Source organism: Dromiciops gliroides, chromosome 2 (genome assembly GCF_019393635.1).
Source record: "Dromiciops gliroides isolate mDroGli1 chromosome 2, mDroGli1.pri, whole genome shotgun sequence".
NCBI lineage: Eukaryota > Metazoa > Chordata > Mammalia > Microbiotheria > Microbiotheriidae > Dromiciops > Dromiciops gliroides.
In genome coordinates this window covers 419,400,665-419,472,060 of record NC_057862.1, presented here as the reverse complement: position 1 = coordinate 419,472,060, position 71,396 = coordinate 419,400,665, and the positions used below count along the sequence as shown (strand labels likewise).

General features: G+C 36.7%; 3 protein-coding genes and 2 pseudogenes across 3 annotated transcripts; 2 read left to right on the top strand and 3 right to left on the bottom strand.

Moving 5' to 3' along the window:
* Positions 1 to 16,529: 16,529 nt before the first annotated feature.
* LOC122739008 (olfactory receptor 2D2-like) lies at positions 16,530 to 33,994 on the bottom strand. The gene is made up of 4 exons (XM_043980874.1): positions 33,986 to 33,994; positions 31,382 to 31,411; positions 17,882 to 17,957; positions 16,530 to 17,119 (listed from the first exon to the last, which is right to left on the bottom strand). The coding sequence occupies exons 1-4, from the start codon at positions 33,992 to 33,994 to the stop codon at positions 16,530 to 16,532; spliced, it is 705 nt and encodes a 234-aa protein (XP_043836809.1).
* A 4,138-nt stretch (positions 33,995 to 38,132) lies between these two features.
* LOC122744276 (signal recognition particle 9 kDa protein-like) lies at positions 38,133 to 38,415 on the bottom strand. Its single transcript, XM_043989718.1, has one exon. It carries the CDS (start codon positions 38,413 to 38,415, stop codon positions 38,164 to 38,166), a length of 252 nt encoding a protein of 83 aa, XP_043845653.1. The 3' UTR covers positions 38,133 to 38,163.
* Positions 38,416 to 40,706: 2,291 nt separating this feature from the next.
* Positions 40,707 to 41,633, top strand: LOC122743655 (olfactory receptor 2D2-like). The gene has a single exon (XM_043988758.1). It carries the CDS (start codon positions 40,707 to 40,709, stop codon positions 41,631 to 41,633), a length of 927 nt encoding a protein of 308 aa, XP_043844693.1.
* A 7,516-nt stretch (positions 41,634 to 49,149) lies between these two features.
* Positions 49,150 to 49,632, bottom strand: LOC122743678 (annotated as a pseudogene).
* Positions 49,633 to 57,010: 7,378 nt separating this feature from the next.
* On the top strand, positions 57,011 to 58,049 carry LOC122739007 (annotated as a pseudogene).
* The last annotated feature ends 13,347 nt before the right edge of the window (positions 58,050 to 71,396 follow it).

Sequence of the window (71,396 nt, the reverse complement as noted above, 5' to 3'; positions counted from 1 at the left end):
TGATCCGTCTATCACTCTAGTCAATTAGGTGGATGTACACTAATATGAAATACTTAGGGATTGGTCTTATTAATGTAAAGTTATCATATCTCCTGGACATTCTGCACTAGATTTTAGGGGGACAGAGCAATATATCTTGTGAAGATTCTCTGAAATCTCTGAAAGATGGAGACATTTGAAAAGCTAATGGGCCCTCAAAAAAAGAAAGAAATTACAATCTAACCTGATCTTAGACAATCATTAATGTATAGTGGTCTGTGTATTCAGATACAGTAGCGTTATATCTTTTCTAGGTAGGATCATATCAAAAGAATCATGTTCAGTAATATGTACAGGCACTTACTAGGTCCTCAATCAGTGGTTGTTGACTTATTGAATTAATATTATGTCCAAAGGAAGGTTGCAAAAGTGAAAAAGAGGAAAATGTGTATGGTAATAGGTCTAAAACTGTATTTTTAAAAGAAAATTTCAACTTGCAGCTATATATTCTTGAGTAGTAGTCAAGCCAATAACTTGACTCAATATCTTAAGACAGTATATTCCAATTTCAGATAGTTGTAATTGTGAGGAAGTTTTTTTCACCCATATATCTACCTAGCTGCCCTTCTGCATGTTTCACTCATCTTTTTCAGCTCTGCCTACCAGGAACAAGCATAATAAGCCTAATTCCTATTCCATATGACAGTCTTAAAAACATTGGAAGACAGCCATCATGTCACTTCCAGCCAGAATTTTTATGTTACTACAGACTAAACATTACTGGTTCTTTAAGTTTCCATTTTACACAATTGAATCACATTTATTTTGCACATCTTTTCAAACAAGCTGTTTATAACCATCTACCCTTGTTTTTCACTTTTCTGTAGGTACTTTAATATAAATTCAAGACATTACATTTCTCCAAATTAAATTTCATCCTTTTTTTTTTTTTTGGCATGGCAATGAGGGTTAAGTGACTTGCCCAGGGTCACACAGCTAGTAAGTGTCAAGTGTCTGAGTCCGGATTTGAACTCAGGTCCTCCTGAATCCAGGGCTGATGCTTTGTCCACTGCACCACCTAGCTGCCTGCTAAATTACATCTTAAAAGAGTTAGCCTATTTTTCTAGGTTGTGGCTATTCTCTTGAATCCTGACTTTAGAATTCAGCTTATTATTTGTCCCTCCAAGTTTCCTGTCATCAAAAAAGTTTATAAACATACCTCCATCAGAGTCATTGATTTTTTGTATATATATATATATAAATATATATATATACATATATAAACAGATAATATGACACTACACTAAAATTTATCTGCATATTGGTATTAATTTATTATTTATCATTTTTCATTCTAATCAATCAACTAGATCCAGATATACCTAACTTCAGAAATTTAACTCCTATCACTCTACATTATCTGTATGAATATCATGAAGGATTTTGTCAAATGTTTTCATGAAATTTGGGTATACTGTATCTACAGCTGCCTCCTGATATACCAATTTAACAACCTTGATCAAAAAATGAAATTAAATTATATTGACTTGGCATTCATTTTCTCATTTATCTATAGCTTTTCTTTTTTTTTATTTCTTTTTTATTTTTTTAGTGAGGCAATTGGGGTTAAGTGACTTGCCCAGGGTCACACAGCTAGTAAGTGTTAAGTGTCTGAGGCTGGATTTGAACTCAGGTACTCCCGACTGCAAGGCCAGTGCTCTATCCACTGCACCACCTAGCTGCCCCTTATAGCTTTTCTTTTAATCTCATATTCATTGTTTATCTCTCCCATTCCCCTACCTAGAGAGGCATATCAAGTTATCAAAGAATAGAAAAATTAACTGAAAAAAAAAACCCAGTTCAGTAAAAGCACCCAATTTATCAAGTATATTTGACAGTACATTCAATATTCTTTACCCATATTCGCGGACATTTGCTAATAAGAGACAGTAGTATAATCTCTCAGCTTTTCTCCATGCTTATGCTTGGTCATTAAATGTTAAATTTTATTTTTTGGTTAATTACACTTTTTTGTCATTGCATATATTGTTTTGTTGGTTCTTTTTACTTCAACACACATTCATTCATATATTGTGTGCTTCTGTACATTATTTGTATTTATAATTTGACAGCACAATATTAAATTGCTTTAGTATAAGAAAATTTATTTAGCCCTTCCCCCAATCAATGGGCATCTACTTTGTTTTCAGTTATTTCCTTCTACAAAAAGCATGCCTATAAATATATGGGTGTGTATGAGAGCTTTATATCTGCCTTTAACATCTTGTCTGTATGTGCCTAGCTGTTGGATCCCTAAGTCAAAGAATAGGTATATTAAGAATTTTGTTTAGCATAATTCTAAATTGTTTCCAGAATTTTTGTACCACTTCAAAACTCCACCAAGAGTATATTCATATGCCATGAGTTCCACAATGGAGGAAAGAGGAAGTCACTGGAGTTTATTGAGAAGAAGGATAATATGATCTGACCTGAATTTTAGGAAAACCACTTTAATGAATGGATTAGAGTGAGGAGATACTTGAAGCAGGCAGACCCACCAGCAGGCTGTTGCAATAGTCTAGATAAGAGATGGTGAGGGCCTGCACTAGAATAGTGGTTTATCAAGGGAGAAAAGGGGACATTTTTTAAAAATGTCACAAAGAGAAAATTGACAGGCCTTGGAATTAAATTGGATATGGGGAGAAGGGAAGAGATAGTAAGGAATCCAGGATAATTTCTAGGTTTTGAACTAGGGGTTGAGAGGATGGTGGTGCCCTCTATAGTCATAGGAAAGGGATGCAGGAGGAGGGTTTCGGGGCAAAGATAATGACTTCAGTTTTGGACATGTTTAATTTAAGATTTCTACTGGGACATCCATTTTGAGATATATGAAAGACAATGGGAGACTCAAGATTAGAAATCAGTAGAGTTATTGGGGCATGAAAGATAGATTTGAGAATCATCAGCTTAGAGATGGTGATTTAACCCATGGGAGCTGATGAGATCACCAAGTAAATTAGTATAGAGGGAGAGGAAAAGAGAACTCAGGACATAACTCTGAGAGACACCTATATTTAGAGGGCATGATCTCATATAGTACTGCAAAGGAAACAAAGAAGGAATAGTTAAATAGGTAGGAGGAAAACCAGAGGAAAGTGATGTCCCAAAAACCCAGAGAGAAGAGAGTATCAAGGATAAGAGAATGATGAACTGTGTCAAATGATGGGAAAAAAGCCAAGGAGAGTGAGAATATGGAATAGGCAACTTGATTTTATAATTAAGAGATCATTAGTGACTTTGGAAAGAGTAATTTTGGTGGAATGATAAGGCCCAAAGCCAGATTGTAAGGAGTTAAGAAGAGAGTAAGGAGATAAAGTGCAGACATCTATTATAGACATTATTTTCAAGGAATTTAGCTACTAAAAGGAGAAAAGATCTAGGACAATAGTTAGCAGGGATGGAATGATTAAATAAGGGCATTTTGAAGATGGGAAAAATATGGGCATATTTGTAGGCAGTAAGAAATGAGCCAATAGAGAGGGAAAAATTAAAAATAACTGAAAGAGTGGGGATGACAGAGAGGATAATCTATTAGAGGAGATAGGATAGAATAGGCTCACTTCACAAGTGGAGAAGCTAGCCTTGGTAAGCAGTAAGGCTCCTTCATTAAGAAAAACAGAGGTAAAGGAGGACTATGTGGCAAAAAGCACCCGGGTGAAAAAAGATAAGGAAGAAGGGAGAAGAGAGAGCTCTCAGTAAATGTTCATTTTTTTTCATAAAAATGAAGCTATAAAAAAAAATGAAGCTATATTATCAGCAAAGATAGGGGAGATAGAAGGAGCCATGAGAGATTTGAGGAGAGATGAAAACATCTGGAAGAGCTGTTATGGAGAGCAGGATAGTGAGTTGATGAGGAAGGTATAGCAGAATTCCCTAGTGTCAGTAAAGGCCTTTTTTAAGTTATGTAGCTTAAATTTGTAGTGAACCCAATCATGACTGTCACATGATTTTCTCCACTTTTATTCAACTGAACATGTACGTAGGCACAAAGGGGATGAAAGATAGAAGGCTGAGGTTTAGCTGGGCATAATTGGTGATGTGATAAAGGAGCTAGAGATTTAAGAGGGGAGAACAATGCAGAATTTAATTGCTTTACCAAGGAGTCTAGATAGGGAGAAGAAGAGAGAATAGTTAGTGCAGGGGTGATGACCTGGGAGAAAACTGAGGGGTCAAGGAAATGGAGGTCATGGTACAGATGAAAAGTAAGGTTATGTAAGAGAAAGAAGAAGGGGAGGTGAAAAGTCAATAGATTGTGATCAGATAAAAAGATTTCAAAATTCCTTAACATGGAGGTTCCTTTAAAATTTGGGGGCAATGGCAGGATCAAGAGCATGGCTTTCTCTGTGTGTGGAAGAGTACTTCATGGGAGGTGAATGGGTTGAAGAAGTGAATGATTAGGGTATTTCAGGGAGAATCAGTAGGCATGTTGAAGTCCATTAACATAAGGACAGGAGCAGTGCAGGAGAGAAAAATTGGAAGCCAAGTATCAAACTTCAGTATTATTTTGACTTTTACTTCCTTAGTTATTTGGAACAGTTTCCTTATTATAGTGTCTAGCAAATAGTTAGGACTGTCTTTGATATTAACAGTTTACTGTTATTTTTTTTAAATCATTTTTTAAAAAAAACTGCTCATTCATATCTTTTGACCATTTGCCCATTGAAGAAAAGTTCTTGGCCTTATAAATTCATGCTAATTCCTTATACATCTTTACTATCAGGTCCTTATCTGAGAAAATATTTTTCCCCAATGAACTACTTTCCCTCTTATTCTTGATTCAGAATTTGGGGATGGAAGTATAGATTTAAAGTATCTGCACTGAAATTTCCTCCTTGCTCCCACCTGAGTATCACTCTGGAAAGACAAATATGGTTCAGCTCTATCATAATTAGGAGAAATACTCCAGAGCGAGACTCTCTCTTATTGTAACTCATTACATTTGGACAGTACTCAAAATATCAGCCCTTATTTCAAAGATAAGTATTCTGAAACATCAAGGAGGGGTGGTTGGGAAGGGTGAGTTAAAACAATGTTCCACTTTGCCCCTTTTCCCTCAACTCGTCTTCCTATTCTCTTCTTTACTGTTCTACAATTTGAAACAAGTTCTTTGCCTTCTTAACAAGGTACCTGATCTTTCTAGAGCACTTTCAAACTCAGGTGGCTATTTCTCACAATCTGTTGCATATTCGTCATCATTTGGATTCTTCTTACAGGCTAGGTGATCGCATACTGGTCTTTTCTGGCTTCTAGGTAAGACAATGAGCTTTAGGACAGAGCTGGAGTAATGAGGAAGGGGTTACTGAAAGTGGGAGAGATTGCTACAGGTTGTAGCAAATAGGCAGCATCATTAGCATTTCGTGGTTTTGTTTCAAAATATCTAGTCCATCAAGTTAAATATCTGAAGGTTCTCCACTTCACAGTGGAATTATCCACATTATTTCAATATGACATATATGACACCTGTGTCTCCCATCACCAGCACATACTCTTTTGGAACTGACATGGCATCAACCTGGAATAATGCTTTCTAGGAAATAAAAAGATCTTTTGTTGTGGTGGCTATTTGGCTGCTGTTTGCATATTTCTGTACTTGGGATAGGTGGAGAAATGGATAGATTGCTTAACTCGGAGCCAGAAAGATTAAAGATTTACTCCTTCCCTATATATTTAGTTGCTGTGTAAACAGGACTAGTCACTTAAACTCTATCAACTCAGTTTCCTCATTTGTTAAAAAAAAGAGAGCGGTGATAGATTTTAAGTAATTTGTAAATCTTAAAATGCATATGACTATCAGGTGGAGATGATAATAATGATGAGATGATTTTGTAATCAAAACTGATCTAGAGTGGAATGACAGTGACTTTGGCCATTTCTAATCCAAGGCCACTCCAAATGGTGAGTGAATTGTTTCCTCTAGCCTAACTCAAGAAACTGCACACCTACGTCAAACAGCTGTGGGTTGTTCTAGAGGAGGTTCAGTGATCAGGGAACAATCCCCAAGATAAAATTTCAGACAAAAGAGATGAAATCTTGAATCTTTTTGTCACCAACTACTGGAGGACTATACTATATACTTCAGTGTATACTCTTGGGTTTGGATAGTGGCTTGCATTCTGATATGATTCTATTTAGAGCCCTGAAATTTACTTCCCTAAGATCACATATGGCCTGAATAGTATTTAGGACTTGCATTTCCTTTGGAAAAAATAAAACATTTTGATTAAGTCCCCAATATATACCAGGATATTTTCTATCCCTAGTATAAATAAGCATCTTATTCCCAGTACTAGGTTTGGGAAGACAATGACAAAAATGAAAATTATTTAGCCTTAAAGGAAAATATGCTCTTTTCATATAGTCTAAGGAGAATTTGATAGGTGACTTCATCCAGAAAATATGATAATTTGCTTTTTGAAAATGGTACCAAGATTGGTAGCTCAGGCAAAGTAGAGCTTGGGGAAAGTATAATGACTTCAGTTTGGACATATAGAGTATTAAATGCCCTTGGGACATTTAGTTTCAGATTTCTAAAAGACAATTGGTGGGGCGGCTAGGTGGCGCAGTGGATAGAGCACTGGCCCTGGAGTCAGGAGTACCTGAGTTCCAGCCTCAGACACTTAACACATACTAGCTGTGTGACCCTGGGCAAGTCACTTAACCCCAATTGCCTCACTAAAACAAAACAAAACAAAAAAGAAAACAAAAAAAAACCCCATCCTAGTGTTTCTTGCTGTTGTAAAATGATTTTGAGGGAATCCATAATAGTTCATCTTTCATTATTGGTTGATATTCCTTTGGGTTAGAATATTTCTTCAAAGTAATTTGATTTTTTTTAAGGTAGAGTAAAATGGTAAATAAGGAATTTTGCTTGGAGTCAAGAGTTGTGTTCAAGTCACAACACTGATACGTTTTGACTATGTGATGCTGGGGAGTTCACTTAACCCCTCAGTGTTCAAGTAATTGTTCCCAAAGATCTTATAATTTAGAATAGTTTTCAATCTTGATCAGTAGAATGAATTTCTTTAATGATAATTCCTTACAACTGTAAATGGAAAGTGCAAATAAATGTGCATGCATAATGCCCATGTATGTACACACATGTATATACACACGCATACACACAACACACACACATATATGGAGGATACACTTTTAAGCACTTCTCAATTGGCTTCCTAAAATCCTTAGTTCTTTCCTTCTTCCCATGAGCCTTTATACTACATCTGACTCAGAGTCCAGTACAGAATTTGAAGGGACTGTGATAATGTTATAGTCTCAAGTTTCTTCCCTGAGTCTTCCATAAGAGGCAAATGCTATCCAAAGCTACTGAGTGGTCAATATATCATCTCTTATCACTCCATATAATTGCAACATTGCAATCATGTATAATACACACACATATACACACATGTTTATTTAAAGAGCAATCATCAGAGATGACATCAAGAGGATCTAAAATTGTCTGGAGGATTCCTCTTGACTAAGATAGACTTGGGTTCCATGATTATTTTCAGTGTGGTTCTCAGGAATCCAAGCAACAGGATAGGTGTGTGAAACCTATGTCTCTAAGACCCAAATCTGAATTTCCTCTGTGGTAGGATGTGAGACCCCAAGGAACTTGGAGACCTTAAACTTTAGCAGAAGTGAAAAACAATCTTCAAACTTTAGACCCTGAAACCAAAGATTTCAGAAATAAAAAACAATCCCTGTTTTCCACCTTAGGAATGTGATGTTGCCAGGACCAGGGTTCATATAGACCCCAGAATATTTAGAGACATTTCTATCTATGATGTAAACCCCAATAAGCATATCAAAGTCTTCAAGGAACATAGATGATATGCGAGTTCCATACTTGCATGTCAGCAAGATGTGTACATCACTTGACCCCAAACACCCCCTCCCAATATTCCCTCCTTTGTAGTTTTTGCAATCTCATTACTCTTGGCATGTAGCCTTATTTGTCTGGAACTGTATAAGAGGTCAACTCTCCTTCCATTCAGAGAGACAGTCTCCATCATGATTCTATCCTGGCCATGTATTCCTCTCTCCCAATAAATCTCTCTATTTTATAAGATTTGCTGTGAGTGCCAATTCTTTGGATGAGCCAGCCCCCCCAAACCAGCTCCCATGTTATCCTCTGTTTCCAGTATTTATATTCCCTGTGTCCATGTGGGTAGGTGCATAGATGAGTGATCAAATGACTATGACTGAAAAATAACTACTTTTGGGGGCTTGCTATAAAATTTAATCAATAAACATTTATTAATTTCCTTCTATGTGCCAGGTACTGTGTTAAACAGTTGGGATACAAAAAGAGACTAAAAAGACAGTATCTGCTTTCAAAGAGTTTATAATCTAATGGAGGAGACAACTTGCAAACAAATAACTACAAAGGAAGCTATATACAGGATAAATAATAAAAATTAATAGGAAATAATTGAGGGAAGGTAGTATAATTAAGAGCAGTTGGGGAAAGCTTCCACTAGAAGATGTCATTTTAGTTGGGATTTAAAGGAAGCCACGGAGGTCAGTAGTTGTAACAGAGAAGAGAGAGTATTCCAAGTATAGGGGACAGTCAGAGGAAATGATCAGATGTAGATTTTAGTATTATCAGCTTAGAGATGGTAATTAAATCCATGACAACTGAAGAGATCACCAAGTGACTAAGTATAGAGAGAAATGAAAAGAGAACCCAGGACAGTCCCTTAGGGAACACTTCACATTAAAGAGTCTGATCAATATGAAAAATGATTATTAATAACCAATATCATGGGGGTGATTCAGAAACTCTCCTTCTAAATTCCTCATTTTAAATACTTTCCTTTTCTTCAGAAGGACATTACTGATAATGAGATTGCATCTACTCTCCTTGATCTTGGTCAGACCCAACCCAACCTTGCAAGAAGTTTAATTTAGGGTGGGAAGTCCAATACTTCTACTCAAGCTTAGGTGGAGATAGATCCTTTTGTCTAGATAGCCTAGAGCTATGGGTGGTCTGGTATAGAGATGCTTTTCCTCAGCCCTTCATTTTAATATAGTCTACCTCCAATTATGTTAACCAATTAGATTTGATTGCTATATGATGGAACACCTGTTTTGAAGGGTATATAAACTGTGAGTCTGCCTCCATGATTGTCTTTGGTCTAAGAAAGATGACCAAATGACTATCCTTTTATGAATAACCTGCTGGCTTTATTAATAAAAACATTAAATTACCCAGAAATTATGTTTCTTGAACTTTTTAATCATCACATCTGGAAAAGAATCCACACAAGGAGAGAGAGAGAAGCAGTCATATTGGTAAGAGGAGAATCAGTAGCGTGGTATCCCAAAAACCAAAGAGAGTATCAAGAATGAGGCTTCAACAGTGTCAGAGGGTAAGAGAGATCACAGAAAATGAGAAGTGAGAACATGCCATTGGATTTGGCAACTAAGAGATCATTAGTAACTTTGAAAAGAGAAGTTTTAATGAAGTTACAAGGTCAGAAACCAGATTTTAAGTGATTAAGAAGAGAGGGAGAGGGAGAGAAAGTAGAGACTCCTATTATGTAGATAGTCTTTTAGAGGGTCTTAACTGCAAAGGGCAGAAGCTATGTAAAATGATAGTAGAGATGGAAGGATCAAGTGAGGATGGGGGAGATTGGATGTGTTTGTAGGCAGTAGACAAGGAGAGACTGATAATTAGTGTAAAGGTGGGATGAGAGAGGAGGCAATCTGTTGGCTTGAACAGAATGGTATGGGATCACTTGAGTAGAAGGCTTGGCATTGGTAAGAAATAAGGCCACATCATCATGTGAGACAAAGATGAAGGAGGAAATAGTGGCAGAAGATATCTGAGTGATAGGAAAGATGACTGAAGGATGAGAAAGAGGTAAGAAGGAGCTCATCATGAATGTACTAATTGTTTTTTCTGTACAATATGAAGTATGTTTCTTAGTAAGAGAATGGGGAGTGTGGGAGCCATGGTAAGTTTGAGAAAGGATGAAAAGGTTTGGAAGAACTGCTGCAGAGAGTGAGAAAGTGAATTGATAAGGGAGGTATAAAGATTTCTTAGCAACTGTGAACATCCACTTGAGGTTATATAACATTCATTTTTTTAAATAATAAAAAATTTTTATTTACAGTTTTGAGTTCCAAATTCTATCCCTCCTTCCCTCCCTCTCCTCCCCCTCCCTGAGGCAGTAAGCATTTGCAATATAGGTTATACATGTGCAATTATGTAACATCCATTTGTAGAGAACCCAGTCAGAATAGTTGCGTGATTTCCTTTATCTTCATTGAGCAGCATGAACAAAAAACCACTGTGAGGCTTTCTGTCAAATTATACTCCTTTATATATCTATTATCTATCCCTGGTAATGATTGGGTTCTGTGGGGACAAATGTATAATATCCCCATATTAGGATGTAAACATCTTACGCTTCTTCAGACTTTTAGAACTGTTTGCTTATTTTTTCCCTTTAAAAAAAAAAAAGCATTTCCTCTTTATTCTTTTTTTTTTTTTAATTTTTACTGAGGCAATTGGGGTTAAGTGACTCGCCCAGGGTCACACAGCTAGTAAGTGTTAAGTGTCTGAGGCCGGATTTGAACTCAGGTACTCCTGACTCCAGGGCCAGTGCTCTATCCACTGCACCACCTAGCCTGCCCCCCTCTTTATTCTTGTATTTGCAGTTCCAAGTTCCCAGTACTTGGAAGTACTATTTCTTTTGTTTTTGGTGCTGTTGTTGTTTTTCTATTTTGAAGTTTTTCCTCATTGCTCTGATTTTTCTCTTATAACATGACTAATGCAGAAATATGTTTAATGTTATTATATATATATGACCTATATCAGATTACCTGCTGTCTAGGGGAGGGGGGGAGGGAGGGGAGGGAGGGAGAAAAATCTGAAATTGGAAAGCTTGTATGAACAAAAGTTGAGGACTATCTTTACATGTAACAGGAAAAAAAATAAATAAAATACTTTATTTAAAAAAAAAACAAACAAGTACTCCACCATAAAAAAACAAAACGAAAAAAGAAATGCTTGGAAGTTCTTTGTTTCATTATTGATCCATTTTTCCCTTGTAGGATTGCATTCGGTTTTGCTAGATAAATAATCCTTGACTGTAAATATGCCTTTGATAATAACTTATTCCAATATTGCACCTTATTCCAATGCTCATTAATGTCTGTGGCTTCTACAACTTCTGTGATCCTGACTGTGACTCTTTTATATTTGAATTCTTTCTTTCTTTTTGGCTACTTTGAAAATTGAATTGAATTCAGTATTCAATATTGAATATTCAGTATTCACCTTGACCTAGAATCTTTGGATTCAGGATTTAATATTTTGGGGAGTTTCAATTTTGGTATGTCTTTTAAGAAGTGATGTGTGCATTCTTTCCATTTCCATTATGTCCTCTGGTTCTAGGCTAATTTTTTATCACATTTTTTTTTCAATTAATTTAATAGTTCTTAAATTCTCTCTACACGATCTGTTTTCTAGGTCAGTTGCTTTTGGTAAGAGATACCTTATATTTTTTCTATTTTTTCAGTCATTAGCATTTGTTTTTGATACTGCTTATTTTCTTACGAAGTTATTTGTTTTGATCTGATCCATTCTAATTTTCAGGGAAATTGATGCTTGGGTAAAGTTTTGTAACTCTTGAACCAAGCTATTAGTTCTTTATAATTCTTTATTTACTAACTCATTGGTTTTCCAAATTTTCCCTTGATCTTTATTATTTCATTTATTTTAAAATGTAGCAGCTTTAAAAAAATTCCTTTTTTTAATCTCTTCTAGGAATTCTACTTAAATGTATGCCCAAGCATTTTTCTTTATGACTTTTCTTGTAATCATTTTGGACTCATTTTTCTTTTTCTTGTTTTATGTCTTAAGCTTCACTGTTTCATAACAGGTTTTTTTGGTAATTTTTTTTGTTCGTTTGTTCACTCTTTCATTGTACTTTCTGACTCCAGACTCTATGTTAGGGCCAGGCTCTTTGCACTTCCAGTGGCCATGTTTCACTGATCTTTTGTCCTCATGACTCTTTCTGCTGTTTTCTTAGGGTATCAAGTGTTATCTTATTTCAATATCTATGGGACAGTCCAAGCATTAGACCTGTAAGTTTTCAGTGCTCTCAAAGTATTCTGCTCCAGAATTAAGTCTGGTTGCTTCTCCCTCTTCCCCCATATGAGCTTTACAAATTCCTGACATGAGTTTGGCTTTGTGTAACATGTTCCAGGTTCCAGGTTGCTCCAGGTTAGAATTCTAGTAGATTACTACTAGGCAAAGCCACTATCAACTGAAAAGGTATGCTTGTTCAGAGTTGCAGAACTGTAAGTAACCCTTTGGTCCTGGCTATTTGCTCTGTTTATTCTACCAGATCCTTTAGTCTGGACTGGAGACTGGAACTGAGACTTTGTTCTTTTCCTAAGCTCAGAGCCACAAGAATACAGAATATACTTCTGAATTCAATTTTTGCTCAGCACACAACCTAAATCTTTCAATCACTCCTTACTCTGGAACACAACCATCCATGATCTGTGACTTGGAATCACACAGTAAGAGTCAGAGCTTCCAGTTAATCCCTTCCTGAAACCTGAAGAATGTCAGAATCCTCTGCATGAGTCTACAACCTCTTCTTACATTGGTGCATAGCCACTCCCTATGCTAGAGAACTCCATGATGCTGTTCCTCTCTAGACCACATCTCCACTGTCCAAAAACCTCTCTGTCTACCTTTGATGATTTTGAATGGAAATATGACTCCTTGTAATTTTTTCCTTGGATTTCCTCATAAGGACTTGGTCTGGTCTATTTTCTAGATCTTTGTGGAGTCTTTATGGAAGAGAGGTCTACTGTACTTCTTTCTGCTATTTCACCATCTTGGCTTTTTCTTTCTGTTTTATTTTATTCTATTTGTATTTTTAATGCTCAACATGTAGTTAGTAATTAATAGATAATTTCTTAATCATCCATTCATATTATTTTTCATTTCAGCCCCATAAAAGATTTTGTGACTGATATTATAGGATATATTAATTCCATTTAAGAGATGAGGAATCTGTAGTTTAGATAGATTATTAATCATGTAGCTAAGTGTCAGCAGTGTGATTTAAACCAAGTTCTTCTGACTTCAACATCCTATACTCTATTTACCATAAAACACAGAAGTATCACAATGCATATTAAAGGAAGATAAGTATTGGCCAACAGGTGCTTTTTTTGTGTAGCAATTCATGGAAATATATACCAAAGTAAGGGAAGTGGATCTGGATTAATGGAAGAAACACCCAAACTGCTGAAACCAGAGGTTTTTTTGGGGGGGTGGGGCAGGGCAATGAGGGTTAAGTGACTTGCCTAGGGTTACACAGCTAGTAAATGTCAAGTGTCTGAGATCAGATTTGAACTCAGGTCCTCCTGACTCCAGGGCTGATGCTTTATCCACTGTGCCACCTAGCTGCCCCTAACCAGAGATATTTTTTAAGTATTAAAGACTATTTTAAAAGTGTCTTTCATTACACCACAAGTATCTTCCTAGTCTTCCCATTTCTAATCTTGTTTTTGCTGCTAAGAATGTTAGCATTAGGGCTTTCTCTCTGGGCAATCAGAATGTTGAAGGATCTGGAACTCATTTTGTATGAAGATAGCATAAGAAACTGTGCCTATTATTTAAGTGAGATACTGGAATTTTGGAGGACAAAATTTGGTCTTAACATAACAAAGAATTTTTGGGATCAATCTTTGGTTCCTGGGCTATAAAAATGACTCATTGATTTTTTTTCTTGGATTTCCTAATCAGGATTTATTCCAGTGCATTTCCTAATCTTTTTGAAAGATGTGTGTGTGTGTGTGTGTGTGTGTGTGTGTGCGTGTGTGTGTGTGTGTGTGTGTGTGAGAGAGAGAGAGAGAGAGAGAGAGAGAGACAGAGACAGAGAGAGAGACAGAGAGAGGGAGAGGGAGAAGGAGAAGGAGATGGAGAGGGAGGGAAGGAGGGAGGGAGGGAGATATACTGGCTATCCTTCCTCTTGACATTTTTTTATCTTGGTTTTGCCATTCCATAGATTTGAAAATAATTATCAGCTGTATAACCGTCAAATATACAAATAATCACAAAAATGCAATTATAAAGAAGCCTGAGATTTTTATCTCATAGCCATTCAATCAGAAAAAGTTGATAAAAGATGGAAGCAGTCAATGATGGAAGGATTAGAGAAAGATAGGCACACTAATATGCTGCTGGTGGAGTTGTGAATTGGTGCAATCATTCTGGGAAATAATTTGGAATTATCCTAAAAGAATGGTTTAGAAATCCATGCTTTTTCATCAAGGCATTCACTTGTTAGGCATAAACCCAAGGGTAGTTAAAGGCAGATATTAAAGGTCTCAATCATTCCTAACTATTCATAGACACATTTTTGGTGGAAACAACTAGAAATGATATAGATGTCCATTGATTGGAAAAATTATTAAACAAATTAAAGTACTTGAAAATAATAGAATATGGCTGTGTTCTGTCAAAAATGAACATACATGTGCATAGATGTAGAGTGAAGTAACAAAGACAAGAAAACAATATACACAAACAGAACCAGGAAAATAATATATGCAAGTTTGAAAAAAAGTAAGTAGAAAGGACCAAAATTATAATTTAACTTTACAAAATTTAATGACCAAACTTGGGCCTGGAGAAAACCTGAGAAATTATACCACTGTCTCTTATTTGCAGAAGTCAATGAAAATGGATTTGGAATATTACTGATATTGGAAAATGTGGTTGATAAGTTTTATGGTCTTGCTGGACTACTTTTATTCACTTTCTTTTTAGGCTTTTTGGTACTTCTTATGCCTTTCAGCATAGTGGAAAGGAAAAGACATTAAATAATAAATATCATACACAAAGAAAAACTATAAAAAGTTATAATAATGAATAAGTCTTGTCAATACAACTATTTTTCATTTTAGGTCGGGTTATTAAACAGGCATGTCAGGATACGACTATAGATACAATATATTCAGATTTTAGGAAACATTTGAAAAAGTATTTCATGCTAATCTTCTGGAAAAGGTGGAAGGATGGGAGTTAGATCTTAGACTAGTTAAATGTATCTGTATTTAGAAGGTGTCTAGAATAAAAGAAAAATAAATAGTGAATTGATGCCAACCTAGAGATCAACCTTTACTAAGTATTATAATTATCTTTCCTTGGCTTTATATTTTTCAAATATTTTGATCAGTGTTGTGGATGATGATATACTTATAAACTTTTTAGATGACAAAACTGGGAGGGACAAATAAAATATTTATTGACCAAATAAGAATAGGATCAAACTAGAACTATGGGTTAAGTCTTTTAAGATAAAATTTAATGTAGACAAATATAATGTCCTGAATCTGCATTCAAAATATCAACCAAAAAGTACAAAATGAAGGAAGAATAGCTTAGAAAATAGTGTGTCCAAAAAGATCTGCAAAATTGTTATGAATTAATGTGTGAAATGGCAGCTCAAGGAACTGAGGAAATTTTGGCAGCAGGAACATAAAACTTGTCGGTGAGGAGGAGATATGATGGTTATCTTTAAATATTTGCATAACTTTCTCATGGAATAGAGATTAGACTTATTCTGCTTGGCCATTGCAAAAAGAACTAGGGGAGAGAGGCAGATATATAGAGAAGCTGACTTGGCTGCATATGTGAAGAAACTTCATTATACTTAGAACTGCCTAAAATTAGGATAGGCAATCTTAAGAAGTACTGGCTTAACTGAGATTTAAGGATAGACAGTGATAGGATGAAATAAACAACCCCCAAGACTTCTTGTAACAAGGAGAGTAGAAAAACAAAACAAAACAGCATTTGGACCTATCTTCTCACACTTTGAGCACATGTTCACTTTTGTTCCCTTCCTCCAGATCTATTCCAGCTTTGCCAAGTCAAATCAATAAATCAAGAGGAATTTATTAAGCATCTACTAAATTCCAGCTAGTGTATTCAAAACAGAAAACAACTCTTTTGATATGATCCTACTTCACATATTTTGGATACCATATTTATATTAACAGTTGTCCAAGATCAGATAAGGCTTTTTTTTTATTGATCACTGCTATATTTTCTAATGTTTCCCTCTCCCTCCTCTGCTTTCCAAGAATCTTTTCATCACACATTTCTCCATACTCCCAAAATCTAGTGCAGAATGTCCAGGAGTTATGATAACTCTTTATTAATAAGGCCCATTCCCAGGTTCTCCATAATAACATAGGTCCATCCAATTGTCCTAAGTGATAGATGGCATCATGACTTTCTATACCTGGGATGTACTGCAAGTGTATAATACACAAATGTTTTATGTAAAATTATAAAACAATACTAACATGTATTCCCCACTGTCAACCATCAACATAAAGGGGAATGCAGTTCCTCCTTGTAGAAGTAACGGGAGAAGGAGAGTTGTTAGACCAAATTTCGGAACTATGATATACTAATGAATGAAATTGTAAGAAGAGAATCATTATCTCCAGGATAGTGCTTGGGCCCTCTTAACATCTTTGTTCCTCAGGCTGTAGATGAGAGGGTTAAGCATGGGGTTTACCACAGCATACAACACAGACACCAATTTCCCTTGCTCTTTGGATGACATGGGTGTCACATAAATCATGATTCCTGATCCATAAAAAAGGATAACCACAAGAAGGTGGGAGCCACAGGTAGAAAATACCTTGAGCCTCCCTGAAGTTGTCTTCATCCTGATGACAGTCACAATGATAAAGCCATAGGAGATGAGGATTAGGGATACAGGTACAAGAAGAATCACCACACCCACAAGGAAAATGACCATCTGTGATCTGTAGTTATCTCCAGATGCCAAGGCTAAGATTGCTGGAGCCTCACAAAAGAAATGGGCAATCCTATTGTCTCCTTGGTAGGGGAGACATAGTGTGAATGTAGTATCCACTAAGGATATTAGAAGAACACTGACCCAGCACCCTAAGGCCAAGTGGCCACATGCTTTCCAAGTCATGATGAGAGGGTAGTGCATGGGGTCACAGATTGCCAAGTATCGGTCATAGGACATCACAGCTAAAAGTGCACATTGTGTAGCTGCCCCAGGATGGTTTTTAAAAAGAAAAAATTCTTATAATTAAGAATGAAGTATGAATTTATTTTATTTTTTTTATTTTTTGACACTTCTAATTGTTAAGAAATTTGTATTTGGATCAAGCCTAATTCTACTTCCTTGTTACTTTTATCTCTTGTTCTGACCTCTGCCATTTGGCACCAAACAAAACAAGGCTAATCTCTCTTTCTCAAGATAGCTAGCCAAACAGTTGTTAAAAAAAATAATTTTATTCCTAAATCTTTTTCATTCTTTTCCCCTACTTCCTTCAACTGATACTTAAGGCCATTCAATGTTCTCACCATCTTCCAATGAATCAACAGGTTCTGACATCAATTTCCTTTCTAAAATATGGTGTTTGGAATGGAATATACTGCTTCATGTCAGGTTTAGATAAAAATTTAGAATGGAATTTAGAGCTGCCAATTTAGAATTTAAAAGATCTTCAAAAGGAAGAATATGAAAATTTTGTCAATAGCACTGAGTGTAAAATAGTACCAAGTTGATTTCTAGAAATAGTGTTAGACGAATCAATCTAGTGAGGGGATTTTTAGTAGAGCTAGTTAGGATAATAGAAAAATTCGTTTTGAAAAGCAAAGAATATGAAATGTTAAGGGAAATAATTATTCAAGGAGGAATGAAGTAGGGATAACAATTGGAGGCTTGAGTTTATTTTATAAAATTAAATCTTCAATGCTACATGGCATGATTTTTTAAAACATAAAGAATTTGATCAGTGGAACAACCTGCATCGAGAAGAAAGAGAAAAAGCTGAAATGAAATGATGGAGATAAAAAGTAAGAATTCTTTATTTGATAAGAACTTCAAGAAAATGTGAATTGATTTTAGCAGAAATTCAGTTTAGACTGCCAGGGATACATGACTTTTTTGTGTGTGTCATGAATATCATTAGTACACTGATAGAATCTATTGTAATCTCAGAATAATTTTTTTTAAGTTATCAAAGCAGTTTTTAAAAATCAAGTTCGCAAACTCCAGGTTAAGATTCCCTGGTTTGGACCAACAATTTACCCATCTACAACAGTAAGATTACAGTGGATATGCATCTTGGCTATTAAAGATGACAATGTTTTAAAAGATGAAAAGAGAACCTGAACAGACATTTTTCAATAGCTTCGGTTGGAGTGAACTTGGTTAAACAAACATGGGAAACAAATATTCACCAAATATAAAATAGATCATTTCAGCAAAAAGAAATCAATTCCTCTGAGAGAAGCCAAAATTTTGGGGAAGGAGATTTTACATAGAAGCAATGCCCTTCTCTCATGGACATTAACTCATCTAGGTGCAATCATGACTTCAACTTTGTGACCTAAAATTTCTGACCTGAAAGATATAGAGAAAGTGTGTGTGTTGTGTATACATGTATGTGTGTATTTTTACATATCTATGTATATAAAATATACATATGTGTATGTATATATCTGTGTGCATGTATATATGTGTGTGTGTATATACATAAGTCATTTCCCAAAGAGTAATGGTTTAGGCGAATTAAATATCTGTTTTCAAAAGAATATTGGCAAACCATTAACAATCATGGAAAAGGCTCCTCTGCATCACTATTAATGAGAGAAATACAAATGAAAGCAACTCTAAGATTTCACCTCACATAGCAAATTAGCAAAGATGACAAAGGATGGAAATAGCCGATGTGGAAGGAACTATAGATAAACAGGCCTATGGATACAAATTGGGTGGAGCTATGGATTGGTCCAAATATTTAGGTAAGGAATTTGAAATTATTAAAAAATGAATTAATGAATGAAAAAGCTTGAACTTTCTACCTATGTATAAGATACTGTACTATGTACAAATACAAAAATGAGACAGTCACTGTTTTCTAGAAGCTTACATTCTAATAGGGAGAGACAAGATATAGGAGAGTAGTCGTCAGAGCAGAAACGTTTTTTTTTTCTGGAAAATCACAGGATTGGTGAATGAAACCACATAATAATCCCAAATTATGTCCTTTTCTAGAAATAATGGCAGGATTGATTTGATTATTAAATACTGATTACTATCCAAAGAGCCATGGTCAATGACAAGGATATTCAGAGTAGAGGGATATGAGGCATGAGGTTCTAGGTAAGTGACTAAAAGCCCCACAAAAATTACTGAAGACCGAGATATCTCAATATATAATCTAAGCAGGTAAAAAAATATTACCACTTACACCAAAATATTCATAGCAATAATTTTTCTGGTAGCAAAGTGGTAATTTTCTCTAACATTCGCTAGTTCTAGGTCCATTCTTATCACTACTTTTTTTCATCTTTTCATCTCCTCACCATCTGCACTGCTTCCATGACAATACCTTTTGTTCAACAGGAAATAACTATGGGACACTGCATAAAGTTGAAGTTATGATTGTACCCAGATGAGTTAATGTCTATGATGAGAGAAGGGCATTGCATCTAAACATTGCCCTGTGACAAAACAATATTTCATGAGAAATTGGTAAGGAAAAATTACTGGTGGAAGATCTGTGAGTAACCTGAGGAAACAGGATTAACCAGTGGAGGGACTGGTATGCACATGAGAATGCAGAAGGCCAGTCTATGGGTGGTACTACTCAATCCCTCACCTGGAAAGACAGTCTTTGATGTCCAAATGAAGTTGTGGAGCAATATTGGTCTTGTCTTGTCTTGCCCTGGCAGAATGATATAAGCAAAGTCCTATCTGGCATACCTTAATTCTTCCCTGTTCAGAATTCTTTCATCTATCTTTCTGTGAATTTTTCTGCCTGACTTCCTCATAAAGGATTAATTGGGCTATCATGATACTGGTTCTTAGTTATTGAAAACCATTAGAATCTTCTTAATGGAGTTATGCTGCTAGCTTAGGTAACTTTTACTGTAAGGATCCCTTTGTGTTGGCCTCAAGTTAAGCATCTTAAATACCAGGAGCTTCTACTTGCCTATATAAGCATGACCATTCAGATCACTGATTTCCTACTTAGTAGGATTCTGTTCAGCTCTCTTCGCCCTTTGGACCTTGTCAAGACCATGACAAATTGTATCCCAACACTGGATGACTCTGTAATTTAGTTCCTGAACCAATGGTGGGACTGGAAGTGTGGAGAGTCTTACTCTTTTAGCCCAACTTGGAGGTTTCATTTAGAGAAATGAAGTGCCCAAGGTGAGGAACTTGAGAGATTTTGTAAGTAGAGCACTTTCTAAGGTATCATTATTTCAAAGGGACATTGACAATTTAAATGTTGAATGGAGGGGTAGGAGAATGATGAGGAGCCTCCTAATGTATTAAAAATATAAGAATAATTATTGGAATGGCTCTAAACAAAACTTACTCCTTTAGGAGAAAAACAGGAAGGAAGATGCAAAGGAAGGTGCAACAGAGAGGGCAAGATGGAGACATAATAAAATATGACATTTAGGCTCTCAATAATGCAGAGAAGTCAATCCAAGGAAAGTCAGAGACTCAACCATCCTATGGCCTGGTCAGCAAAGATGTATTTTTCTAGATCAGGAGTAAATTGTCATGTCATATGAAGACTAATTGAGTCATCTGAAAATATTTATCCTGGAAAGTTAGTGGGCATGATAGCTGTCTTCAGATATTTGAATGGTTATCATATTAAAAAAAAAGATTAGATTTGCAGTACTTTGTGACAGAGTATAGAGCAACAACTAGAAATGTTTGTTCCTAGGGAAAATATAGCTGGAACAGGGAGGCTGAAATAGCATAGAGGACAGTGTGGCTAATGATGGACTTGGTTCAGGAATGTGATAACCCATATTCCAGAGAATGTAGCTCAAATTCCTACGGGGGGGGGGGGGGCGAAGCAAAAAGCCACAGAAGCATGGGACCACAATAATGGGAATGGCAATCTGGGGTTACTGTGCTGTTAAGAGGGATAGGGAAAGATAATAAGTACAGGTGTTGATGAAGCATGTGGTCTCCTTATAGAGGTGCCCTAATATTGACACATTAAATCCATGGTAGTTGCAACTCTGGCAAAAGACCAGACTAGGAAAATGGGTTGTTTTTCTTTTGTTCTCTAAGAGGATCACGAAATCAGGAGGTGATGTCATGACTTGCAGTGAATTGGATTAAAGTGAGAAAGGGCTATGCAAAGTCACCAACCTCACTTTCTCCTCTGAAGCTATCTGGGTCTAGTGGCAAAATATAGATCACGACAACTGGAGATGGCCATGGTTGGAGCAGGAGACCTTAGCCTTTTGAAGATAAGGTCTTTCCCAGGTCTCAGTTTGCCTGACGCAAAGCACATTCAGTGATTAAAGCTAGGTAAAAAATGAGGGGGGGGGCGGAGCCAAGATGGCGGAGAGGAAGCAGCAAGCTGCCTGAGCTCTCCTTCTGTTCCCTCAAAACGAACATTAAATCAAGCCTCTGGACGGATTCTGAAACTACAGAACCTGCAAAGAGACAGAGAGACACAGTCCTCCAACCAGAGATAATTTAGAAGACTTCAGGAAAAGGTCGGTCTGACTCGGGCAAAAGGGAGGCCCAGCGCAGGGCAGCAACCCAGCGCCGAGGGGGTCGGGGCAAATCAGCAGGAGTTGCGGGCCACAGCCGAACAACTGAGGCTCCCGGAACCTGGTTCAAAAATCTGGTGGCCAAGAAGGACAGTGGAAAAACTTACCTGCACCGGCCGAGAGGGCCACGAACGGCGGGATCAGACGCCGGGGTCTGGCGCCTGGCTGGCCGAGCACAATCAGACAGGAAGTGCAGGACAGGGGATCTCCACACACCATAAAGGCCTCAGAGTAAAAGCCCGGTCACACAGCACCTATACACCTGCACAAGAAGCCCAAAACAGGGACCCTGGTGCCCCCAGAGCAGACCTCAACTTAAAGAATAAATAAATAAGCTGCAATAATGAGTAAGAAGCAAAAAAGAGCCCTCTCCATTGAGAGCTTCTGTATCAACAGGGAAGAAGCCAACACAAACTCAGATGAGGACAATAGCCTCAAATTGTCTACATCTGAAGCCTCACAAGGGAAGGTGAATTGGTCGCAAGAACAAAAAGCCTTCCTGGAAGAGCTCAAAAAGGATTTTAAAAATCAATTGCAAGAGGTAGAAGAAAAAATGGGGAGAGAAATGAAAGCAACACAAAAAAACTATGAAAAAAGAATCAGCAGCTTAGAAAAGGAAGCTGAAGAAAACAAAGCCTTAAAAAATTCACTTGGCCAAATGGAAAAAAAGCTGCATAATCTCACTGAAGAAAACAATACCTTAAAAAATTCACTTAGCCAAACGGAAAAAAAGGTACATAATCTCACTGAAGAAAACAATACCTTAAAAAATTCACTTAGCCAAATGGAAAAAAAGGTGCATAATCTCACTGAAGAAAACAATGCCTTAAAAATTAAAGTGGGACAGTTGGAAGAAAAGGAATCCATGAGACACCAAGAATCAGTCAAGCAGAATAAAAAAAATGAAAAAATAGAAGAAAATGTGAAATACCTCATTGGAAAGACAACTGATCTGGAAAACAGATCGAGGAGAGACAATTTGAGAATCATTGGACTGCCTGAAAGCCATGACCAGAAAAAGAATCTAGATACCATATTCCAGGAAATTATTAAGGAGAACTGCCCTGATATCATAGAATCAGAGGATAAAATCATCATTGAAAGAATCCATCGATCACCTCCTGAAAGAGACCCCAAAAGGAAAACTCCAAGGAATATTGTAGCCAAATTCCAGAATTATCAGGTGAAGGAGAAAATACTCCAAGCAGCCAGAAAGAAGCAATTTAAATATCATGGAGCCACAGTCAGGATTGCTCAGGACCTGGCAGCTTCAACATTAAAGGACCGCAAGGCTTGGAATATGATATTCCGGAAGGCAAAGGAGATTGGATTGCAGCCGAGAATCTATTACCCAGCAAAAATGTGCATTTTCTTTCAGGGGAAAAGATGGACATTTAATGACATTGGGGACTTTCAATCTTTCCTGGTGAAAAGACCAGAACTGAATAGAAAATTTGATCTCAACATACAAGACTCAAGAGAAGTTTAAAAAGGTAAACAGAGGGGGGAAAAAAAGTTACCCTATTAGGTTAAACTGTTTATATCCCTACACAGGAAGATAATACTCATAACTCTTAAGAACTGTAAATGTATTTGGGCAGAGAGAAGGACTTTATATAGAGGGTATAAATATAAATTGTCTTTGATGTGATGATACAAAAGAATTAAGGAGATAAAAAGGGAGTCTATGGGGAGGAGAGGAAAGGGGAGGTGGAATGGGATGAATTATATCATATGAAGAGGTGGAAAAAAACCTATTATAATAGAGGGAAAGAAAGGAGGGGGGAACATGGTTTCAACCCTATTCTCATTAGATTTGACTCAAAGAGGGAATAACATATACGTTCATTGGGATAAAGAAACTTAACTCACTCTTTAGGGAAACAAAAGGGGAAGGGAAAGGGGGGGACTGAGAAGGGAGGACAAAAGCAAGGGAGAAAAGGGTAAAGAAAAGAGAGGGGGGTGATAAAAAGGGAGGGCAGATTGGGGGAGGCAGGGGTAAGAAGTAAAACGTCGGTGAGGAGGAATAGGGTGAAAGAAGGGGGGAAAAGTACAAAGGGGGTAAATAGAATGGAGGGGAATAGACAGTCAATAATAATAACTGTGAATGTGAATGGGATGAACTCTGCTATAAAACGGAAGCGAATTGCAGAGTGGATTAAAAACCAGAACCCTACAATATGCTGTTTACAAGAAACACATTTGAAGCAGAGAGATACACACAGAGTAAAGGTAAAAGGCTGGAGCAGAATATATTATGCCTCAGCTAAAGTAAAAAAGGCAGGGGTAGCAATCCTTATCTCAGACAAAGTGCAGGCAAAAATAGATCTCATTAAAAGAGATAAGGAAGGAAATTACATCTTACTTAAAGGTACTATAGATAATGAAGTAATATCAATATTGAATATGTATGCGCCAAGTGGTATAGCATCCAAGTTCTTAGAGGAGAAGTTAAATGAGTTACAAGAGGAATTAGATAGTAATACTATACTAGTGGGGGATCTGAATCTCCCCCTCTCAGAATTAGATAAATCTAGCCAAAAAATAAATAAGAAAGAAGTGAAAGAGGTGAATAGATTACTAGAAAAGTTAGACATGATAGATGTCTGGAGAAAATTGAATGGGGATAGAAAGGAATATACCTTTTTCTCAGCAGTACATGGCACATTTTCAAAAATTGACCATGTATTAGGGCACAAAAACATCATAGTCAAATGTAGAAAGGCAGAAATAGTAAATGCATCCTTCTCAGATCATGATGCAATAAAAATTACATGTAAGAAAGAGCCAGGGAAAAGTAGAATGAAAATCAATTGGAAACTAAATAATTTCATTCTAAAGAATGAATGGGCCAAACAAGAAATCATAGAAACAATCAATAACTTTATCCAAGAGAATGACAATAATGAGACAACATACCAAAATCTATGGGATGCAGCCAAAGCAGTGCTTAGGGGAAAATTTATAGCTCTAAATGCTTACATGAATAAAAAAGAGAAAGAGGAGATTAATGAATTGGGCATGCAACTTAAAAAGCTAGAAAAAGAACAAATTAGAAATCCCCAATTAGACACTAAATTAGAGATCCTGAAAATTAAAGGAGAAATCAATAAGATTGAAAGCAAAAAAACTATAGAACTAATCAATAAAACTAAGAGCTGGTTTTATGAAAAAACCAATAAAATAGATAAAATACTGGTTAATTTGATTAAAAAAAAGAAAGAAGAAAACCAAATTACCAGTATCAAAAATGAAAAGGGTGATGTTACCACCAATGAAGTGGAAATTAAAGCAATAATTAGGAAATATTTTGCCCAACTGTATGCCAATAAATTTGACAATCTAAATGAAATGGATGAATATTTACAAAAATACAAACTGCCCAGGTTAACTGAAGAGGAAATAAAATCCTTAAATAAACCCATATTAGAAAAAGAAATTGAACAAGCTATTAATGAACTCCCTAAGAAAAAATCCCCAGGGCCAGATGGGTTTATGGGTGAATTTTACCAAACATTTAAAGAACAATTAATTCCAATATTTATACAAATTATTTGGAAAAATAGGTGAAGAAGGAGTTCTACCAAATTCGTTTTATGACACAAATATGGTGGTGATACCAAAACCAGGCAAAGCAAAAACAGAGAAAGAAAATTATAGACCAATCTCCCTAATGAATATTGATGCTAAAATCTTAAATAAGATATTAGCAAGGAGATTACAGCAAGTGATCACCAGGATAATACACTATGACCAGGTGGGATTTATACCAGGAATGCAGGGCTGGTTCAACATTAGGAAAACTATTAACATAATCAACCACATCAATAAGAAAACCAACCAAAATCATATGATTATCTCAATAGATGCAGAGAAAGCTTTTGACAAAGTACAGCACCCATTCCTAATAAAAACACTAGAGAGTTTAGGAATAGGGGGAGCTTTCCTTAGAATAATAAACAGTATCTACCTAAAGCCATCAGCAAGTATTATATGCAATGGAGATAAATTAGAGGCCTTCCCAATAAGATCAGGGGTGAAACAGGGATGTCCATTATCACCCCTATTATTTAATATTGTCCTAGAAATGTTAGCTTTAGCAATCAGAGAAGAGAAAGGAATTAAAGGAATTAGAATAGGCAAGGAGGAAACAAAACTATCACTCTTTGCAGATGATATGATGGTATACTTAAGGAATCCTCGAGAATCAAGTCAAAAATTACTTGAAACAATTAACAACTTTAGCAAAGTAGCAGGATATAAAATAAATCCACATAAATCATCAGCATTTCTATACATGACCAACAAAGTCCAGCAGCAAGAGATAGAAAGAGAAATTCCATTTAAAGTAACGGTAGGTAATATAAAATACTTGGGAGTCTACTTGCCAAGACAAACCCAGGAACTCTATGAACACAACTACCAAACACTCTTCACACAAATCAAATCAGATCTAAATAATTGGAAAGATATCAATTGCTCATGGATAGGCAGAGCTAATATAGTAAAAATGACAATACTGCCTAAATTAATTTACTTATTCAGTGCCATACCAATCAGGCTACCTAAAAATTATTTTATACAGCTAGAAAAAATAATAACAAAATTCATCTGGAAAAACAAAAAATCAAGAATCTCCAGGGAAATAATGAAAAAAAATTCACAGGAAGGTGGGTTAGCGGTACCAAACCTGGAGCTTTACTATAAAGTTTACTATAAAACTATCTGGTACTGGCTAAAAAATAGAGTGGTAGATCAATGGAATAGGCTAGGCTCAGGAAATGCAGTAGTAAATGACACTAGTAATGTAGTGTTTGATAAACCCAAAGACTCCAGCTTCTGGGATAGGAACTCAGTATTTGACAAAAACTGCTGGGAAAACTGGAAGATAGTATGGCAGAAATTAGGCTTAGACCAACATCTTACACCTTATACTAAAATAAGGTCAAAATGGATACATGATTTAGACATAAGAGGTGATACCATAGGTAAATTAGGAGAGAAAGGAATAGTGTACCTATCAGATCTTTGGAAAGGAGAACAGTTTTTGACCAAACATGAGATAGAGTATATTATAAAATGCAAAGTGGATGATTTTGATTATATTAAATTAAAAAATTTTTGTACAAACAGAAGCAATGCATCCAAAATTAGAAGGGAGGCAGAAAGCTGGGAAACAATTTTTGAGGCCAGTGCTTCTGATAAAGGCCTCATCTCTAAAATATATAGGGAATTAAATCAAATTTATAAGAATCCAAGTCATTCCCCAATTGAGAAATGGTCAAAGGATATGAACAGGCAGTTTTCTGATGAAGAAACCAAAGCTATCTATTCCCATATGAAAAAATGCTCTAAATCTCTAATGATTAGAGAGATGCAAATTAAAACAACTCTGAGGTACCACCTGACACCTATCAGATTGGCTAAAATGACAAAAAAGGAAGATAATAAATGTTGGAGAGGCTGTGGGAAAATTGGAACACTAATGCATTGTTGGTGGAGCTGTGAGCTGATCCAACCATTCTGGAGAGCAATTTGGAATTATGCCCAAAGGGCGATAAAGCTGTGCATACCCTTTGACCCAGCAATCCCACTTTTAGGTCTTTTGCCCAAAGAAATCATGGAAGGGGGAAAGGGACCCACATGTACAAAAATATTTATAGCTGCTCTTTACGTGGTAGCAAGGAATTGGAAGTTGAGGGGGTGCCCATCAATTGGGGAATGGCTGGACAAGTTGTGGTATATGAATACAATGGAATACTATTGTGCTGTAAGAAATGATGAGCAGGAAGAGTTCAGAGAAACCTGGAGGGTCTTACGTGAGCTGATGATGAGTGAGATGAGCAGAACCAGAAGAACATTGTACACAGTATCATCAACATTGAGTGTTGACCTACTGTGATGGACTATATTCTTCTCACCAATGCAATGGTACAGAAGAGTTCCAGGGAACTCATGATAGAAGAGGATCTCCAAATCCAAGAAAAAAAAAGAAAGAAAGAACTGTGGAGTATAGATGCTGATTGAACCATATTATTTCTTTTGTTTTGGGTGCTGTTGTTTTTTTTTTCTATTTTGAGGTTTTGCATCACTGCTCTGATTCTTTCTCTTGTAACAGGATTAATGCAGAAATAGGATTAATGTTATTATGTGTATATATATGTGTGTGTATATATATATATCTATATGTATATGTATAGATATATATAGATATAACCTATATCAGATTACCTGCTGTCTAGGGGAGGGGGGGAGGGAGGGGAGGGAGGGAGGGAGAAAAATCTGAAATTGTAAAGCATGTATAAACAAAAGTTGAGAACTATCTTTACATGTAACGGAAAAAATAAAATATCTCAAAAAAAAAAAATGAGGGGGCAGCTAGGTGATGAAGTGGATAGAGCACTGGCCCTGAAGTTGGGACAACCTGAGTTCAAATATCACCTCAGACACTTACTAGCTGTGTGACCCTGGACAATTCCCTTAACTCTAATTGCTTAAACATCTAGGGCCATCTTCAGTCATCCAGATATCAATCTTGCCACTAGACCTAGATGGCTCTGGAGGAAAGAATGAGGTTGGTGACCTAGCACAGGCTGTCCTCTTAGAGAATGAAAGACAACAACAAGAAACGAGGCAAAGAATGGCCTCCTTTACCTAACCAAAAACAAATGAATGAATAAGTAAGTAAATAAATAAATGGGGATGGGGCAGGGAAGACCCTCAGGGTTTCTGGACAAAAGAGAAACAATTCCTATTTACTCTCACTCTGAGCCATTGAAAGACCAAAAGAGGACATTTTTAGCCTCATTTCTTACCTAAGAAAATGGATAGAAGTAACAAGAATGTAAATTTCAACTCCATAAGAAAAAACCACCTCTCTGAATGACACATAGTTGTTTAAAAAAAAAAATGAGGTACTGGGGGCAGCTAGGTGGTACAGTGGATAAAGCACCGGCCCTGGATTCAGGAAGATCTGAGTTCAAATCCAACCTCAGACACTTGACACTTACTAACTGTGTGACCCTGGGCAAGTCACTTAACCCCCGTTGCCCTGCTCCCCTTTCCCCCCCAAAATGAGGTACTTCAGAAAGTAGTGAAATCACGTGGTGGGGGTGGGGGTGAAGGAGGGACAAGATGACCTGTTGTCAAGGATGCTATAAAAATGCTTTATCATTTGGGCTGACCTAAATGCCCTCTGAGGCACCAATTCAGAGATCCCCTCATTCTAGTTATTGATTTCAAATATCAAAGTATCACCAGGGGCAGCTAGGTGGTACAGTGGACAGAGCACCGGCCCTGGATTCAGGAGGTCCTGAGTTCAAATCTGGCCTCAGACCCTTGACACTTACTAGCTGTGTGACCCTGGGCAAGTCACTTAACCCCAATTGCCTCACCAATATATATATATATATATATATATATATATATATATATATATATATATATATATAGCACCAGACAAGATCATACAATTACAATGATAAATGTAATTTGTGGGAATTTAAAATATTTTTTTCTTTAAAATACAAATGATCAAATCTAGGATCAGAAATGGACATATTTTTATAAACAGATGAGAAGATGTCAGGTATCATGGCAAAAATCAAGGAAACTGGGGAAGCTAGGTGGTGCAGTGGATAGAGCACTGGCCCTGGAATCAGGAGGACATGAGTTTGAATCCGACCTCAGACACTTGACACTTACTAGCTGTGTGACCCTGGGCAAGTCACTTAACCCCAATTGTCTCACCAAAACAAACAAAAATGGAGGAAACCACACACCTAGTTATTTAGTCACCCTTCTATGTACCTTGCTATGAGGTCACAAAGAATATGAGAATGGAGAAAAATTATATTCAGAGTTTTGAGAGGAGGATGTAGCTTTGAGTCACCTGTACTATAATGTCCCCCTTGATAACACCTAACTACATCTTGAACAGAAACATAAAGTACCAAGTCTACCCTAATGAGGAGGAATCCTTCAGAGTATAGTAGATGCTCCAGAGACCAGCTCACACCAAAGCCCATTAAATGGGAACTATCCTCAAAGAATCAGTCCTTATTAGAAAGATAAGTACTCTGAACCACCAAGGACATTTGCTGATGGAAAGGGCTGATTTAAGCCCGTTTCTTTATTCTTCTCAACTTCCTCTTGCCCATCTCCATTCTCCCTTACTGTCCCTTTTACAAGGATTTGAAATGTACTCTCTGCGTGCTGGACAAGATCATTATGTTTTCTATCTTACCCAGAGGCTACTTCTCAGATCATTTTTTGTCTTCTGTATTTGAAGTCTCTTCATTAAATGTGAGACATTTTTCTGTTCTTTTCTGCCATCCAGGTAAGAATGCCAGGTTTAGAACAGATAAGGGGCAAAGTTGACAGGCTAACTGAAGAAAGGGGAATTTAATATTGGATGTTTCAAGGGTATTTAAATTATGAATCTTTCTGACTTTGTACTTTTTGTTTTGGGAATACTTCACCAAATTTAACATGGCAATATTCTCCCATTGGGAATGGAAACAGGCATATCAGTTTCCATGTGGGAGCTGTGTCTCCTCTCACCACAGAAACTCCTCAGAAACTGGCCTGGAATGAATCCTGAGTGATAGCTTATATGAAATGAAAAATTCCCTTGATACATGTAGCATGTGGATGCTATTTTGAATATCAATACTTAGAAGGGTTTAAGTAGTGGACAGAGAGTTGGACTTGGAGTTAGTAAGATTTGAGTACAAATCCTTTCTCAGACATTTACTATCTATGTGACACTAGACAATTCATTTAGTTGCTATCAACCTCAATTTCTTTATATGCTTAACAAAAAGAATTAAAAAATAGTATGTGAAAGGATTGTGAGTATTGAATGAGGAAATCTATGTAAAGAACATTGTTAAGCTTAAGGCCCTATATAAATATTACAAAATATTATTGTGATAAAACTGGTCTGGAATGTAGTAACCATCTCTTTATCCATTCATAACTATAGGCCAAGAGGGAGAGAAACTAGTCACTCATACTCACTTGGGAAAAAAATTACCCTCCTTCACACAGGCATAGTGCTAATCTATAGAAAGAATACTGAACAAATAACCCCAAAATGTAATTCCCCACATTAAAAGAGGAATTGATACATTTATCTAAACATTGGTAAACCCAGCTGTAGAAGATCACAGGCTGTTTTCAGTATCCAACCACAGGGTGTTTCAGTGTCCAAAGTAGTCTCTGACGTAGTGGAAAGAGAAATAGCACTGGAGTCAATAAACCTGGATTCAAATCCAGCTCTGATGCCTACTACCTCTGTCACTCCGTGCTAACCATTTAACATCTCTGGGCATCAATTTCCTCATTTGGAAACTGTGAGGTTTATAGAAGATTGGCTCTGAGGACCAGTTGCACTCTCCATCTTAGAATCCTACCATGAATTATGATATCTTGTAATGATCTATAGAGGTCAAGATTCTGTCACTATCCCCAAATCACAGGGTACAAAATAGCATTACTTAGCTATCTAATCACTGTATTTTGAAAAGACTTCATATGTCAGAACCAACTCTCTCAGAGAAATTAAAATTCTCCTTCAATATCCATCTACCTCTCAATCCCTTTGTCTTTAATATGCTCTGAACATCAATTTTTTTCCTCAAAATTTTCAGTTGTATCTTCATTAAAAAAACTCAAATCCATTGTGATGAATTCTCTTATACTCACCTTGGGGCTTCTCTTTACTAGTTTTTGTCCCTAAAAGGATTGAGAAAAAAGTAAATTATAACTGAAAGGAATTGGCTCCTCTGGGGGTGGAAGGTGTCCTCATGTCAAAGTCACTTCCTTGCTCTTAAAAACCAGTGATTTAGAATAATGTATGGATATCATGATAATTAAAATCTTGGATAGCTATATTGGGTGGAATATTGAGATCCAAAAAGGTCTTGACAAAAGAAAAGAAAAAAAATTAAAAGACAAATAAAAATATAAAATGTAATAAGCACAAATACAAATTCCTATACTTCAGCTCAAACCAATTGTGGCAATAGGGAGACAACAGTTCATATTTCAAAAATACATTGTTTCAAGTGTATATGATTTTACTACTTAATGAGACATGTCAACCAAAAAAGTCAATGCAATCTTAGAAGCAGCAGTTCCACAGCAAAAGAGGTCAGACTTGCACTCTACTATTTTGTATACTTCTAGGGAACAACAACTTAGAATGAATGAATATGAACAGAAGTATAGCTAAGGTTGATAAGACATAGAGATACACTGTAGTAAGAAAACAATGTTTGTCAAAATAATATGAGTGGAAAACATAAGGATTTTTAAAGAATACATTGAGAATTTGGTCAAAGGAGAAGATAGTTCCTAGTAAAACATAGATTGTATAAGATAAGGTCTGAGGTGATTCCATCTATGAGATTGCATGGTTTTATGAATTTGCTCTTCTTTGCATCCTCATTTCACAGCACAGTAACACAACAAGTTGAAGGTTTGCCTTCTCCTGGGTTTAACTTTCTGGACCATTTGGAACTCTGAAAACAATCAAGTTCTAAGTTTTGTGGAGTTAAGAAGTAGGGAAGGGAATAGTGAAAATAGAAACATGAAAGAAACAAATCTAAAGTAGTGTCTGAACTAGAATCCAAGAATTACAACTCCCAATCATTTTACCTACAACAATCACAGCTTATTTATTGGCCAAGAAGGCAAATTCCATAATGTAGAAGGAAGTCAGGACAATCAAATCTCATTACATAACACTAATTGGAGGTATTATGAAACCACATTAGTCAGAAATGTAGAATATTTCTAAAGAAAGGCAATTTATTTCTTTTAAATACTAACAAGTGTTGTTTCCCTAGCCAAGTTTCTTAAATGACAAGATAAGATTATTTTGGATAAGCTGAAGCCATATGGAAGGTAATATAGACCAATTATTTTCCTTATAGATTATTACCAAATCCTAAGCAGATGTTATTGTAGAAATTCACTTGTGTATCAGGGGTTTGTAATGTGGACCTCAGTACTCGATAGAAACCATATAATTATTGGCACTTAGGTTCCTATATTTATACTCAAAAGCCTATTATATAATTGTACATTTTCTATCAGAGATAAAAGAAAACATAGTTGCAATCATCAAAATAAAACTTGAAAGCTCCCTAAACTTGAATAACAGAGTCTGTTTTTCCTAGAGTATGGTTGCTTGAGAAATGTGGATTGATTTAGAGGAGAATGGGAATTAGATACAGCTATTTGGAAAGTTCTTAAAGGCATTATTTTAAAAATAAAAAGACCTTTATATGATGATGGGACTAATTCTTCTTTTTATCTGAACTTACTTTAAAATATGATTCCTTTCCATTTTTCTTGATTTCATTAAATCACCTGCATTATCCACACAAACTTGTTGGCCAACATTAAAAAACAAATAAAATTAAGGCCAAGAAAGTTTGGAGAGAAAGGGAGGTAGAATAAAGTAGAGTCACGAAAAATGACAGACAGACAGACACACACACACACACACACACACACACACAGATTAACCACCTTGTGTAATTAGAAAGGAAGTGCTAGGGAAGAGGTAATGCATCAAATGACATTCTGCACATTATGAGGTAATGTTACTGGCCCATAATAATCTGATTACTGTTTTCAGTGAGGAAGAGGAAGAGGATCATAGTGGATGAGGGAGGAAGAGGGCAGAAAGTAACCAGAAAATTAAAACTTGACATATTTCTGCATTTGTTGTTAACTACTATGGAAAATGGCTACAAAGCTCCTTAGAGAATATAAAGCATTTTCACATTCATTACCTCATTAGATTCTTGGGAAATGGGGCAACTAGGTGGTGCAGTGGATAGAGCACTGGCCCTGGATTCAGGAGGACCTGAGTTCAAATCTGGCCTCAGACACGTAACACTTACTAGCTGTGTGACCCTGAGCAAGTCACTTAACCCCTATTGCCCTGCCCCCCCCCAAATGCTTAGATTCTTGGGAAATCTTGAGATTCTTTTATGTACTGGATACCAACTTCAACAATTAATTCTCAGTGAACTGTATATAACATTTTATATAGAATGACCTAAAATGTATTTCACCTACTTCCATAAAATATTAGTGAAAATGCACCCATGAAAATCAGGGCAGAAATGTTTCTTTCCATAATGAAATGATCTACATTATTGTGGAAGAGAAGTTTGGGGACAGGGTTCCACTATACCTAATATTGGCATTACATGCAGGGAGATAATTGTTATAATAATTCAAAGCCTGATGTAGGGCTTCTTACCAGTGGTGGGGCCACTTCTTCCAACTCACCTCAATCATAGGTCAATACTCTGGACCCATCATTATCTTCTGAAATAAATCAACACTAAATGAAGGACCTATTATGAGTCATGCATTATGTTAGATACTGCAGACACAATGTGGAAAAGATGAAACAAGAACTATCCTCAAAATGTATATTCTAGTATTTTTGTTCAAATTTGCAAATTTGAAATGCATATGTTTAGTTGAATTGAGGTTAAAGGTTTTTGAAAGTTAATTCACAATGGAATTTGTCTGCTAGTTTACTTATATTTCTATTCTATTTCATTAAATTCTATAACCTAGTATGAAGGAAAAGGTTCAGAAGGGCAGAAGAAGGAAAATAATGCTCCAGTTTTCAAGAACAGAAGAGAGTACACAAAATAGACATAATTGAACTTCCCTCTAAACCCAGATGAAATTCTAAAAAATACTCTTAGGGAATTATTTTCTTTTTCCAAACTATTTACTCTCTTGCATAACTATCATTTCTTTTCCCAATTTTTTTTCTACCTCTCTTATTTGATCTATAAAATCTTTTTGGGGCTGTTCCAAGAGGGATTTTTGGTCTTTAGACCAATTCCTCTTTCCCCTTGAGGCTTCAAATGTAGGCATTTTGGCATTGTTGTCCTCTTCTGGGTTTGTGTTTTGGTCTTCCTTGTGACCATAGTATCTTTTTATAGTGAGGGTTCTTTTCTGTTTCTCATTCATATTTTAGCCTATTTAGTGCCTTTTAAAGTTGAGCTTTGCTTCTGGGGTACAGCATGCACTGTCTCAAGCTCCTTTTGCTGTGGGCCAGGGACCTGATCACTAACTTTCTCCTCTAAGGTCTCAGCAGCTTGCAACTTGCTCACTGCACTGGAGTGGCCCAGACTAGTTGTGCCTGTTGGGTAGTGGATACCCCAGCTGACAGATTGCCTTCTGTGATGAAACTGGGGCCTCACAACTGGCCTGCTGTACCACTAGCTTGCTGAAGTAGGAACAACAGTCCTCAGCTGCTGATCTGTGCTGTGGCTGAGCCTTCTGTTGGATAATCCAGACACCCTTTGTGCTGAGCTGAACTCCCCTTTTACCCGGGTGAGAAAGACCTTTTTTTTTTTTTTTTTTAGTGAGGCAATTGGGGTTAAGTGACTTGCCCAATGTCACACAGTTAGTAAGTGTTAAGTGTCTGAGGCCAGATTTGAACTCAGGTACTCCTGACTCCAGGGCCGGTGTTCTATCCACTGCGCCACCTAGCTGCCCCTGAGAAAGACCTTTTATAAAGTCCTTTTAGGTTATCTTAAGCTGGAAGAATGTTTCACTCCATCTTTTTGTAGGTTCTGTAGCTCCAAAATCCATTTAGAGTCTTAATTTTACATTGTTTCTGAGAGAAATTGGGAGAGCTCAGGCATCTTTTTGGCTTCTCTCCACCATCTTGGCTCCAAAGAATATTCTTTTAAAATACTTTTTTGCAAGTATTTAAGAAAGAAATAATTGCTGAGAGCTAATGTGGCTTCTTTAAAGGAGAGAACATCCCAAGTTAACCTTAATTGTTTTTTGGAAAGGATAAGAAGACGCTTAGCCCCTCTTGTATAGTTCTTGTTTTATTCTTGAATGAGAAGTATACCAAATTTTCTACACAATATTTTACAAACTTTCTCTTGAAATCCTTTTGGATATACTGGAAAGTTATGGCCAATATAATTATAAAATTAGATATATCTGGTACCAATTGAATAACTAAAAAAAGCTTGTAACAGGTTTTTGAAATTTTTGGTAGACTAGAATTATGGGTTCATTCCAATGAAATGATATTTAACGGATAGAAATGAGAAATACTTTAACGTGATGATTTTTAAAATTCTTTCTAGTACAGAATGAGGGTAGCTATGACAATACAGTAGTTGACTTGGGAAAAAATTTAGGGTTTTTACTGATGAAAAGCTCAAGAAGAGTCAATAGTTTCACAAAGAAGTCAAAGAAACCAATGACATCTGATTTTATATTTAAAACAACAACAACAACCATAATCCTGTTAAGGAATTATATATTCCCATGTCAATCTTTCCTTTTTATGTAATATCTGGAGTATTGTGCTCATTCCTGGGCTTTAGGAAAAACATTGCCAACTGGTGAGTGAGATGTTCAGGATGAAGAGGAGACTGGAAACCAAGGCTTAAGAGGATTATGGGATAAAAATACATGAAAGATAATGAAAGCATGGAGTTTAATCTTGCTCCTGCCTAACTTTTCCTGGGATCTGAAGCTAAAATGTCCATTTCTCTATAGTAGATCTAATTTTCTTGAGTTTTAATGTAGTTTCCTTTCTTGGTTGAATCAGTTTTATGTTTCTATCCTGTCTAAGCCAGTTGATCCTTCACATTAAAGTCCAATTGCCTAGTTTTGTCAAAAAGAGAAATGTGATCTGGAAAATTGCTACAAGTTATGAAGTATTCCCAAATAGGAAGGGGGAAGGATACAGAAAGATTGAAGCCCCATCTTCCAAGTCTTCAAGTCCAGGGATATTAATTTCTTTTGTGCAAATAGATTGACCAAGGGGCAGCTAGGTGGTGCACTGGATTAAACACCGGCCCTGGATTCAGGAGGACCTGAGTTCAAATCCAACATGAGACACTTGACACTTACTAGCTGTGTGACCCTGGGCAAGTCACTTAACCCTCATTGCCCTGCAGAAACAACAGCAACAACAACAACGAAACATTTGAACAAAAAGATTTACCAAGATGTATTATTAAGTAATCCATCTCCTTTCTGCTGCAAATTCCTCTTATAACTAGAAGAACAGTCTAAGAGGATAGCATTCAGATTAGGTGTTGTAGTTATTATTGGTTAATCACCAAAGGTCGGCTAGGAGAAAAGGAAGAAAAAGAGGAAGAGAAGGAACCAGAGTAGGAGAGGCATAAAAGGAAAAGGAACCTGAAGAAGAGGAAAAGAAGGGAGGACAGGAGTAGAAGTAAGAAGCGGTGAAAGAAGGGGAAAGAAGTTGAAAAGGAAAAGAAAGAGGAAGAGGAATAGGAGAATACAGGGCAAGAGAAAAGGTTAGGAGAGAAATAAAGAGGAGAGGGAAAAAAGATTAAATGATAGACAAAGACAAGAAAAGGGAAGAGAAAGAGGAAGAAGAAAAAAAGAATGCAATGAAGATAATTACTGAATAGTATATATACACATATATCTACATCTATATCTATCTATCTATCTAAAGATATGAATACAACACTAGTTTTAAAATAGAATACAAGGGAATGCATACATATACCACCCATCACTTCAAAAATATTTGTTGATCATCACAACCATGGAAGGGAAGAGTAAACACAACACTTTCATAAATATTTGACAGCTCTTCCCTCAGAGTCCTCAAAATTTCAGTTACACTCTAAAAATTCCCATATAGGAAAAGCATAAAGATTCATTGATATCATTAATCTCTGTTAAATGCCCAAGAAAGGATCATTAGATGACAGATGTAAATCTTTAAGTCACTTTACAGAGAGTCACATTCATTCTCTTCTATTTGCAGAGAAATAAAGAGATGTTAAATGATTTGCCCCAGATCACGAGTGATAAGTAACTTTGAGCAGAAGAAAATGCTAGAAGCTGAAGAAACATAAAATGTAGATTTACCAGTTTTCTTCACTTGAGAATCTTTTACTCATTAAACAGGAAAGATTTTTTTTTCCATTAGTATATCTTATATTTATTGGTCAGAAATAGGTTTTGTCAGACAAAGTTAAACCTTTAGAGAAATATATTCAATAAAAAATGACCTTAAATTCAAAGTTAAACTTGAAAGGCAAGCTAAAGAAACAATATTTAGGGTTTTTTTAAAGGTCAGATGCATTTCACAGAATAAAGGTGGATGATCTCTCCTTTTCAAATTAGTGTTACAAATTTACAAGAGATCATATTTACATATGTTGCCCAACATCAAATAACCTGTAAAAACTTTTCATCAAGTTTTAAATTTCAAAAATAGAAGCTTTCAACTGAAAGCATATATATTTATAGCTATCTGAAGTTAGAATTTTTTTTAAGCTACATGGGAAAAAAATGCTCCCAAGCCTTTTAAGGGTCCACTGAGTTATATAAAGCCTCTTCTGTCCCAACATTTTCTTGAATTCGAGTGATATTTTCTTCCTTAAAAGAACATGACCACCAGAGCTTTCACTTCAAACCATTCAATCTGTTTACATGGCAGCACTTCGGGATTCCTTAGCTACCATCCGTCGCATTAGCTGACTATGGAATTTCTCAATCTTTTTTACATCTTGAGCCTGGTCTGTCCTGTATACCAGACAAACTAAATCATCTGTTACTTTGATACACAGATTCCCATCTGAGTGCCTATATTTGAGAACCACATGTGCCTTCATGGGATCGGCGAGGTAGAACTTCTCAGCCACGTGGCTGAATTCCTCCCAGGTCTGGTACTGTGGCATCGTGGGACTGGAGGGGCACGGGTGAGAGGAGGCTGGGCCACAAGAGCCAACACTCCGGAGGGCCGCTCAACAGACTCAGCGATTCCCTCACAGACCCTCCGCAGCAAGATGGCAACCAAACAGGAAAGATTTTAAAACAGAAAAGCACAATACATGATTTTATATGATTAGTACAAAACAAAGTTATATATGAGGCTAGAAGGTAAAGGTCATTACGAAACAGGGGTATCAAGGAAACCATCAGGTAGCAAGAATATTTGAGTTGTTTTGTCAGTCTAGTCAAAAACTAAGCAGTTACTCTGTATCAGGCCCAGTGCTTTTCTTCCAGGGCAGAGACCAACCACATGATACCCATACTCAAAAAACTCAAGAAGTGGCCTATCACCCCCAGTATGAAATATAAAATTCTTGGTTTGATGTTCAAATCCCATCATGACCTAGACCTTCCCTCCCTTTCCAGTCTTCTTATACACATATATTCTGCAACCCAGTAACACTGACCTCCTTTTTGTTCTTTGAAAAAAGCTGAGCACTTTCACTGGCTATACATGATGCATGGAATTTGTTACCTCCTCACCTTCATTCCCTGGCTTCCCTAAAGTCTTCTAGAGGAAACCATTACAGATATCGCTTATTTCAAAGATCTTCCCTTGATTGATGATTTCTTATTTGTCGTACATAACTTGTTTGTCCATAGTTGTTTGCATGTTGTCTCCCTTATTAGATTGTGATCTCTTTAAAGGCAGGGATGGTCTTTTGCCTTTCTTGGTACCCCCAGCAGCTAGTACAGTACCTGACACATGGCAGGCACTTAGTAAATGTTTATTGATGGACTGACATCTCAAGGAGATCCCAGTTTAAAGTAAGAGATAATATGTAAATAACTGTTCAAATAAGCTAGATATAGGATAAATTCAAACTCATCAACAGATGCTAGGCACTAGAATTAAGGGAGATTAGGAAAGACTTCTCGCAGAATGTGGGATCTTATCTGGGACTTGAAAAAAGTGAGAAAGCCAGAAGGCAGAGATGAGGAGGGAGAACATTCCAGTCATGAGGAACTGTCAGTAAAAAAAAAACTCCCAGAGATGGGAGATGGTGCTTCTTGTCTGAAAAATATCAAGGAGGTCAGTGTCACTGGATTGCAGAATTTGTTAGGACAGGAAGGTTTGGGAGTTGAAAACAGAGCATAAAGTGTAAACAGGTGGATCATTATTAAATAGGAAAAGAGAGGAAAAGTGGGATGACCATTACCTATTTCTCTCTATTTCTCTATTTCTCCAGTGTTCTTTGCAACAAGACTCTTTAGCCAATTACTAATAAAGAGCATAAATACAAATGATAGGAAAGGGAACTAAAGGCAGAGATTACCATGATTATTTTGCTTTGATGTTCCAGTGGATCTTTCCCTGGTCCTTTTGGCTCAGTCATAGAACTTTTCTGTTTTCTGATAGCAGACTTATGCCTGCACAGAAATTAGCAAGTCACATCCTCTTTACCACACCATAATATGTGTCAATATTTGTTTATTACATAAGGGAATATTTTCTAGTGCTTTGAAATTTCAAACAATGAAAGGGCTTTCTTATGTTAGGGTGCACTATTTACCAGTGAAAATGGTTTTTGGAGATGATATCATAGTGGATGTTGATGGTTTGGTGGAAACTTGGACTAGATGACATCTCAGGTCCCTTTCAACTCTAAGATTCAATGATACTAAGGTCATATCTGTGATGTTTAAAATCTAAATGTGTGATCACCTTAAATTAGAAGCTTTACCACCAGTATTTGGGCATTAAGCATTTATTAAAGCATACTAGGGATTAGTAAAAAGAGAACATGTGGAGTTCAGAAAGTTAAGAAAAGACCTATCTAGCCTAGAACTCCAGCCTGATATGGTTCTTCCTCAAGTCCTCCACCACGAGCCTGCTTTAACCACAAACTGTTCAAGCAAACTAAGTGTGGAAGCTTTTTATAGGTCCAGAGGAGAGGCAGTCCTTTCACACTGCTTCAAGCTGATTGGTTCACTGGACTTGGAGGTGGTCTCCTGTTGAGTTCAAAGTCCTTAGCTTCTGAGAACAATACCTACTTAAGGGCCAGCCAGGTGTGATTACAATCTAATTAACTTTAAGTAGCCTAATCAGCAAAGTCAATCACTCTCACTTAATTAAGTCAGTTTAAATTAATCTCTAGGTGCGGCCTTTGAGTATCTGCCAAATCCCATTATTTTTTCACACATCCCAACATCAAGTATCTGTTGACTCTTTCCAAAAGAAGCAGGAACATCAAACATGAACCAGAACAACTTCACCCGGGTAACAGAATTTCTCCTTCTGGGTCTTTCTGATGACCCTCAGACTCTGCTACTGCTCATTGTATTATTCTTGGGGGTCTACTTATGTACTGTGCTTGGGAGCTTACTCCTCATCTACTTGGTTATAACTGACTCACTGCTCCACACACCCATGTACGTTTTTCTTTGCAACTTGTCTGTGGCTGACCTTTGGGCCTCTACCACCATTGTTCCCCAAGCCATTGTTCACATGTTGACCAGGAAGAACATAATTTCCTTCATGGGCTGTGCAGCTCAGATTTTTTTTTCCATCATTTCTGGAGGTACACAGTGTTCACTGTTGGCTGTGATGTCCTATGACCGGTACTTAGCAATCTGTGACCCTATGCATTACTCTCTAATCATGACAGGGAAGGTATGCACCCAGTTGGCATTGACATGCTGGGTGTCTGGCATTGTAATATCCTTGGTTGACACTATATTCACAATTTGCCTCCCCTACCAAGGAGACAATAGGATCGATCATTTCTTTTGTGATGCCCCAATTCTCTTGACCCTGGCATCTGGAGACATTAATGAAGCAGAGATAGCCATTTTCTTCATGGGTGTTGTGATTCTTCTTGTACCTGTGGCCCTGATCCTCATCTCCTATGGTTCTATCATAGTGATTATCATCAGGATGAAGACAACCTCAGGAAGACTCAAAGCATTCTCTACCTGTGGCTCCCATCTCATTGTGGTTATCCTTTTTTATGGGACACTAATACTTGCCTACATGACACCCCAGTCCTCAAGGGAACAGATCAAGGTAGTTGCTATATTCTATGGTGTCATAAACCCAATGCTTAATCCTATCATCTATAGCTTGAGGAATAAGGATGTAATGAGGGCATTCAGGAATGCAGTCAATAGGATGAAATCCTGAATCTTGTGGGATAAATACTTTTGGCCACATCTCTTACCTCCAGCACTTATCATTTAGGCCCCTGGCATAAAATGACCATTTCCTTATGTCTGGTAGTAGGAAATACATAAAAAATACTGGTCTCTTATTTAATATGTATCTATCTATACATATATATGTATTTGTAAGCATGTATTTATGTATATATATTATGTGTATGTATATATGTATATATGTGTATATATATATATAATATTACAGTCTTTCTACATTCTCACAATAATTCAAGTACTGAGAGAATTAGAGATGGTGTATCAATCTCTCCAAAGATTTGGGTAGAGGTTTCCTAATATAGAAAACTCAGAGAAGAATATTGTCAATGTAGAGTTTTCAAAGTTGGTATAAATTTTATACTAGACTTTGGAAAACAGGGCAATATGTGGCTTAAAGACTCATGGCAACAAAGAAATGTGATTAGTCCCCAGGAAATCTAATTGATAGGTGCATTAAATGCTAACCTAGGGGCAGCTAGATGGCGAAGTGGTTAAAGCACCGGCCCTGAATTCAGGAGTACCTGAGTTCAGATCTGACCTCAGACACTTGACACTTACTAGCTGTGTGACCCTGGGCAAGTCACTTAACCCCCATTGCCTGCAAAAAAAAAATGCTAACCTAACCTTTTAAATATTTCTATGGACCTGTCATTTTGTCATTGTAGGGAACTACAATTAATGAAATTCCCTCTACCAATGAAGACTGGCAAATATTATAAGATATATTGTCTTATATCAAAGTTGTTCAGAAACATGGATGAACTTCAATAGTGATTTGGCCTGGATCCCATAACTAATAGTTGACTTAAATACTGCATTTTTTGAAACTGAGGCTGGTTCATACTTACTAGGTGACCCTGCCTCCCTAACCAGATCTTAAACTAGTATTATTAGAAACAGAATTAAACTTATTTTTAAAGTTTTAGTGACACTATGTATTAGTCTATATCTGAAGAGCTATGCTTTGTATTGAATGTAGCATTTTGAGAGGGGAAATTCTAAATTGGAGTGTATCCAGATTATGTTTGAGGAGAATGAAAGGACTTAAAGAAAGCTGTATGGAGATGTGTTCAATAAATAACAGAATCTGGGACTTCTGGGAGCCAAGATGGTAGAGTAAGCAGGAAATCATGATATCCTGTATTCACCTCTAAGCTACTATAAAATAGCACCCCAAAATGATTCTGGAATGGCAGAAAGAGGAAAAAGATAGAGTGAAACTATCTTCTAGTACAATAAACTTGGAAGGTCAGCAAGAAAGGTTTGTCTCACTCAGGTAAAAGTGGAGTGAAGTCTAGAACAGGAAACATCCCACCAAGCCAGTAGGAGGCCTTGCCTCAGTAAGCCAGCAGAAGGTCCTGAGATCCACTGAGGCACAAGCAGGCAAATGCCAACACCAGGACCCTCCCAGTGCCTCAGCATTTCAAGGCTAACAGGTAGATAGCAGTGGGACCTACCACAGGCTTCAGTGTAGCCTCAGGCAAATAGGCAGAAGGAAACTCCAGGACCTACTCACATGCCTCAGTATACCTGGACCCCACAAGTACAAACATACAGACACCAGCACTGGGTCCCCCAAAAAAGGCAGATGTCCAGTGCAGGGACCACATGTGTTTCATCATGGCCATGGACAAACAGGCAGATGTTAGTGCTAGGACCTCCCTTGGGCTTCAGAACATGGGTAGACACCAGTAATGGGACCCACACACACATACATGCTTCAGCTCAGCACCAAATAAGCTAACAGACCCCCTTCAGCCTCCAGCAGCACCAGTCAACACCTACCCCACCTCCTCAGCACAGCACCAGTCACTGGGGTCCCCCATGAACATCAGGGCAAGACCAGTTCAACACCAAGTAAACAGCTAGGCCTACAGCCCCAAAACAAGAAGTTTGGGACAGTGCCACTCCCACTCCAGGAATAGAGTTCAAATTTTAAAGTGTGGGGGAAAGTCTGAAAAAGATGAGCAAAAAAGAATAACAGAAAAAGAATCTGACCATAGAAAGTTATTATGGTGACAAGGAGTATCAAGACACAAACTGAAAAGAGGAAAACACTGTCAAAACATCTGTGGTCAATGCCACAAAGATGGAAAGTGGTCTCAAGGCCAGAAAGAACTAATGGAAGAACTCAAAAAAAAGTTTGAAAATCAAATAAGAGAAGTAGAAGAAAAATTGGAAAAAGAAATGTGTGATACAAATGTGTGAAAAAAGAGTCAATAGCTTGGGAAAAGAAAACACCTGTCTAAAAAGCAGAGTTGGACAAATAGAAAAAGAGATACAAAAATCCACTGAAGGAAATGACTCTTTAAAAAGTAAAGGTAGGACAAGTTAAATTATTTCACATGATGCGGCATGAAAAGACCTACAGCAGAGGGAAATTTGGGAGAGTGGGTGGTGGGCATTGCTTGAACTTTATTTTCATCAGAATTGGATCAGAGAGGAAATAATACACAATAAGTTATCTTCCTCCCTCCCTGACCACCCCCACCCTTAAGAAAACAAGCAATTCGATATAAGAAATACATGTATAGTCATGACAAACATTTCCACATAAGTCAGGTTGTGAAAGAAAAAAGACAAATAGTAATAGTAAATAGTAAAAATAGTAAAAAGACAAATAGTAAATAAATGGTAAGAAAAAGAAATTTTAAAATATGCTTCAATCTGTATTCTGACACCACCAGTTCTTTCTTTGGAGATGGATTGCATTTTTCATAAGTCCTTCAAGGTTGTCTTGGATCATTGCCCTGCCGAGAACAGCCAAGTAGTTCATAGTTGATCATCTTGCAATATTGCTGTTACTTTGTATACAGTACATATCACTGCATCAGCTCATGTAAATCTTTCCAGGTTTTCTGAGAGCATCCTGCTCATCATTTCTTACAGCACAATAATGTTCCATCATAATCTCATCCCACAGCTATTCCCCAATTGATAGGCATCTCCTCAATCTTAAATTTTTTGCACCAGAAAAGGAATGCCTTAAATATTTTTGTACATATAGGTCCTGTAACTTTTTGTTTTTTATCTTTTGGGATACTAACCTAATAGTGATATTACTAGGTCAAAGAGTATGCAGGGTTTTAGAGCCTTTTGGCCTTAGTTCCAAATTACTCTACAGAATTTTTGAATCAGTTTACAATGGTGCATTAATGTCTTGTTTTCCTAATATCCCCTAAAACATTTATCATTTTCCTCTCCTGTCTTATCCAATCCAATAGGTATGAGATAGTACCCCAGAATTGTTTTGACTTACATCTTTCTAATCAATAGAGTTAGAGCATTTTTAAAAATATTGCCATAGATAGCTTTGATTATTTCATCTGAAAACTTCATATCTTTTGATCATTTATCTGTTGGGAAATGGATCTTATTTTACTAAATTTGACTTAGTTCTCTATGTAATTCCAAACATTGAAGGAAGAAATGATGCATTTACTTAAACCTTGTGAACAGCTCCACTAACAATGCATTAGTGTTCCAATTTTCCCACAGCTTCTCCAACAATTATTATCCACCTTCTTTGTCATATTAGCCAATCTGATAGGTGTCAGGTGGTACCTCAGAGTTGTTTTAATTTGCATCTCTCTAATCAATAGTGATTAAGAACATTTCTTCTGAAATCTTGATTTCACTAAATAATGGGAAATGAATGCCAGGAATGTAATGCAATCTTAGAAGCATGGGTTCTTTTCAAAAGAGGTCAGACTTGCACTCTTTTATTTTATACTTCTGAGAACCACATCTTAGAAAGAATGATGATAAACTCAAACATAATCAGAAGATTATTAGGGGACTTGGAGAGTTACTATATTATGATAGCAAAGTATCAGGAAATATTTAGATTGAAAAAGACTTTATTTTTTTTTTAAAGAACTCATTGAGAATTTGGTACGAGGAGACTACCATGGTTCCTAGGAAGACATGAATTGCATTATGTGAGTTCTGAGGTTTTTCCAATCTATGTGATTGCATAGTTTTATGAATCTGTTCTTCTTTGCATCCTCACTTCAGAGCAGAATAACATGACAAGTTGAATATTTTGCCTTTTCCTGAATTTACCTTTCTGCACACAATCAAGTTCTCAGGTTGGTAGTGTTAATAAGTGGGGAAAAGAATAGAGAAAATGGAAACATGAAAAGAATAAATCTAAAGTAGGATCACAATGAGAACCCAAGTATTCCAAAATCCAATAATTTTATTTACAATAATCACATCTTGTTTATTGATCAAAAAGATAAGATTTTATGTTGTAGCAGAAATCCAGGACAATCAAATTTCATTAAGTTGCACTAATCAGAGGTCCTATAAGACTGAGTTAATCTGAAATTTAGAATATTTATAAAGTTAATTTATTTCTTTCAGATACTGACAAATATAGATATCCTACAAGATCTTGTTCATTAAGAAGATAAGATTTGTTTTAATAAGCTTGAAACACATAGAAGGGAATGTAGACTAACTTAGTTGGAATGGCCACCAGTTTTAATTCGTGACATTTTCTTTATAGACTATTACCAAAATCATCATCAAATTATATTATAGAAATCACTTGTAAGTCAGGAATTTGGAATTTGAACCTCAGTACTCAATAGAAACCATATTATCATTGGTACTTAAGTTCTTAGACCTATCCTCAAAAGCCAATTATGAAATGGTACATTTTCTATGAGAAATAGAAGAAAACACAGTTGCAATCATCATAATAAAACTAAACAGCATCCTAAATTTGAACAAGATAGTGTGTTTTTTTCTACAGTGCTAGTGCTTGAGAAATTTAGATTGAATTAGAGGAGGATGGGACACAGTTGTTTGGGAAGGTTTTCAATACGCTATTTCAGAAATCTCAAGACCTTTATATAATGATGGGACTAGTTTTCCTTTTTATATAAACTTATTTACAAATATGATTCCTTTCCATTTCCTTGATTTCCTTAAATAACTTTCATGATTCACAAACTTATTGGTCACATTTGGCTAACACATGAAATTAAGGCCAGGATAGCTTGGGAAGAAAGGAAAGTAAAGGAAATAGAGTCATAAAAAAGTAAGAGACACAGAGATAGAGATTGACCTTCTTGTGAGATTAGAAAGGAATTGCTAGGGAAAAGATGTGGATCAGATGGCTTCCTACAGGTCTTCAAGTAGTGTAATTAGCCCATGATAATTTGATTGCTTTTGTATGTGAGCAGGAGGAAGAGTATCATGGTGGATGGGGGGAAAGAGGGAACAGAAAGCAACTAAAATATTGAGATCTGATATATTTGTGAGTTTGGTGTTACCTCCTTGGGGGAATGTGTACAGAGCTCCTTAGATGAAAGAAGGCATTTTCACATTCATTATCTCATTAGATCCTTGGGAAGAGCTGGAATTCATATGTGCCCTGGCCACCAGCTTCAATAATTCATTCTAATTGAACTGGATATAACAATGTGAGTGTAATGTTCAATTGACAAGGAAGCACCCATGAAATCTGAGGCAAAAATGTTTCCATAATTACATGATTGACATTATCATGGAATAGAATTTTAGGAAGAAGGTTCCAGGACTCCTTATAAAGGCATTACATGAAGGGAGATAAAATGCTCTCAACTTTCCATAACATAAGTAATGCTTCTTCCCGGTAGAGGGTCCACTTGTTCCGAATTATCTCAAATGTGTAGCAATATTCAGGATCCATCATTCTCTTCTGTAATATTTATTACAGAAGAGAATACATGCACTGTTAGATACTACAGATAGAATGAGAAAAAATGAAACAGGAACAGTCCTTTTTAAATGTACATTCTATTGTTTTTGTCCAAATTGGCATATTTGAAATATATGTTAATGTTAATTGAGGTTAAAGGTTTGCTTGTATTTCTGAGTTTCTATTAGAATAAATTCCATAATCTACTCTGACAGAAGAGGGCCAAAAGGGGAAAAGGAGAAATATTATCCTAATTTTGAAAAATAGAAGATTATATGTTAGCCATCAGTGAGCTTCCATTTAAATCTAGATGAAAGTCTAAGGCATATTCTTAAATGGATTTCTTTGTAAATATTTAAGAAAAATAATCACTGAGACCTAACATGGCTTCTTTAAAGTAGAGAAGATTCAAAATTAATCTTTTTTGGTTTTTGGAAAGGATAATGAGACTGATATTCTGTGTTGTATAGTTCTTGGTCTATTCTTGAATGAATGAATAAAGAAGGCATATCAAGATTTCTACAAAATATTTAGCAATATCTCTCATGATATTGTTTTGAATAGACTGGAGAGATATGGCTAACATAATTATAAAATTAAATAAATTTTATCTTGGTAGAATGACTGGAAAACACCAATAGTTTGATTTTAAAGTTTCTTGAAACTTTTGGTAGACTGTAATTATGTGTTCACTGTAATTAGATTGTGTTTAACTGGTAGAAATTAGAAATCCTAAAGAAAAGTACTAAAAAATGATCTATCTATATATTATTGTTGGTAGTAATAGCTCTACAGCAATATATATATATATATATATATGAAAAGGTATTGGAATTTTACTGATGACAAGCTCAAAATGAGTCAATAAATTCACATGGAAGGGAAAAACCCAATGCTATTTGATTTTATATTTGAAAAAATCCATAACCATAATCTAAAACCATAAGGGAATAGATATTCTCACATCACTTTTTCCTTTTCATGTAAAATCTGCAGTATTATATTCATTCCCAGGTGCCACATTTTAGAAAGAAAATTCCCAACTGATCAGTAAACTGTCTAGGGTAGAGAGGAAACAGGAAATCAAGGTTCAAGAGCATCACTAAATAAAAACAGGTTAAAGAAGATCAGAGCATGAGGTTTAATCTTGTGTTCACCTCATTTTTCCCTGGAATCTAGAAGACTTTCTCTTAGAATTAAAAAAGGTCATTTTTTTCTCAGATGCTTTGATTTTTCTGAGTCTTATTTTAGTTCCTTTTCTTAGTTGAATCTTGTTTGTGCTACTGTCCTGTTTAAGCCAGTTGTTCCTCTACTCTTAAGTGCAGTCCATTGTTTGTTTGTTTGTTTTTCATGGTTTGGGGAAGAGAGAAATTTGTCTTGGAAAACAGCTACAGATTTAAGTTATTTAATAATGGCAAGTGGGGAAGAAAGGGATACAGAAAGATTGATGACCCAACTGCCAAGTCTTTTGTGACCTGGGACATTCAATTCCTTTATGTAGAAAGATTGACCAACTGAGCAGTGGGATTAAGTATCCCATATCCCTTTTTTTGCGGCAGCTAAATGGCGCAGTGGATAGAGCACCGGCCCTGGAGTCAGGAGTACCTGAGTTCAAATCCAGTCTCAGACACTTAATACTTACTAGCAGTGTGACCCTGGGCAAGTCACTTTACCCCAATTGCCTCACTAAAAAAAAAAAAAAAAATATATCCCTTTTTTTGTTCTGGGTGGGCCCAGAGGGCACTTTTATTGGCTATGTCCACGTGCTACTAGCTCCCCCTAGCACCCCAACTCAGGCCTTGGCCATGGCTGCCTGGGTCAACCCCAGTGCTGTGAGCTGCTGAATCTTCTGGCTCATCATCTCCATGATAGCTTGCTTCATGGCATGCTTCTCCTGCAAAGCTGGCTGAATTTCTTCCTTCTGCTTAGTGAGGAAGTCAATCTTCCTCTTGAAGAAGTCTTTAGCATCATCAGCTGACTTCTCCACATAGTAGCCAGTTCCTACATCAATGAGAACATGTTCCACATTATGTAACTTCCCAGGTACATACATAGAACTGGTCAATGGGATGAGTAATTCTTTCCCCTCATTGCTCTTGTTCAGCACATTCAGACGCTCCTTGGCCTCCACTTATTTGGTCTGCACAACCTTGAGCTGTGCGATGGATAAAGATAGAAACTCCACCTCCTGGTCCAGCTGGTTCTTGAGCAGCCCCAGCTGTCACAGTGACAACTCTGTGATGTTCACCAACTGTGCCATGTTAGGAGACTGGACAAGGGTGGGCCCATATCCCTTTTGCTGCACATTCCAATTATAGTTACATCAGATAAAAGTGTCCAAGTGGGTAGCATTCAGATTAGGTGTTGAAGTTATGATTGACTAATCTCCAAAGGTCAGTGGGGAGGAGGAGGAGGTGGAAGACAAGAAAAAGGAGAAGGAGAACGTAAGAGAAGAGGAGGATAAGGATCCTGAAGCAGAAGGGGAGGAAGGGGAGAATGAAATAAGAGAGGACAAGAAGTAGGAGATACAGAAAAGGGGAAGAAGAGAGGAAAAGCAAAAAAAGTGGAGGAGGAGGAATAAGAAGAGAAGAAGACAGGGCAAGAGAAGAGTACAGGAAAGAATGAAGAGAAGAAGGGAAAAAGAGTAAATGATAGGAGAGGACAGGAAGAGGGATAACAAAGAGGAAGAAGAAAAAGAATATAAAGAATGCCATGAAGAAGGTAATTACTGAACAGGGTATACATGTATATCAAAGGATATGATTACCAACTTTTGTTCCAAAATAGAATTCAAAGGAAAGAATACATGTACCAAGCATCATTTCAAAGAATATTTACTAACCATAAGAACCATACAAAGGAATCTGTTAAGTATAACCATGTACTAATTATGTGACAGCCCTTCCCCTGGAGTGTCCCCCAAATTGTAGTCACACTCTTAAAATTACCATACATGAAAAGCATTAACATTCATTGATGTAGTTAATGTCTTTTAAATGCCCAAGAAAGCATTATCAAATGACAGATGTAAATTTTGAAGTGACTTTAAAGAGTTATCTACTTCATCCACCTATATTTGCAGGTGAATAGTAAAGGGATGTTAAAATGATTTGCCACAGAATACATGAGCCAATAAGTTCCAAAGGTACATTCAAACCTACATCTTCTGACCCCAAATCCCGTGCATTTTCCCTTTACCATGTATCATAGGAGAGGACATAGACTCCACATAGACTTATTGATAGTTTCCCCAAAACGAGCTCCCTTTCTCCATCAGATTAACAGCTCAGCTCACAGCAATACCTTCCAATTTACTAGTAACAGAAGCTACAATACATATCAAGATTTGTTGAAAACAAACCTTGGAGGGATCAAATACAACAATTCACCTTCATTCAGCATGACCACTGTTTTGTTTTGTTTTGGTCCCACAAACCCGGCAATACGAGTAAAGAGAGCAAGAAAGATTTAGATAGTTTTAATAGTGCTGAAGCTGAAGACTCTTATGGAGTTCCACGGGGCCTGAGTGAGGTTCTTCTTCAGCGATAGAGTTTATGCCATAATCCCTTGAATTTCTTTTAGCTATTCTATGAGTTTATCTTTGCTCACAGAGGAAATAGCTAATTTGGGGGGTGACTCTCCCCAAATAATCCCATAGACCTACCCTGAAGAAAAGCAATGGTCTCAGAAATATTGATTCACATCTTCATTAAATTAAGACCAGGACACTAGATCACTGATTCATACATTCAACAAACGTAAAATATGAGTATACTTTGAGCAGAACAATATGCTAGAAGTTGATGAAAAATACAATGTAAATAAAAGAGTCTCTTCCCTTCAGGATCTTTTGCTCATTATGAAGGTAAAATTCTAAAACAGAAAGTTATGTATGAAGGTAGTGGGGAAAGGTCATTACTAAATAATGGTGGTAGATAAGCTCTCAGGCAGCAAGTAATATTGGAGTTGATTTTTCAGTTATTTGAAAGTAATATTAAGCAATTAGTCTGTCAGGAACAAAGGTTTTTTTTTTTTTCCTTTTGGGCAGGGCAATGAGGGTTAAATGACTTGCCCAGGGTCACACAGCTAGTAAGTGTTAAGTGTCTGAGGCCAAATTTGAACTCAGGTCCTCCTGAATCCAAGGCTGGTGCTTTATCCACTGTACCACTTAGCTGCCCCCAAAGCTTTTCTTAAAATGCATAGTCCAACCATGTGACCCCCTTCCCCAATAAACTCAAGCGATTGCCTATCACTCCCAGGATCAAATATAGTCCTCTGTTTGGCATTCAAAGGCCTTCATAACATATACTCCCTACCTTTCCAAGCTTCCTACCAAAATACACTCTTCAAACCAGGGATATTGAAGTCCTTTTTGTTCCTCAAACAACACACACCATGTCCCTACACTGAGCATTTTTTACTGGCTGAATCTGATATGTGAAATACTTTTCTCCTCATCTCCATCTTCTGGCTTCCCTGGCTTCCTTAAAGTCTCAGTTAAAATTTCATCTTCTACAGGAAGCAATTCCTAATATCTCAATTCTAAGATCTTGTCCCTGTTTATTATTTCCTATTTGTTCAACTTATAACTTGTTTGTTAATAGTTGTTTGCATGTCGTCTCTCTCATTGGGTTGTAACCTCTTCAAAGACAGATTGTATTTTGCCATTCTAGGTACCCCCAGAAGTTAGTACATTATCTGGCACATGGCATGCACTTAATAAGTGTTTGTTGACTGTCTGACAAATCAGTCCCTGATGTCAAGGAGATCATAATTTAAAGTGAGAAACAACATATAAATATGTTCAAACAAACTAGATAAAGGAAAAATGGAAAATTATAAACAGAAGTGAGGCACTAGAATTTATGGGGGTAAGGAAGAGCTTCTTCTAAAATGTGGAATCTTACTGGGGACTTGAAGAAAGTGAGGAAAACCAGAAAGTAGAAATGGGAGAAATAATTATAGGAAAGAGGACAGCCAGTGAAAAGCTCCCAGATAGGGATGTTGGAATATCTTGTGTAAAGAGTATCAAGGAGGTCAGTATCACTGGATTGCAGAATTTGTTGGGAGAGAGGGCTGGTTAAAGAGTCATCCAGCTAAATAAATATACTCAATATCTGTTTAAACAGGGCTAATTACTTAAACTAACAATTTAATTTCCTCTTTTTAAAAAAAGGAAGGGGCAGATGAGATAGTAAGCACTTTGTAAGTAAGCACTTAAGTAAGCACTTAAGATGCTGTGCAAATGTTAGAATAAGATGGTGATAATGAGGAGGAGGAGGAGGAGGAGGAGGAGGAGGAGGAGGAGGAGGAGGAGGAGGATTTTGCAATCAAAACTGATCCATAGTATAATTACTTGAGCCATTTCTAATTAATGACCACTTTGTATGGTTGAGAGAGTTGGCTCCTCTAGCCTAACTCAAGAAAATACAAACCCACCTCAAACAGTTGTGTGTTGGTCTGGAGAAGGTTCATTGATAAGGGAACAATCCCCAAGATGGAGTTTCAGACATCAGAGATGTGAGAAAGAGATAAAATGTTGAATCTTTTTTGTCACCAACAACTGGAGGACTACTTCAGTATATATTCTTGTGTTTGGATCGTGGCTTGCATTCTGATATGGGCCTATCTAGGACCCCCAAATTTACTTCCCTTAATTCAGACATGACCTGAATAGTCTCTAGAACTCACACTTCCTCTGGAAATCAATCAACAAATTGGCATTAAGTACCCACTATGAGCCAGGATACTTACTATTCCTACTTTAAATAAGCATTCATTAAGCACCTATTATTCTCAGTAGTAGGGGTTGGAAATAAAACAACAAAAAGGAAAAAGACCTAGCCTTAAACGAATACATGTTCTTTTTGGCATATTCTAAGGGGAACTGGCAAATTTGCAGAACTAGTCATAGCAGAAAAAACAAATTAATACACATAATATGTGAGTGACATACTCATTCTCTCAATAAGAAAAAATGAGTATGTCATCTAAATAAGTTGTAATGAATTGCTTGAGGACTGACAGGAATCATAAAATTATAGAATCATTGACTCTCAGACTTAGCAGGGACATTAGAAGTGTGTTATTTAAAATATTGGGGACTAAGGCTAGGTTTTCTAAAAGATTGCTACTTATAAATTAATGGCTATTGCACCAGTTTGGCAGTAAGCATTTATTATTCAATAATATCACATATTAATAAAGTATTGACCACATGTCTCCCTGACTTCCCTATTAGTCACAGGCTTACAGGCCTAAACAATTACATACCCAGCATGGAGAGTAAGAGTCCCATGCTATTTGAAAAATGTTGCCAAAGGATGTGCTTAATGCAGGGTTGCTACAAACTTACAATTTGTAAACAACAACAACAATCCACTATACCTGTGAATTACAATAAATTGAAGCGCAATAGAATGAGGCAGACCTGTATTCCCAAAGATTTATGGTTAAGAATGATTTTTCCTATAAAAATGAATATAGTCCTATGGAGGGGAAAATGGTTATTTAATGAAGTAGGGGATTTCTAAGCATTCTTGATGAAAAACCAGAGCTGAGTAAAACCTTGAAAGTGCAAATATAGGAATCAGGAGAAATATTTTTTAAAAGGAAAAAGATAAGTAAACAGTCCTAAGGGGCTAAAAGAAAGATAAACTGTTTACATTTTTTTTGTGGGGGTTAAAATGACCTGCCTAGGGTCACACAGCTAGTAAGTGTCAAGTGTCTGAGACTGGATTTGAATTCAGGTCCTCCTGAATCCAGGGCCTGTGCTTTTTTCACTCTGTTTACATTCTAATATGGGGTAATAATACATATGACCATATCTTAGGAAAAATGATGATATGACTAATGTGGAAATATGTTTAACATAATTGTACCGTATAGAATATAGCAGGGTTTTGTTTTGTTTTTTTTTTTGCTATCTTGGGGAGGGGGAGGGAAGGGAGAGAGGAGAAAAAATTTGGAATTCAAAATCTTACAAATATGAATGTGGAAAGTTATCTTTACATATAATTGGGAATTTTTTTTAAACTATTAAATGGGAAAAGGAACAATGATAAATTAAAGTATCATCTGAGGATGCTGAGGGGATTTCAAGATCTACTATATTAATCTAACAATGTTTCTGGAAATATTTAGAGCAGAAAATATGTTTTTTCAAAAGAACTCATTGGGAATCTTGTGGAAGGAGGGGACAATGGTTCCTAGCAAGACACAGATTGTATTAAATTAGCTCTCAGGTTGCTCCCAACTATGTGATGCACGGTTTTCTGTATTTGCTGTTCTTTGCACTCTAATTTCACAGCACAATAACAAGACAAACTGGATGTTTGCCTTCTCCTGGTTTACTTTCATGGGCCCTTTGGAACTCCAAACACAATCAAGTTCTGAGGTTAGTAGTGCTAAGAAGTGGGGAAAAGAATAGAGAAAATGGAAACATGAACAAATATAAAGTAGGGTTACAATGAGAACATTCCAGCTCCCAATCATTTTACCTAAACAAGCACATCTTATCTATTGGCCAAGAAGATAAGTTTTTATTTTCCTTATTTTTTTTTTTTGGTGAAGCAGTTGGGATTAAGTGATATTTTTCTAATCATTTAGATCTGACTTTATTAGTGTGAAAAATGTTTTGTAGTTGTGTTCATATAGTTTCTGGGTTTGTCTTGGCATGAAAAAATGAGAGATAGATAGACACAGAGGTAGATAGAGATTGACCTTCTTATGAGATTATAAAGGAAGAGCTAGGAAAGAGATATAGATCAGAAGACTTTCCAAAGGTCTTCAAGTAGGATTATTTGCCCATGATAATCTGCTTGTTATCTTCAGTGAGCAGGATAAAGACAATCTCAGTGGTGGAGTGAGAAGAGGGGGTAGAGAGCAACCAGGAATTTGAGATTTGACATATTTCTGAATTTGGTGTTACATCCACAGGGAAATGGGTATATAGCTCCTTAAAGGATAGAAGGGATTTTAATAGTCATTAACTCATAAAATCCTTGGGAAGAGTTAGAATAGACATGTGCCCTAGGCACCAGCTTCAACAATTCATTCTGATTAAACTATATATAACAGTGTGGGAAGAATGTCCTACAATTCATTTCATCCACTTCCTTAAAGTATTAATTAATAAGGAGGCATCCATGAAATTCAAGGCAAAAATATTTTTTACCATAATCAAAGGATCTGCATTATTATGGAACAGAATCTTAGAAAGAGAGCTCCATGACTCCTAATATGGGCACTGTATGCAAAGAGATAATGGTCTCAACAACCATAACCTAATGTAAGGCTTCTTCCTGACAGTGGGGCCAATTATTCCAAACCATCTCAACTGTAGCTCAATACTCTGCACTCATCACTCTCTTCTATAATCAACCAACACTAATTGTAAGACCTACTATGTGAAATGCATTGTGTTAAATATTGCAGATACAATGAGAAAAAACAAAACAGGAACAATCCTTTAACATGTACCTTCTATTTTTGTACAAATTTAAATATATGAAATATGTATGTTAAAGTTAATTGAGATTAAAGGTTTTTGAAGGTTATTTAAAATACTAGAGAGCATAGGAATAAATGGAGCTAATTTTAAAATGATAAGTAATATTTATCTAAAACAATCAGCAACCATTAAGTATAATGGGGATAATCTAGAAGCCTTCCCAGTACAATCAGGGGTGAAGCAAAGACACCCATTATCATCTCTATTATTTAATATTGTACTGGAAATGTTAGCTATAGCAAGAAGAGGAGAAAGAGTAATTAAAGGAATTAGAAGAGGTGCTGAGGAAACAAAACTATCACTCTTTGCAGACGATATAAAGTTATACTTAGAAAATCCTAGAAAAGCAACTGAAAAACTACTTGAAGTTATTAACAACTTCAGCAAAGTGGCAAGATGCAAAATAAACCCACATAAATCATCAGGAACAGCTTCCAGAGCTCTCAGTATACAGATGGTGAAAGGGTTGGACAACTAGTCAGAAGGAGATTAAAGGGACCCTTTGTTGGCACTGAGAGCACTGAGACTCTTTTGCATTTCTTGTACAAAGTTCTTGGTCACAGACCAAGGATAAGGAAGAGAACTAGCAGGAGTGGGGACCAGGGTCACCATTACAGCGCAGAAAAGAGTGTTTGTTATTGCTCACAGAACAGAGCACAGAACAGGAGGAGCAATCAACACACCTTTCCTTAGATCATACCACCTTGGAAGAACTGAAAACATAGATCCCCAGATCTAGCTCTGAGAATAGCAACTAGAAAAGCTTGAAGCTTGGGACAGTGCTCCCTACACCCCAGGATAAGAGAGCAATTTTAACATCAAATTAAAAGGCAGGAAATAGGCAGGGCAATGAACAAACAAAAAACCATGAACATAGAAAATTATAATAGTGACAGCGAAGATCAAAACACAAACTCAGAAAAAGACAACAAAATCAAAACAACAGAAAGGAACCCCTTAAAGAAAATGTGAAGGGACAACTTTCCACAGTGATCTGTCCCCCAGCCAAATATTCCTCTCTCCTACAAAATCTATTTTTATTTTACAAAATTAATGCAGAGCCTTCAATTCTTTGGGTAAGCTGGCCCCTTGATCCGGGTCACAAGTCCCCCCAACAGTGTTATAGAACTTTTCTGTGGAAATGGAAGAAGAAGAGATTCTAGTCAATAAAAAAGACAAAACCAAGGAAGACAGGATGGTGCCTAAGACTGTGCTGGCAATAGATGTTTAGCAGAGCGCAAATGAGACAGCCATATTGGCAGCATCGGCCAAATTGGTGGAAGATGCTCAGGCCACAATGAGAACAGTAACCTAAAAATTTACCTTGATATAACCAGGAAGCGTTGAGGAAGCTGTTAGAAAGATAGAGATAGAGATATATAGAGATAGAGATATACACATACATACATACATACATACATACATATATACATACATACATACATATATATATATATACATATACATATTACAAAGAAAACAATGTCCAATATAGTTTCCTCAACACTTCAGAAATCTCAGAATGATGAACTTCCTCCTATACCCACTCCTCTGCCTCCTCTGCATAGGTTCTTCTAAAATAATCTGCAGGCCTGGTGCCAGAGACTCAATATCAGTAAAAATGGCCAGAAGCACATTCTATGACAAAAGTCTCTTGACTTTTGGAGCATGTGTCACCTTCTGAGGAAGACACCCCCAGCATGGAAGAAAAATCAAAACAGAAACTTCATTTGAAAAAGATTATCCAGGTGAATTTCAGACAGTGGTTAAAGAAGCAGAAACACTGACTAATAAGAAAAAGAAAATAGAGGCGACAAATATCACTCTTTTCCAGACAGCCAGAATGGCAGCATGAAGCAAACTTGTGACAACGGTGAAGTCCAAGGCTATATAGCACATCTCCACATCTTCTGAGACTACCAGGTAGGAGCAATTAGATTTCCCGTGATGGTATGTAATACATGGTAAACCTTTTTCCCAATGGTGTTGCTGGTTTAGTTCCTTTGGAATTCCATGCTAGACAGATCTGGATGCCTGAAAGTAACATATTAATCTCTCTCTTGTTCTGGTCTACCTGTTCTTTCCCACTTCCAGAAGTAGAAGATAATTGGTTGTGCCTCAAATGTGTCTACAAGAATAAAATCCTGATGGACAATTATTCTGTGACCATAAAGGACTAAGGCTACAAGACTCGTTTTACTTCCTCAAGATACTGACTTATAAATGTGACTTTCCTTCCTTCAATGTAGAATTTCTTTCCCAATTAGTCAATGGCATAGCTCCTGTTTCCACTGGGAAAGTGTTCATCCAGACAAGTTTTTGTTAAGGATAGAAAAGTCCTTAGAAGTTACCAAGGTAGAAAGGACCTAACATTGCCAACCAAGTTCGTATATTATATGGTTTTGATCAGCAGCTGAGGATAAAGAAAGATGAAAATCTTATAACCAAATAAAATTTAACTTTATTCACCAAAAAACAAACAAACAAACAAACAAAAACAGAAAAAAAAGAAAATGTGAATAGGTCTCAGGACCAAAAAGAACTCCTGAAAGAGCACATAAGAGATTTTAAAAACCAAATAAGGAAGGTAAAGAAAAAATAGGAAAAAGAAATGAAAGTTATGTAAGAAAATTAAAAAGAGTCAACAGCTTGGTAAAGAAGGTACAAAAAATTATTAAAGAAAATAATACCTTATAAAACAGAAAAGGACAAACGGTAAAAATAAATGCACAAAAAACACTGGAGAAGTTCTTTAAAAAGCAAAATTGGCCAAATGGAAAAAGAGGTAGAAAAGTTCACTGAAGAAAAAAATTCCTTAAAAATTAGAATTGGGCAAGTGGAATCTATTGATTCCATGAGACATCAAGGAACAATAAAACAGGAACAAAATAACAAAAGATGGAAGAAAATGTCAATATTTCACTGGAAAAGCAACTGACCTAGAAAAAATATCAAGGAGAGAAAATCTGAGAATTACTTCACTACCTGAAAGCCATGATTGGAAAAAAAGGGAGGCGGGGGGGGGGGGGGAGGGGCTGGGCATCATATTTCAAGAAGTTGTCAAAGAAAACTGACCTGATATTCTAAAACAAAATGGTAAAATAGAAATCGAAAGGATCCACCAATTGCCCTCTGGAAAAAGATCCCAAAATAAAAATTCACAGGTCAAGTAGAAAATATTGCAAGTAGACAAAAAGAAATCATCAAATATCATGCAGACACAGCCAGGATAATGCAAGATTTAGCAGCTTCTATATAAATGATCCAAGGACCTGGAATGTGATATGTGAGAAGGTAAAGGAACTAGTATTAGAACCAATCATCATCTAATTGACAAAGCTGCAAAAAATGGATATTTAATGAAATTGAGGACTTTAAAGCATTTCTGTTAAAAACAACAGAGGTAAATAGAAAAAAAAATAGACTTTCAAATACAAGACTCAAGAAAAGCATTAAAAAGTAACCAGGAAAAATAAATTGTAAGTATAACAAGTAATGCTATTTGTTACTGCTAAAACACTTTCTCATTATTACGACAATAAGGAATATACATAGACAGAGGGCCCGGGGGTGAGTTGAATATGATGAGATGACTATCCAATCAGGGGGGAGAAAGAAAAATGCACTGTGAGAAAAAGAAAGGGAGAGATAAAATGGAGTAAATTATCTGACAAAAAAGGCATGAAAGAGATTTTACATTGGAATAGAAGATGAGGGAAGTAGAGTGGACTGCCTGAAGTTTACTTATCAGATTTGGCTGCAAGCAGAAATAACATATATACTCAGTTAGGTGTAGAAATCTGTCTTACCTTTTGAGAGATTAAAAGGGGAAAGAATAATGGTGGGGGGTGATAGAAAGAGGGTACGTTGGGGGAGGTAAAAGACAGAAGCAAAACACTTTTGAGAATGGACAGGGTGAAAAGGGAGAAAGAGTAGGATAAATGTGGGGACAATAGGATGGAGGGAAATACATAAGTATGCAATCATTACTGTGAAAAAATTTACACTAAGTTTCTTTGATAAACACCATATTTTTCAAATATATAGAAAACTGATTCAAATTTTAGAAATAAAAGACATTTCTTAATTGATAAATTGATAAACAGATATAAATGGCACTTTTCAGATGAAGTAATCAAAGTTATCTATAGTCAAATTAAATAATGAAAAAAAACTGCTATTGGTTAGAGAAATGCAGTGAAAACAAATCCGAGATACCATCCTATTCCTATATGATTGGCTAATATGACAGGAAAGAAAAATGACAAATGTTGGAAGGGATGTGGAAAAATTAAGCAACTAATGCAGTGTTGGTAAAGTTGTATACTGAGTCAATCATTCTGGAGAGAGATTTGGAACTATGTCGAAAGAACTATAAAGCCACACATACCCTTTAGACAAGTAATTCCACAATTAGGTCTGACTGCCATAGGGATGAAAATAAAAAAGAAAGGGACCCATATGTACAAAAATATTTATAGCAACTCTTTATGTGGTGGCAAAGAATTGGAAATTTATGGAAATGTCCATCAACAAGGGAATGGCTGAACAAGTTCTTATATATGATTCTGATGGAATACTATTTTTCTATAATAAATGATGAGCAGGATGCTCTCAGAAAAACCTAGAAATATTTAAATGAATTGATGCAAAGTGAAATAAGCAGAACCAGAAGAACATTATATACAGTAATAGCAATGTTGTATGGTATTCAACTGTGAATAATTTACATTTTTTCAGCAATACAATGATCCAAAACAATTCTGAAGGACTTATGATGAAACATACTATCCATCTCCAAAGAAAAAACTAATGGAGTCTGAATGTAGATCAAGGCATAATTTTTCTTTACTTCATTTATTTTTCTTTTATTTATATTTTCTTGACTTGCGTAGAAATATGTTTTGCATGACTGGACATGTATACTCTGTGTCAAATTGCTTGCCTTAATGGAGACAGGGGAGGAAAAGCAGGGAGGGAGGAAGGAAGGGAGGAAAATTGGAGCTCAAATTTGAAAAAAAAAAAAACAAGTAAAATTCTTTTTACATGTAATTGGGAGGAAATAAAATATTAAAACAACAAAAAAAATCAAATTAAGAAGTAAGAAAGAGGGATGCTCTGGGAGAAGAGGGATTAGGTACACAATATACAGAAGCAAATGAGCACAGAAGTGTAGTATTTGATAAACCCAGATTCTAGCTGTTAGGGCAAAAACTTGGTATTTGACAAAAACTGTTGAGATAAATGGAAAGTAACCTGGTAAAAACTAGGCATAGTGCAAAAACTTAGACTGTATACAAAGATAAGGTTAAAAGGAGTTCGTGATTTAGGCAAGAAATATAATATCATAAGCAAATTAGTGGAACGTGAAAGAAATTGCTTATAATATATTTAGACAGGGGGAAAATACTATCAATCTCCAGATAGAAAACTGATAGACTCAGAGTGCGGATTTATGTATATTTTTTCTCTTCTCCTTGATTTTTTGAGAATATGGCTAATGTGGGAATTTGTTTCACATGATTTCATTTTTGTGAGGAGTCTTATATTTCTTGCCTTCTAAATAGATGGGAAAGGAATGAGGAAGGAAGATAATTTGGAAGTTAAAATAAAATTGAATTTTAAAAATCATCAGAAGCTCCTCCTCTATAAAACCGGAAAAATGGATGAAAAGACAATGTTGATTCTTTATAGCTGATCTGCCAAGCATGACAATTTTTTTAAAACCGGGGAGAGAAAGTAATGATTCACTGTTTCACTGGCCAATGAGAGGGCTCACTCTTTGGGAGCATACATAGTATGTTTTGTCTAACGCAAGCAACCTTATGGATGCTTGGAGAGGCTGCTTCAAGGAAGCATGATGGAGAGCCCAACTCTCCACTTCAGAGTATATCCAGAAGCAGGCTCACCAAAGATCTGCATAGACCCCTATGTATCTCCTAGGAATGAGCTCACACTGTCAAGTTCCCTATTATACTGCCAAAAGATTATCAATTATGGGGCCAGCTAGGTGGCACAGTGGATAGAGCACCAGCCCTGGATTCAGGAGGACCTGAGTTCGAATCCAGCCTCAGACACTTAACACTTATTAGCTGTGTGATCCTGGGCAAGTCACTTAACCCTCATTGCCCTGCAAAAAGAAAAAAAAATTTCTATTTCAGAAGTAATTTGTAGAGAATTTCTGGAAATGAGCATCTAACCAGATCTCTGACCACATCTCAAGGAATGGTAGTAATGAGTACTGGAATATGGTTATCCTATAGGAGATCCCAGAAGCCCAGCAAGGAAATTATACTGCTCAGGCCCTTATCTGCAAAGTTATATATTTGAGGGCCAGGTCATCATGGGTGATTATTGGCCTTGATTTTCACTGACTGCTTTGTGTAAATTAAAGCCTATGGGTTGTCTTTCCAATGACAGTTCACTGCCAGCTTTTAGACATCTACTCTAATAGTTCTTCAATGATAACCTCAGTTTACAGGGCTTGAAAACCAGAAAATTCTATTCACTCCCATAATCAAGTTCTGTCAGACCACAGTCCTCTTATCTGGGAAGGTGCTAGTCAGGTCTATTTTCCCTTTGACCTTTATTTAGACCTTGACAAATTGTGTCACATCTGTAGGTGACCCTTAAGTTTGGGCTATGCTGCAACGATGGAATGAGGGGTGTGAAAACTCATGGAAATTACCCTATAAACATAAATAAAAATTATAGCTCCCAGAGTGAGCAAGATAATAAATCCACCACCACCTAAGTAAACCAAACCAGCACTATTTGTGTTTGTACACCATCATTTAGAAGATAGATTGGCTCTCAAACTCATGACACAATTGCTCCAAAAAACATCCAAATAATGCCATAGGAAAATGCCCAGAACAGCAAAACTCACAGAAGAATGTGCTGAAATCATCTTATAACCAAGAACAGTTTGGAAGGTCAGAAGGAGGGAGCTGCTGTGCTGATATAGGAGTCGAGCCCAACCCGATAGTCACCCTGACACAGATCCAGTCCCAGGAAGGCCTCACCAAAGAGGGAGACCTCCAGAGCCTCTGAATCAGCTGAAGCGCCAGTGTCATCTGGAACTAAGCTCACAGTCTGGTGAAAACGCTGAGCCCTGGGCAGCAGGGAGACTACAGGGGTCTGTGCTGGTGCTGAGGCAGAACTTTGATTTTTCACCCCTGCCAAGAATCAGGAGGTAGGTTTGAGTAGCAGTGGCCCAGGTGAGGGAGGGGCATAGGCTTGTCAGAGCTGACAACCACAACACACAAAATTGGTTGATTGGCAAGTTGGCCTGGGGTAATCTATGGACCAGGGAACAGGCCAGGTGAGTGAAGAACCTGATCCTCCTTAAATCATATGACCTGGGACTCCTTAAGCTTGGGATATTGCAGCCTAGAAACAGTGCCCCACTTTAAGGAGCTAAAAGTCAAGAAAAGAAAGGCAAGATGAGCAGACAGAGAAAGGTGAGGACCATAGAAAGTTTCTTCAGTAAGAAGGAAAACTGAGGTGCACACTCAGAGGAAGATGTCAACATCAAGGCCCCTATATCTAAAGCTTCCAAGAAAAATATGAATTGGTCTCAGGCCATAGAGGTGCTCAGAAAGGAATTTGAAGATAAAATTAAAGAGCTAGAGGAAAAAATGGAAAGAGAAATGAGGGTGATGCAGGAAAGATATGAGAAAAACAGAGAACAGCTTGAAAAGCCAAATGGAAAAGCTCTCTGATGAAAATAATTGCCTAAGAATTAGGATTGAACAAATGGAAGCCAGTGACTTTATGAGAAACCAAGACACAATAAAGTAAATCCAAATGAATAAAAAAATAGAGGGCAATGTGAAATATCTTCTGGGAAAAACTGCTGACCTGGAAAATAGGTCCAGGAGAGATCATTTGAAAATTATTGGTCTACCTGAAAACCATGATCAAGGAAAGAGCTTAGGCATCATCTTCCAAGATATTCTCAGGGAAAATTGCCCTGAAATTCTAGAAGAAGAAGCTAAAATAGAAATTGAAAGAATCCACCAATCACCTCCAGAAAGAGATCCCCAAAGGAAAACTCCTAGGAATATTGTAGACAAATTCCAGAGCTCTCAGGTCAAGGAAAAAATATTTCAAGCTGCCAAAAAGAAAGAATTCAAGTACTGTGGAGCCCCAGTTAGGATAACACAAGATCTAGCAGCTTTTACATTAAAGGACCAGAGGGCATGGAATATGATATTCCAAAGAGCAAAGGAATTGGGATTACAACCAAGAATCACCCACCCAGCAAAACTCAGCATAATCTTTCAGAGGAAAAAATGGGACTTTAATGAAAAAGAGGACTTTCAGATATTTGTGATGAAAAAACCTGAAAGGAATGGCAAATCTGACTTTCAAATACAAGACCCTAGAGAACTATAAAAAATTGGAGTTGGGGGACATGCCTAGGGTCATACAGTGGGTGACTGTCTTGTGTCTGAAGTCAGGTTTTGGCTGAGATCCCCCTGGGTCCAGGGGTGATGCTTCATCCACTGTGTCACCTAGCTGCCCCATGATGACATCTTTAGGGTTAAATTGAGGGGTGAGGGGAATGCACTGGGTGAGGGGGAAGGGCAGAGGTGAAATCCTACATGAAAGAAACAGGGAAAGGCTTATGGAGTGGGGGAAGAGATGGGAGAGGAGCAGGGCAGTAAATGAATTTTGCACTCATCAGAAAAGGCTCAAAGACCTTAAACTCATCAGAGTTGCCTCAAGGAGGGACTAACACACACACCCAACTGGGTGGAGTAATATATTTAATCTAGGCAGTAAAAGAGACTAACACTCATCAAAATTGGCTCAAAGACCTCCATCTCATTAGAATTGGCTCAAGGAGGGAATAATTTACATACTCAATAGGGTAGAGTAATATCTCTAACCCTGCAGGAAAATAGGAGGGGAAGGGGATAAAGAGAGAGGGGCAAAAGAAGGAAGGGCAGAGTGGGGGAGGGGACAGACAGAAGCAAATCCCTTTTGAAGAGGGATAGGATGAAAGAAGATGGATAATAGAATAAATATCATGGGGAAGGGAATAGGATGGAAGGGAAACAGTTAACAATAGTAATCATGAAAAAGAGAAAAGGGGGGAAATTGTACAAAAAATATTTATAGCAACTCTTGTTGGAGGCTAAGAACTGAGAATCAAGGGAATGTCCATCAATTGAGGAATGATGGAGAAAGCTGTGCTATATGATTGTGGTGGAATGGTCTTGTGCTATAGGAAATGACAAAGAGGACGATCCCAGAAAAACCTGGAAAGACTAATGAACATTGATGTATAGTGAAGTGAGCAGAGCTGGGAGAACCTTGTCCATAGTGACAGCAGTATTGTTCAATAAGCAACTGTGAATGACTTAACTACTCTCGACAATGCAATGATCCAGACAATCCCAAGGAACTAATGAGGAAGCTTACTATGCACCCCCATAGAAAGAACTGATAAAAAGAACATTTGTGGATTATACATATATAACCTGGTTGCAAACTTGTGGAGGGGGGAGGAAAGGGAGGGAGGGAGGGAGAAAAATTTGGAACTCTATATTTTATGAAAATGAATGTTGAAAACTACCCTTACATGTAACTGGAAAAAATAAAATAAATGTTTGCCACTAAAAATAAATAAATAAATGAGTAAGTAAATCAATAAATGAATGAATGAATAAATAAATAAATAAAATAGAAGATAGATTGATAACTGACAATTCATTAAGGGTCAAAGGGCTATTAGGAAGATGAAGAGGAGTCTCTTAAATTATGAAAAGACTGAGAACAGTTATTATAATGGCCCTTAGCAAAACCTGGTCCTTAGCAGAAATACAAAAAAGAAAATGCACAGGAAAATGGAACAGAAGTAGATAGGGAATTCTTGAAAAAATGGCATTAAAATCATCACTTATACAGAGCAGCCAATACAAGAAAAGGCAGGAAAAGACATCAAAACATTCGTTTGTTTGTTTGTTTGTTTGTTTTGGTTTGGTTTTGGTTGGGCAATGAGGGTTAAGTGACTTGCCCAAGGTCACACAGCAAGTGCCTGAGGCCAGATTTGAATTTGGGTTCTCCTGACTCCAGGGCTAGTGCTTTATCCACTGTGCCATCTAACTACCCAATAAAACATTTTTAAATACATAAAAGAAAGCATAAAAAGAATTAAAGACAAACACAGCTTTGAAGACTACAAGTTGCATATGTTTTACATATATGTGTGTGTATTTTAAATAAAAGCAAATTGTACATAATAGAGATTCACAAATCCACATAAAATCTACTTTCTTTGTTCAGTTGTGGCTATGAAAATGCACATTTAAGTTTTGTATGTTTAAAGTTGAAAATAAAAAAAGCAATTCATATGCAATCAAGAAAAAACACTTCCTCATAATTGCAATTGATCAAACATAGAATAAGTTGCCTCAGCGGGCAGTGGGTTCTCCATCACTCTAGGTCTTCAAGTAGAAATTTGAGGACCAATGTGAGGCATGTTGTAAACAGAATGCAAAGTTTGGGCTGAAATATTTGACTTCTGAGGGACTTACATTGAGATATTCTAATAATAATTCATGGTTTAAAAGAGCCAAATATCATTGAAGTGTTGAGATCATAAAATTACATCAATCAATATTTTTATTCAATACATATTCAATCAATATAATTATAGACATTTTTAATCTCAAGAAAACTTTATAAATTGTTATCTGGAATGTACTCATTTTCATTAACTGCCAAATAGATTTCTCATAGCAAAAATTTAGTAGGCAAAATAGGTAGTCAAGTAGCCACCCATCCATACATCTAACTGGACACAGAAGAGATAGGGAAGAAAGGAGAGGAGATATTTCAGAATTTAGGGCTGAACTAGATCCTTGAATTAGCTATACTAAAATTTCTCCCTTGGTACCACCTGAGAACTCTTCTGAAAAGAAACACATGTTACCAGATATACCCTAATGAGAAGAAATCCTCTAGAGCATAATCAATGCTCCAGAGATCAACTCATACCAAAGTCCATTAAATAGGGGCTATCCTCAAAGAATCAGCCCTTATTTGAAAGGCAAGTCCTTTAAACCGCCAAAGAGACTTGCTGGTCAAAAGAGTTGATTTGAAGCAATTTTCTGTCCTTCCCTTTCACCCCAAATTTGTATCCTTCCTTTTCCCTGACCCTTCTACAAGGATTTGAAATGTGCTCTCTACCTTCAGGACAAGATCCCCCTGCTTTCTTTCCCATCCACATAGCCTAATGTTTACTTCTCAAGCATTTGTTCTGTTTGGCATTTGGATTCTCTTCACTGGCTATGAGATGCATTCCTGGTCCTTTCTGCTTTCCAGGTGAGAAAGCTAGGTTTAGGACAGAGAAGGGGAAAAGTGTGAAGGGCTATTGAAGGAGAGGAACTTTGATATTGGATGTTTCAAGAGTATTTGGGTGCAGCTTCTTTCTGGATTTGTTCTCTTTGTTTTGAGATTCCCTGCCCACCAAAGCCAATACCCCAATATTCACCCCTTGTCAGTAGTGCAGACAAATGATTTTCAACATGAGATCTCTGTCTCCCATCATCACTTCCTTAGTAACTGGCATGAAATGAATTGTTGATGGCTTAAGTGAAAGGAAGAATTATTTGATGCTGAGAATTTTAAATACAATTTACAGAAATCTTTACTTAGAAGTGTGTGCAGAGTGAATAGAGTGCTAGAATTGGAGTCAGAAAATTATGTGTTTCAATCCTGCCTCAGGCACTTACAAAGTTTGTGACCCTAAGTAAGTCACTTAACCTTCCTCAGCTTCAGTTTCTTTATCTGTAAAAAGGATAGGATAATAATACGTACTCGAAGGATTATTTTGAATATCAAAAGGGACTATATATATGTATATATTTAATATATGTATATATGGTTCCTTTTGATACTCAAAATAATATATATAGGAATGTGTATACATATATATTTACATATATACATACACACAGATATATATACACATGTACAAGTAGCCTAAATTTTTTATCTTTAAAGTATTATTTAAAAGTTAGTCATTGTCATCCCTATTATCACCATCATCACCATCATCATTGTGAAAGAAACTGGTTTGTAGTGGAATGATCATCTTTCTGACCATAAATCCAGCTATAAAACCAGGGAAAGATAAGTCTTATATCATAAGGTAACTGGACCACTAGCATAATTCCTGGTGAGGGATGAGGGCAACTATATCTCCCTCACACATGGTGATGATATGGCAAGACCAAGAAATGCCCAGAGTGGATTTCTAGACATCAGAGACCTGAGGGACAGGTGACTTATTTATTTGACCCTTGGGTCACAAAGTTCTGGAAGACTATAGGGTATTTAAGTGTACAACCTTGAGTTTGGGTACTGATGTGGCAGGCTGATATAATCTTTCCTCAGTCCCCTAAATTTATGTTCCTTAGTATATATTGATACCACCCTCCAAAAAAAACTCCTTTCCCTTTCCTTCCTCAGTTATTTATCAAAACTGCCTAAGATGTGCCCTTCTCCTGGCCCAAACTAAGGATAATTGAGCAGCAAAATCAAGGCATAATGTAAGACAGATGGAAATTCTCTAGAACCAAGGAAAACAAAGATTTCAGGGGAAAATAAATAGATGATAGGAATAAAAGTTGAGGGTAACAAGGAAAGAGAATCAAGTTTAATGATAGGGAATGAGAAGGGAAATATTATAAAATTAAAAGGGAAATTTGGACTTTTTCACTGGTCTTTATATGTCCTATTTCCAGCATTACATCAAAGTCAGACTGAGGACTGAAATCTTTTATTTCTATCTGGGGCCTCATCTGTGTTCCTGGCCTATGATGACACATGAGCTGGTAATAGTGAGAGACTGATGGACCCTTTATATAGTCTATAGCCTGCATCAGACACTTTGCTAAGCACTTTATAAATATTGCCTCATTTGATTCTCACAAGAACCCTATGAAATGGTACAATTATTTCCCCATTTTGTGGTTGAGGAAACTGAAGTAGAGGGGTTAAATTATTTGCCTTTGGTCATACAGCTAGTAAGTGTCTATGGCCAGATTTAAATGCAGGTCTTCTGACAGCAGGTCTAACACGCTAAGCACTGCACCACCAGCTGCCTAGCAGAAAACACTATGACACTGGAGATTCAAAGGCATCTGGGCAAATAGCTCCCCCAGCAACTGCATTCTGAAAGGAAAATAGAGACTAAAATAAATGTGTCATTATCTCATAGTGACAGAACCCTATCACTCTCCTGGGAAGACCAAGGTCCAAGACTCTGTTCCTGAAAGCAGAATGATATAGTAGAAAGAGAACCAGCTCAAGTCTCAGAAAACCTAGATTCAAATCCCACCTCTGATGCTTGCTACTTTTGGAAGCTAAGGGAAGTCATTTAACCTTCTTAAACTTTAGTTTCTATAGAAGAATAGGCCTGCAGTCAGGAAGACCCAAGTTCAAATCTAGCCTCTGACACTAAGCTGTGTGACCCTGAGCAAGTCACTTGACCTCTATCTGCTGCAGTTTCCACATTTGTAAAATGCAGATAATAGCATCTACTTGCCAGGGTTACTGTAAAATAAAACTAGATTTGTGTAAAGCACTTTGCAAACCTGAAATTGGTATATATTTGCTAAGTAGTAGTGGTAGTAGTGGTGGTGGTGGTAGCTGTAGTAAAGAAATGAGAGTTTGTTTAAAGAGATGTCATATAGAAGTAAAATTACATCCAGAAGGCTAAAGTAGGAGTGATGGGTGATAGTTGTGGGAAAGCAGATTTTTGTCCAGTATATGAAACATTTCCTAAGAATTAGAGGTGTCCAAAATAAAAAAGAAATAAATAACAAAGTAGGAAGCTCCCCATCAATGAATACCTTTAAAAACTCATTAGGAATTAGGTAGAGAGGAATTCTAGCTAAATGTAGATTGCTGTAAGGTGGCACAATGGCTAGAGTGCTGGGCCTGGAGTCAGGAAGTCTCACCTGGCCTTAAATGCTTACTAGCTGTGTAACTATATGTAATTAGCTGTGTGACTTACTACGCAAGTCACTTCTCCCTGTTTGCTCAGTTCCTCATCTGTAAAATGAGCTGTAGAAGGAAATGGCAAATCCCTCTAGTATCTTTGCCAAGAAAACCCCAAATGGAGGCACTGAGTCATATTTTAAAACAATAAATAGAATACATTAGATGTGGCTTCTCCTAACATAATTCTGTGTATGTGTGTAAACATAAGTCTATAGTTCTATGATTTTGCTTTTCTCCATGCCTCATCACACCACAGCAGGGAAACAGGACTAGATGAAGGTTTTACCTTCTCCTGGATCAATCTTTCAGGTTGCTTTGGAACTCTGGATGTGATCAAGCTAAGCAAAGGCTGATAGAAATAAGTACAGTGGGAGTGAGCAAATAGAGAAAATGGAAATGTGGTTGGGACAAATCTATGCAGGACAAAAACCAAAACCCAGGATTCTAGCTCCCAGTCATTTTACCAAAAAATATCCCATCCTGTTTACCTGCCAAGAAGGATATCTTAAAATGTAGCAAAGAGTAAGAACAGAAAACTCATTAACTTGTATGAATCAGGGTAATTATCTGATTGAAGAAGACTAAAATTTAGAATATTTGTAATGAAAAACAATTCATTTCTTTCAAATATTCATAAATCATAGACATCCTGGAGGAAATCTTTAACAAATGGATGAGTAGGGTATGATAAGCAGCAACCACTTAGAAGTTAATTCAGATCATCTCTATTGGAATGATCGACAGTTCCAATTAGTGTTTTCTAAATAGGCAGCATTTTCTTTGTAGGCCTTCAAAAATCAAAATAAAATGTTATATAGAAATTTACTTTTCAGTAACTGGATTGGAATTTAGACCTCACTGCCCCTTAGAAACCATAGACTATTTACCACAATACATATCCTTTGAGACATGTATGAAAATAGTCAATAAATTTTAACAACTCCCTAAACTTGAAAAAGAATGCTGGTGCTGAAATAACTCCAGATTTAATAAGAAGAAGAGAGAAATGCATATGGGGCTCTTATGGGAATTGTCTTAGACCTCTCATGGGTTTTAAAATAAGATCACACAGATTTTTGTTTTTGTCTAATTGTATTTCAAAAAGCCTGTATGATTCACAAGCTTGTTGACTAGGATTTTGGGCTCATAAATGAAGTTAGGATCAAGAAGAGGAAGAAAGCCGAGGGAATTAGAAATGAAAAGATATTTCCCATATGTAGATAGAAAGTTTTAGACAAGGAAACAATGAAAGGGATTAAAAAATCAGTGTGTATGAATGAAAGACATTAGAGATCAATTGACCTGCTAAAATGAATGCCTGAGGAAAATAGATGAGGGTGATGATCTTTTTATGGGATTAGAGATGTCAGTCAGATAGTTTCCCACCCAGGAAATCAGACCATGTTGTGAATCCATGACAGTCTCTGTTAATTTGAGTGAGGAGAAAAGAGCATCAGCATGAATGAGGAAGGAGAGGGGACATAGAGGAACCAGAAATTTGATGT

Coding starts and splice junctions, on each gene's coding strand:
- LOC122739008 (XM_043980874.1), bottom strand. Junction 17,958..31,381: donor TAGTAAAGAGAAGCCCCAAG/GTGAGTATAAGA, acceptor ATTTTCTTGAAG/TTCTTATCAAATAAAGAATT. Junction 17,120..17,881: donor TCTCTTTCTTCTCGATGCAG/GTTGTTCCACTG, acceptor ATCCTGGGGCAG/CTACACAATGTGCACTTTTA.
- LOC122744276 (XM_043989718.1), bottom strand. CDS start 38,415: ATGCCACAGTACCAGACCTGGGAGGAATTCAGCCACGTGGCTGAGAAG.
- LOC122743655 (XM_043988758.1), top strand. CDS start 40,707: ATGAACCAGAACAACTTCACCCGGGTAACAGAATTTCTCCTTCTGGGT.